The following is a 57,815-nucleotide window of genomic DNA, read 5'->3' as shown; positions in this document are numbered from 1 at the left end:
TATTCTTATATTATTTTTTATTATTTATAGAAACCTTACTATTAAAATCGTCCTCTTTAATATTCCCTAGTTTTCGATTTATTATAATTATATCCTTTAGTCTTTATTCTGCCTCTCGAATTACCTCTAACTACTTATTTCCCTTATAAGGAGACTCGATATTAAATAGGAGCTTTCTAACTCTCTTCTTATAAAGTTTAAGGATATAATAAAGAAACTAATATACCCTAATATAGTCTTAATCTAGTCCTGCTTTAAGCTTATCTATAATATATATAATACCGGTATTTTTAAGGAAAGTTATATAAAGCTCTTTAATTTCGGGAGTTTAATATACTATATAATTATATCCTATAATCTTTTCTTTAAGCTTAGAAAATAATTACTTAGTTATTTCTATTAGGGAAGTACTATAATAATAAACTTTCTAATAATAATTATATAGCTTTTCTAGAACTTTAGGCCGGAAGTAATTAGCTCTTGCCTACTAAGAGCGAATTAAACTAATATTATAAAGGAGAATAAAGTTATTAATTTATTAGTAGAGAATATTTATATAAATAAATTAAATAGTAATTAGGTTATAGTAAGATTCCCTATTAAAAATACTTATATTATAAAAAGATTTAAAGAACCGTCTCCAGGTTTCTATAAGCCTATTAGCTAAGATATTTTATTATATCTCGATATACTAATTCTTTATTAAGGGCCTATAAATAAAGGCCTTTTTTTATAGTAAATTATAATTCTTTACTAACCGCCGGAGCTCGATTTATATAACTACTATAAGTAGTATCTCCTAGCCTTTATTAGCTTATAACTTTTTTAGAAAGTAATTCTATTCCCTAATATAAAGAAAATAGAACTTCAGGATAGTAATCTATATATAATTTAATATACTAATAAAAATACTAATTATTATTCGAGAATATATATTAATAATACTATAGATCTGGAAGCTATAATAGGATAACTTATTATATTTATCTATAAACTAATATTAATCTGGCCCCTTAATAGTAAACCTCCTATATTTCCGATTCTTATATTTATCTTATATCTTTACTTTTATCTTATCTAATATTCTAAATATTTGCCATATCTCTTTATAGGATATAAATTTACTAATATTCTTTTAGATCTAGTAGTATATTTTCCTATAGCTATACCGGATTAATTAATTACTTTTTAGTTCCTTAAGGATAAATTCTTTGGCTTTTTTAAGAATATTAATATATTTGGTATTAAATCGATTTCGTCTTAGCTAAAGCTTATAATAGTATTAAATTATTTTCAGAATATATATATTAAGCCTAAGATAATTGAATTTGTAATTAAAGATCCAAAATATATATTTAGATAAATAGTTCTAATACTAGAGATAATATATTATTTTAACTAGCTTCTTATTATAGAAATATACTTTATATTTTACTTACTATTAATCCGGAAAGAGTTTAGTATTTTATTATTATAATTAAATAATATAGCTAGTCTTACTAGTATTAAATTCTTTTAGTTATAAGATATATCTAATATCCTAAAAAGTCTTCTTTTAAATATAATAGAGCTCTTTAATTTGAGCTTAATATTATTCCTATAATTAAGGATTAATTCTATTAGTTCCTATAATATAATATAATTTATAAGTTATAGTAATAGTAATTAAAAATAAAAAGTAAAAAGAAAAGGAAATATATAATCTTTAAATATTAGTTTATACTAGTATAAAAATCCCACTTTTATATTTATATAAAATATAATATTATAATTATTAAAAATAGTCTTATTTTTATATTATATTATCTAGATATACTATATCTAGATTATAAAATAATACTAATATTTCGTTTTTTATATATAAAGAAAGCTTATTTTTAGTATTATATAATTATATAATCTCCTAGATCCGAGAAACTAGTATAAAATTTAGAAAGAGTAATTTATTATTTATATAATTCCAAAATTATTAGGCTTCCTAATCTAATCTTATATTCTTTAGGTTTAACTAAGAATTCTTTATTTATATCCTAGTATTATACTAGTAGTAGACTTATAAATATAGTTTACCTAACTTGCCTATTTAGCCCGGGAATTATATCTTGTAATTCCCCTTTATAAAAGTAGTATTAGTATTACAGATACTATTACTTATAAAATTAATCCTATTTTCTAATTAGCCTATTAATTCTATTATTATCTTTATTTATAAATTTGTTATTACTTTATAAAAGAGAGAGCTTGGAAAGATTAATCCGATTTCCTGGTTTATTTATAAATCCGTTCCTTTATATTTTTGGGCCTTTATAGTATAAAGATAACTCCGAATTTGTAATTACTTTTCGGAGAAAAAGTATTATAAAAAGGCCTTCTTTTCCTTCTAATTAATTCTCTTTCTCTTAACTATAATATTATACCTAACTTCCTTTTTATTTCTCTTTTTTTTTCAAGTATTATTTAAGCCTTTCTTCTTATTATAAAGTAAATATAATCCTTTATTATACTATTAAAGAAGTTCTTAAAAAGAAAGAAGAGATATAATATATATAATATTAGTAATATTAATAACCTGTATTTGTCTAATAAAGATAAGTAATATAATATAACTCAAATATAAAAATTTAAAGACTCGAAATATTATAGAGGAATAGTAAGTTATATTCTCCCTATATAAAAAGCTAGAATATAGTACTAATCGAATATTAGAATAATAATTTATTAAATCTACTAAATTTCCTTCTTTTCTTAAATACCTTATAGCCTCCTCCTATTATTACTAATAAATAGTACTATCTCGAGCTTTTTAATATCCCTAATAAGATAATATAAGTTATAAAGAATATCTATAAAATACTAGAGATTTAAGATATAAAGTTTTATTCTGGAAAGAAGCTAGCTAACTTGAATAATCCGAAGATTATAGCAAACCTAGAGGCAGTATATAATTAAACTCGAGGCTATTTAGTACCTATATCTTATATTAATTATATGAAAAAGAACCCCAAAGGCCTATAGTAGGAATATATATAAGTTTAAGGCAAATTTGACCGAGCCTATTATAATTATAAATATAATAATAGTAGTAGAATATATATCTTATACTGCCTTAATATAGTACTAAAAGATCTAGCTTCTCCTAAGTTAGCCTCTATAAAACCTTAACCTTTAAAATTATAAATATTCTCGAAATAGAATAATAAAGTAAAGAGACTAATAAAGGGAAAAGGAGAGAGAAAGGAAGAGAGTAAGAATAAGAATAAAGAGGATAATAGAAATAGAAATATTTCGAATATTATAGGGGATAATAGCAAGGATAATAATAGTAAGAAAGATATACCTTATAATTTATAGGATCTACTATACGGACTATATAAGTTAAAGGGGGGTTAATAGTAGTTAAGAAGGGGGGGCAGAGGCAGGGGCAGAGGCGGAAGGGATACTAGAGATATTATAGTAAAGATAAATATAAATATTGGTATATTTAGTAACTGCAAATAGCTTTATTTTGGCTATCTCTATATAAGTTATATATATAAGTACAATAGTAATTGCACCCGCAGAATGCGGTATTTTGGTTACGGGCGATTTTTGATAGAGTATATACGTGCCATAAATCAGATATTAAAGGTCGAAAACCAGATTCGAAAATCGCTTGGTCTTCTGATCCTTATCGCTTTCTATAGAAGACCAAGCGATTTTCGAATCTGGTTTTCGACCTTTAATGTCTGATTTGTGGCACGTATGCACCCAACTAAAAATCGCCTATATATTATACTCTCTCTTCCTGTGCCTCTACTTATTATTACTGCTTAAAATATTACTCTCTCTTTGATTCTTATTTATATATATATATAGGAGAGGGGGGGAAGGGGGGCGAGTAATGAAAAGTGAAAAGTGAAAAGTGGAAAGCGAAAAGCGAAAAGCGAAAAGCGAAAAGCGAGCTTTAAGGCATGCGACTCGCGAGGAAATAGAAGCCCTATAAGTATAGACTACTTATTACTAAATTTTAGGGCCACAATTACTAAATTATAGGCTATAGGTACTAAAAATTTAGTGCTTTGTAATGTAAATTTTTAGTAAGGTCCCCTTGCCCCGCCCTTTCCCCCCCCTTCCCTTTCCCCCTTCTCCCCTCTCTTACTCTTATACTTATAAAAAGAGCGAGAAGAATCAAAGAGAGGAAATATTTGAAGTAATAATAGAGGTACAGGGAGAGGGGGTATAATATATAGGCATGGTATATAGGTACGAGATCAGGGCAAAATTAAAGACTGGCCCCGAAGCTTATATAGGGCCGCCAGGCTTTAATTTTAGTAAAGCGGCCCTGATCTCGATTCGAGATTAATTGGAAGCCTCAGGTACTTATTTAAGGGATATCAGCTTTACTGACTTTAAATTCACTTTGAAAATTCACTTTTTGAAGGCTAAAAATTTTTCAGGTAAGCTAAATAAGGTAGGTTTTAATTTCGAATTCCAAAGCTTCTTTCCTTTAATAAACACACACATACACACGCACACGTAAATCAACCCCTATACCCGCTACGGGCCTGCCCCTGGCCTGTAACGCTCCTTACGGTCCATAGAATATCTTCTCTCCTATCTGCTCCCGCTACAGCAGTAGTACCAGCCCCAGCCCCAGCTATAGTAGCAGTACTACCACCACCACTACCACTAGCAGTAGCAGTAGTACCAGCACCAGTACCAGCCCTGCCTGCCCTGCCTGCCCTGCCCGCCGCCCGCCCTACCCGTACTATAGTGGCCCTCTCCCTCCTCGCCGCCCGCTATGTGCCTGTTTTGCGGCCCGGCCGTACTACTAACCCCGCCCGGCCTGCCAATCTGAAAACTGAAATTGGCTAATTCATTAGTCAAGTTTATACCGCCGGGTACATATATTATACTAGCGGGTCGGGTATATAGATAGTATATATAATTATAGCTGGTTTCTTTAGTAAAAGCTATACTAACTACTATTATAGTAGTAAGAATGCCCGTTATTCTCTCTGTAAGTGCTTTTTATACCTGTTTACTAATCTTTTACGGACCGTAACCCTAACCTAACGGGTACTTATAGGCGCTACTACAGGTGCTCCTCCCCCTCCTATTCCTGCTCCAGCTCTTGCTACCCCGGCCCCTGCCCCTGCCCCTGCCCCTGCCAACCCTCCCTTACTTTCCCGGATTACTACTAGTAGTTATATAGTTAACCGGATTACTCCCGGTAACTTATCTTTATATATATATACCTACTACGGATTACTATAGACCATAACTAATATATAAATAGCCCGCCGCTTTATTGCCGCCCGCTACTATTACCTATTTACTTTTTTTTAAAAGATATACTATTTTATTAAACTCTATAGGGAGCTAGCGGCTCTTTCTAAAGAGGAGGCAGAGGTACTAGAAAAGGATAAGGAAACAGATTATTTAGTACCGGAAATAGAGGCAAGTAAGAAATTATAAATTTTATAAAAAATTACCTAGAAGAGATATATACTTTTAATATCTAATAATATAGTATTCTCGGTTTATTTAAGCCCTAAAATATTTAAAATAATAATTATAAGTTACTTATAAATAAATACGGATATTTATAAGTAGTTATAAATAGTTACGGATTCCTAAATCCCTTAATCCGATTTATAAGGCTATCCGGTACTTATAAGATATCTATAAGAAATAAAGTACTAAAATAAATTAGCTAAGATTTTAGAATAAGTTATATTAAGTATTCTAGATAGGTTCTTATATAATAGAAAAATACTTAAGCCTTTTATAAATAATATACGAGAAACTCCTATATAAAACTATTTATAAATAAATATAGGTATTTATAAATCCAAACTAATAGTATAAAAGAACTAATCTTATAACTTATTAATAATTATTATAAAATATAAATAAACCGGGAATTACTTTTAAAAGAGAGTAATTTCTAGGCTAGTATTTATAGTAAATAACTTAATTTATAGAATTATTTATAACTAGTTATTAAAATTTCTTTTAAGTAAATAGGCCTTAATATAATATATTTATAAACTTATAATTATTATTCGAGTCCTATTATATAAATCTTCTTATAAATATAGGTTTTATAAAAATAATACTAGAGCCCTAATCTTAAAAGTAAGCTAAAATAATAATAAAAAAAGAAGATTAATACTTTATAATTATTTTATAAATAGCTTATATAAGTTATTACCCGAGAACTTATTTATATTTAGGGAATCTACTAATTAGTATATCTGTAATTAGCCTAGTAAATATCCAAGAATATAAGTATTAAGCTTTAAAACTATAGTATTTAATATAATTAAAAGATATTACCTATAGAAAGTTAATAGATTTATAATAGTCTAAAAAAGAAAATCTAGGAAATAAATATAGCTAATTAGATCTATAATTAATACTAGCTAGTTTATATAGTTCGGAATTATTACTATTATATTAGGATCTAAATTATTAAGTAATTTGCTAATTTAGTAAATAAACTTCTAGTTATTCTTACTTTTATAAACCCGTATATTAGTCTATAAATAAAGCTATTTAAGCTATAGCTAAATAAATAATTATTAAAGATATATAGTATAATATAACAGGCTATACTTATTAAAAATTATATTATTTTAATAGTTTTAAGGTTTAGGTTATATAATAAAAGCCGCGGCCTTTTATATATAATTTACGGAAATTATATAAGAAAGCTAGTTTTTTTTATAAACTTAGAAAATAATTCTTTATAAGTATTTAATTAATTAAGCTTTTATATATTATATATTATTTATATTTTACTATTTATACTTTTAATTTATTTGTAATATATATAGAATTATATGTAATTTAAAGGCATATAATAAACCTCGGATATTACAGGTATTAATTAGGGAGATCGGCGGCCCTTTAATTTTATAACTAACTACTATTTATATTATAAGTATTAGGCTTATAAATTACTAATTATATATATATTATTAGAGTCTCCTATTTAGAGGGGGCTTCCCTGGACCTTATAAGAGGAATAGAGATTAGTTCTATACTGAATTTAATACTATAGTTTCATAATATACTAATTTATTCTATTATCTTATTACCTACTAATAAATACCTTATAAGCTAATCTCTCTATTCTTAAAAGAGGTAGTTTAATAAGTAATTATATCTCGAAATCTGCGAAATATATAACCTTTTACTAAAGCTATTCCTATAGAGAAGGTTAACCAGATTAACCCTAATACGGGTAATAGTAAAGGCTTATCTAATACTTTTAATAGGGCCCTTCAGGAGCCTCCGAGAACTAGTAATAATAACGGAAATAATCCCGGTAATAATTAAGATACCGAGATTAATACCCAAGTTATTACTATTCAAGCTATAAAACAGGGCTTATATACTAAAGTCGAAATACTCTAATAAAAGCAAGAATTAGTAGATATAATTAACTAATATATCCTATAGTTAGAGTAATATAAGAGTACCCTCAGGGATACTTTATAATTTACTATATCTTATAGAAATTCTGTTTATAAGTTTATTTCCTCTTCTTTAGTAATTCTTATTAGAAAACTTCCTGAAATGGAATTAGAACCTACCCCTTTTCCTAATATAATAAGCTTTAAGAGTAATCTCAATACTATTTATTAGGAGCTATTATATAATATCCTAAAGATATATTTAGACTAAAAGAAGCTTTTTAAGATCCGGATACCTGATTTATATTTTAGAAAGTCTCTTAAGAAATAGAAAATATTTGTATTTTCCTAAAAGGCAGTTTTTAGGATCTAACCTTAGACTTATAATAGATACTTTTCTAGAGTTAACTCTACTATAAGTGCCCTTAGGGACAAACCTTATAATACTTGGAAAGCTATAATAAAGCAAAGCCTACTATTATATAAGGTTTATTAGAAGCGATTTAAGGCCTATTTAGCTAATATATTCTAAGTACCTTAAATCCGTTAATAAAATACCTTTAAGAAGCTCCGAAATCTTTATTAGAAAAATAATAAGATAGTTACCAAGTTATATATTTGGATAATTAGTCTCGAAGTTAACTAGGACCTATATTTTAAAAGGAACCGGATCCGGACTCTTAATACTATTTTGTCTAATTATAAGACTTATTAGATACTTATATCTATTCTCTTAGGAAATAAAATAGTATCTATTTCCGAATAGTTTAAGAAAGCTCAGAAAGCAGAATATACTACTTATCCCAAATTAAGGAAAGTAAAAGTGAAAGAGTCTAATAAGAGTAATTCTGCCTCTAAGGACTCTAATTTAGTGAATTCTAATTTATAAGACTATTGAAAAAGGAAGAATAAATTCCGAAAATTATATAAGAAACCCTTAGATAGTATTTTGGCTTCTTTAAGGCTTTAATAAAAGACTAGTTCTACTTCAGGTATAGTTTATTAGACTTATAGATAAAAAGAATATTTTTCAAGAAATATAAAGTATTTCAAATATATTAAATAGGCTTAATAAAACCCTAATAAGGCCAAAACTATAGAAAAGTCAAGGCGTCTATAAAAGCAGGTTAATACTATTACTATAAAGAAGTACTCTAAAAGAAACCCTCCTAAGGAATAGGGAAAAGAAAAGGCCAAATCTTAAATATTAATAATTTTGGCTATAATAAAAAAGGTATATTACTTTATATAACTATTTAAATAAGATTAATATAGCCAGAAATAGATATCTTAGAAATATATAGCAGATTTAGTAATACCGGATTAGACTATAATTTCCTTAATAATAATTAGACTCAAAGCCGGAGCTTTATTATCTTAGCTAAATATAACCAAGAATTTATAACCTTTTATAAAAATAGATTTAAGATTTATTAAACCTATAATCTTAAGGTATTTATTATAGATAATTATAATAAAATGTATTCTTTTAAGCTCCGGTTCTATAGATATAAGAATATTGGCTCTTATAGCCTTATCTTTAGTATAGAATTTTATAAAGTAACTCTTATATAATATATAGACTATATTAAGAAATAATAGATATAAATACCTATATGGCCTAATAATATTAAGATTCTAATACTAAAAGAATTTGATAAGGAGCTTAACCGGTACCCTAAGCTAGTATCTCAAGTCTTATTCTTAATAAAAGGCAAATATAACTATTCTAGATAGTAGGCTTTATATATTTATAATAGTTACTAGATCTCTATTTTATTATATAATTCTAGTAATAGTAAATAGGAGTTTTTAATATAGTAAATTAATATTTTCCGGAAAGGGGCCTTAAAAATACTTGTCTATTTCCGGAATAATAAATATAAAGACTTCTTAGAAGTTTTTAACCCTAATAAAGCTTTAGAACTTTCTGATCTTGGTAATATTAAATATTCTATTAATATAGATAGTATAGTCCCATATGGGCCTTTATATAATTTATTAGAGACCTAACTAGAAGTATTATATTTGTATTTATAGGATATACTTTATAAATATTAAATAAGGCCTAGTAAAAGCCTTATAGGAATATCTATTCTTTTTATTCCTAAAAAGAATAAAGGGCTATATCTTTATATTAATTATTATAGACTTAATTAAGTTATAATTAAGAATTAGTATCTGCTTTCTCTTATTAATAAGACTCTTAACCGGCTCTAAGGAGCTAAAATTTTTATAAAGCTAGATCTTAAGAATATATATTATTAGATAAGAATTTATAAAGAATATTAATAGAAGATGGCTTTTAGAACCTGCTATAGCTATTTTAAATATCTTATAATATCTTTTAGGCTAGCTAATATACTAGCTATATTTCAAGTATATATTAATATTATATTTATTAGGCTCCTGGATTATTTTATAGTTATTTATTTAAATAATATTCTTATTTATTCTCGAAATAAAGATAAATACTATAATTATATTTGCTAGGTACTTATTAGGCTATATAAAAATAACCTGTTTTATAAACTTAGTAAATATAAGTTTAATATTAAGGAAATCGAATTTTTGGGCTTCCTTATTAGAATAAAAGGTATTTATACGGATCCTAAACGGGTCTATAGTATTATTAAATAGCCAGAACCAAAATTGTTCTATAATATCTAAATATTTCTTGGATTTACTAATTTCTATTACAGGTTTATTTATTATTACTCTTAGATAACTATAGGCTTAATAAATCTTTTAAAAGAAATAGAAAAGGGCCAGAAATCCGGTTCTTTTATATAGATAAATAAAGTAGCTAAAAGCTTTAAAACTTTAAAAAAAGCTTTTATTATAATACCTATTCTGGTTTATTTTAATTCTTTTAAGAAGATTTATATTAAAACTAATATATTAAAATTCGTAATTACTAGTACTATTTTATAATAAGTTAATTCTAGTAATAGCCCGAAAAAATACTAATATCTAGTAGTATTCTGGTTCCGGAAACTTTCTAGAGCTAAATATAACTATAGTACCTATAATAGAGAACTGTTTATAATTATTAAAGTTTTTAAATATTAGTATTATTATCTTAAAAAGTCCAGATTTATAATTGAGGTTATTATAGACTATAATAACCTCTAATATTTTATAGAAATAAAGTATCTAGAAAGCTATTAAGTATATTAGGTAATATATCTTATAATATATAATTTTAATATTATTTATTATAGAAGTGCCTTAAACCTAGTAAACGGACCTAATAAAAGACCTAATTATAAAAAAGGTCCTATTAATATAATTTGGCTTCTGACTTTTTAGAATAAGCTAAAGAGAGCTTTTATAATTATAATTTAGAGATCCTTATAAACGTCTAAAGAGTTCTCTCTTTAGAATAAGTATTATTTAATACTTGCCATATCTATAATAGCTAAAGAGAAATATTTATTATAAAATAAGTAAATAAATTATCTTATAGGTTTCTTAACTATAGAATTAGTTAAGAAGCAAGATATAGGGAAATGCCTTAAAGGCTCTATTACTATAGCTAAGGTAATAGGGATATCTATAATTATATTATTTAATAGAACTAAAGACTTCTTAGTCTCCCGAGTTTTTGAATTAGATAGTTATAAATATCTAATTCTTTATATATAGATATATACGGCTATTAAAAGAGCTATAGTACTAGCCCCTCTATCTAAATTCCTTCTAGATATTATTCAAGTAGTTTAGAGAAATGATTCTTAATATTAGAATATTATAAAATAGAGGCTTAGTAAGAAAAATACTAAGGAAAAGGAAATCTAAAAAAATAATTCGGGTCTATTTAGGTACTATTTAAGAATTATTATATCTAATAATCCTGTCTTATATTAAGAAGTTATAAAGCTTTATTATAATAATTTAATAGCCAGATATTATAGAATAGAGAAAACTCTCGAACTTCTTAGAAAATTCTAATATTAGAAAAATATAAAAGGAAATATTTGTAATTATTATTAAGAATATAATATTTACTAGAGAATTAAGGCAAAAAGGCATTTACTATATAGTCTACTTAGTAGTTTACTATAGCCTGAAAAACCCTGAAATAAGATTTCTATAGATTTTATTATAGATCTACTATTATATAAGAACCCGGTAAAAGGTCCCGATTTTAATATAATTCTTATAGTTATTAACTAGTATTTTAAAATAGTAAGATATATTATATATTATAAGATTATTAATTCTCTAAAGCTTACTAAGATTATATAGGAATATGTTTTCTCAATTTTTGGCTTTCCTAATAGAATTATTTCTAATTAAGAAACGGTATTTACTAGCTAGTTCTGGTCCGCTTTCTGCTTCTATTTAATATATAAATAGTATTTAAGTATAGCTTATTATTCTTAGATAAATAGTTAGATAGAAAGACAAAACCAGGCCCTAAAATACTACCTGAAATATTATTATAATACCTAAAAAAATAACTAGTTTAAGAAATTATTTTTTACGGAATTTATATATAATAATTTAAAATATTAGGTTTTATAGAATATATCTTTCTATATATATTATGGATACTACTTTTAATTTCTATAAAATCCTAAAGATAGAATTATAAGAAAAGTACTAGCTATATATAAAAGGCTAGAAATTCTTAAAATAGAATAGAAAAAACTTAAGAATTTATAGTATTATATATAAAATAACCGGAAAACCTACTATAATAGGTATTAGTTAGCTAAATACTATTCTAAAGGAATCTGGATAATACTATTAATGAAAAATATTAAACTTAAAATAGGGAAGCTTAAGCCAAAATTTATAGGTCTATTTAGGATTCTTAAATATATTAGTAATTCGGTATATAAGTTAGAACTACTAAATATATATAATTATTTATATCTAACTTTCTATATTTCTCTTCTTAAAAAGTATATAGTAAAAAAGAATTAGGAGCTATATTTATATTTCTCCGGAAAACTTCCGGAATTAGTAAATAATAATAAAGAATAAGAATAGGAAATAGAAGCTATTATTAATTACTAATAAGATAGTAGAAATAAGAAGTAATAGTATTTAATTAAATAGAAAGCCTAGCCTAAAGATTATAATACCTAGTTATCTACTTTTCCTAACCTTAAAAATTTCAAGGAACTTCTAAAATTATATAATTAAAACTATAGCTTAGAATCCGAAACTATCTTTTAATAACTTCTTAAGATTAAAAAGAATTCTAGATTACTAAGAAAAAGGCTATTTAAAAGAAAGAGAGAACCTAGATAGCTAAGAAAAGGCCCGGAATAGTAATAGAGACACTTTTTCTCTAGGGTTTTTTTATTTATAAAGGTTTTTCAGGATTTTATTAAGGTTTATAAGAATTATATTTAAATTATTAGAAAAAGGTTTAGGATTAAAAAAGGTTTATTATAGGTAGACTAGCTATAGATATCTCAAATAAATAAACTCTAATTTCTATAAATTCCTAATTCCTAAAGCAAGAATACTAAATACCGGTCCTATTTAAGACTTAGTAAAGAATTAGTTAATACTTTCCGGAATTTGCTTATTTCTTAATAGAATATAATTATACTATAATAATATTAGTATTAAGGATATTAAGAAAAGTAAGTAAGGAACTTATAACTACTATATATATCTTATAAAAGGCCCAAACTTCTAAAGTTAGGTCCCGAATAGCTATAAGTATTATATTATTAGTATTTGAAATACTAGTAATAGATTATTTAGTAATTTTAGTAATAATCTCAGTAATAAGATTAATATCTTAAAGGTAAATTTTATAGTATTTTTTTAAGGAATTAGTAAATACCTAAATATATTAGAAAAAACTCACCTTTAGAATACTAATCCAAGTAATATTATCTTTTATCTTATTAAGATAGGAAGAAGAATTCCGAAGCTTATTAGAGTTCTTCTAGTCTTTAAAAACCTAATTAATAGTATTATTCTTATTAGTATAATACTATTTAGGATATATTTTAAGAAATTTCTTAAAGGTTATAATAGTATTTTTCCAGAACTAGTAAGCCTCTAATAAGTAGTAAGGAATCTGAAATTACATTAGCTTTAATAGATATTAAAGCTAAAGAACTTACTAATATATAAGACTCAGAACCCTTATTATAATAGTTGTAATTCTTTTTACTAGGTATTATAGTATATAAGATAAAGGAATTAATAAGTAAATACTTAAAATATTTCAAGTATTTACTAGTAATAGGAAAAGAGGCTATAAGGTTACCTTTATATTTATTATTACGAGAACGAATAATAAAGCCAAAAGAAGATATTATGAAATTAATTAAAAATAATTAAAGAAGACTTGGAAAAGTGCAGAAGAAGAGGCTAGAAAGTAATAATAGAATAAGTTATTATATATATAGTTATTAGAAAGGAAGAGAGTATATAGTAATATAAAGAGGTTCTTTTATAGAAATAGAGAACTATCTGGATTAATTACTAGTTTTTATACTAGTCCTAATCGGAATTTAGTATAACCGATTAATATATACTTTTAGGAGCCTATAAATAATCTTTAGGACCTTAGAAATATTTATATGAGTTTCTTATATAAATATTTATTAAATTCTTTCTATATAGCTATTTAGATTATTCTAATACAAGATCTAATAAGTAGTATTAATTTTATAGGATAATATCTTAGTATTTTAGATTAAGCTAATTAGAATACTCAAGTCCTAAATAAAATTATAATTACTAGCTATCTCCTATATCTGAAGTATAATTACCCTTTTCTCTCGCTTATTTAGCCCTAATCTAATTAGATAATTTTTATATCTCTTATTTAGATTATATTAGTAAAACTATTTTCCAAGATACTAGAAGTTTATTTTAATTAAATAAATAATTAATTAAATATTTACTAGAATAGATTAATGGATTTTAGGAATAAGATCCAAGGAGGGAAATATAGTTATAATATATATAGGGTTATATATAACTTAAGAGTATATAATAAACCTCGGATATTACAGGTATTAATTAGGGAAATTAGTAGTTCTTTAACTTTATAACTAACTACTATTTATATTATAAATATTAGGCTTATAAATTACTAATTATATATATATTATTAGGGTCTCTTATTTAGAGGGGGCTTCTCTGGACCTTATAGGAAGGATAGAGATTAGTTTTATACTGAATTTAATACTATAGTTTTATAATATACTAATTTATTCTATTATCTTATTACTTATTAATAAATACCTTATATTATTATTTTATTATTAAGTTATGTTTTATATTCTAATATACTTTATATGAGTTTTTGTCTTATTATAGTTTCTCTTTTATAATAGTAATAATATTAGCCTATAAATCATATAATATAACTAAAAAAATCTAGATAAAGCTCTTATTAAGAATTATAAGTATTTCTTTAAAGAAAATATTATTTACTATAAATTATAAATTTACTAAAAGCTAGTAAATAATCTTAAAATAATATTTATACTATATTAGTATCTCGTCCTAAATAATGAGATCTATAAACTAGAGGATTTATTTAAGGGTATTTTATTTTATAATAGAATTTATAAATAATTTATAAAGCTTAATTAGAATCTTAAACTAGAAATAAAATATATATTTATTTAATAATAAGAAAGCTATAATACTTATAAATATTATATAGAAAACTATTTATTTTTATTTATAAAAGTAATAATAAAATACCTTATATAAGAATATTTTATTTATATTTCCTAGCTTTTATAAATAGAAATGGGCTATTTATAAATTTGATTTAATAGCTATAATAATTTCTATAAAATATAATTATTAATTAGAATTAAACTAAACTTATATTATAATTATAAATAATATCTAGTTCTCGAGAATATATAATATAAATAAGAAATAATATTTACTAGTCTAATTCTAGATAAAAGACAAAAGCCTGTAATTTATAAATAATTACTATTAGTTTATAAGCTTATATATAAATAAAAAGAGGCTATAATTATAATATAAGTTAAGAAGTAAAAGTAGGAAACTACTATTATAAATAAGCTAGTATTAGAGATTATTATAGAAATAGTACTTATACTAGTTCTAGATTACTAATAAGTCTATAATTAGCTACTAGTAAAGGCTAGTTAAGAATAATATTTATAAACTACTTATAAATATAAATAGAATAGCTTTATTAAAATACTAGTACTATTTCTAGTTATTTTCTATTAAGCTATAAGTAATATAAGTAGCCTAATATATTAGATAATAAATATTCTTAACTAAATATAGATTTATAAAAAACCGCGGGCTATAAATAATTATAAATAAAAGCTATAAGTAATATTACTTACCTGAAATAGGGCTATAATAATATATATAGCTAATTTACTTACTCTTATTTTACTAGTAATATTTCTATTTCCGAGTTTTTAGAATTTATATAAACTTAGCTAGAAACTCGAAATATAAATATTTCCGGTTATTTTTATATATAATATTATATTTAAAAAAGACTATTAGTATTAAATAGGTATTTATAGTCTTTATAGCTAGAGTTATAAAAGAAATATTATCTAAAAAGTAAATTATTTACTTTCTTTTAAAATAAATTATAAGATACTAAATAAAAAGAAACTTCTAATATATAGAAAATTCGAATAACTATTAAATAGCCTTATATAGACTTATATAACGGGTATATATATATTAGATAATCTTATTATTCGTAATTATAATTATAATTATAATATATTTATAAATATACTTAATTACTTATATAAATATATAAACCTTAATATTAATATATAAATAGAACTTTTAAAAGAAATATAAGTTATATAAAATAACCTAGTAATTATTATATACGACTTTTTGGCCTAGAAAGCCTAGTTTATAAACTATAAATATTTATTTATTATTCTAGTAATAGTATTCGGGATAACTATTTTTATTAATTATAGTATAATTTATAAAAGCTTTTAGGAATCTTTTAGAATATATTAATAAATTATAGGCTTTTTTATAAACTATATATAGGACTTATATATAGTTTTTCCTATATAAACTATAGGTTATATTATATATAACTAAGGCTAGAAGCTTGCCTATAGAATTCTATAGTAGATCTAGTAGCTTAGTATATATAATCTTATTTATATATTTAGGTATATTAAATTTTTCGAATATTTATAGAAATAAAAATAAATATAAATATAGAAGCCCTTATTTCTAATATTTAATTATATAAATATAATTTATATATTATTCGAAAATATAATTTTTTAGATTTATAAAAAGCTTATAAATCTTAAGTTAAAATATATAAGTAATTAGATCTAGCTAGTTTATAGATTATAAGCTATTTAGCTTTTAGATAATCTCTAGTTATTACGGGTTTATTATAAAAGTAATAAAAAAATAGACTTTCTAAAATAATAAATAATAGTTATTAAGTTCTAGAAAAGCTATTATATAAACTAATTCCCGCTTATAAAAGAGAAAGAGAGAATAAACTAATAGCCTAAATTAGCTAATAAAATATTTTTATAAATTAAGGTATTTATTAAACTATTATATATATTTATATAAATCCTGTTTTAATATAAATAGAACTAATTAAGAAATATAATTTTATAAATAATAAAAGCATTTATAATATATTATTAAAAGAGCTAGTAAGCCTAAAAAAAAGAAGATTTCTTATAATTATAAATATATAAACGGAACTAATAAAAAGGCTATTATTTTAAATAGAACTATTAATAGATATAACAGGTATTTTATAAGATTATTTTATAATATTACTTGTATTTATTATATAAAAAGAAGAATATATAATAAAGTAATATATATATTATATAAATAATAGCTATCTAGTAAAATTATAAACCTTAATAGCCAGGCTTATAGATTATAAGAAAAATATTATATTAACTCTTATTTATAAACTTATTTAAAAGAATTCCTACTAGCTCTATAGCTATAAGAAGGTTCTTATAGTAATAATTTACCCTAGACTAGAGAATTAAATATATTTATAAAATAAGAAAAATCCGAAAGTAACCTATTTAGCTAGCTAATTACTTCCGGGCTATCTTATAGATCTATATAAAGAAATTACTATAATTCGTAAGTATTTCATAAAGGCTATAAAGAATAGTTTAATTAAGTTATAGGTAGTACTATAACTAGAGATTAGTTATATAATCTAGATTATAAAAAAATAACCAGATAAAGGCCAGAATCTATTATAAGCCTGGTTTTAAGGATTTCTAGTAATAAAATAGCTTTTTATAGATCTGAAAATAGTAAAAACTATAAAAAATATTAATATAGGTATTTTTAGTATAGCTTATAAATATAAAAGTAAGTATTAAATTATATATTCTTATATTCTAATAAAAGCTATAGGCTTTCGAATTATTTTTCTTAAAAAGCGCCTATAAAAAGAATAGTAGTACCTATAATTTATTTAATATTATGTCTTTTTTCTTATAATAGAGCTTAAATCTCTAATATATACCTGTAATTATTTCTAATCTCTAGTATCTCGTTTTATAATTCTTATATTAAATATTTATTAGACCAAGATTATAGGCTAATAAAAACCGAAAGAGTAAACGAAAGTCGGGTAATAAAGAAAAAGAGCTAGAAAAAGTAAGAGAAGTAAGAGAATTTACTATAGCTAGAATATAGCCTTATTTAATTTATATATTAGTTTACTAAATATATTTATAGGACTATAGGTTCTTATTCCTATTTATAACTAGCTATTATAGACTATTACGGGTTTATTAGGGTATATTAGAATTAAGCTTAATAAAAATAAGCTAGTATATCTTCTAGCTAGCCTAAAAAGAAATTAGTTATAAGAGAAAAAGAAAGAAAAGAAAGAAATCCTATAATATAAATATGTTTTATATATTATATTATTAGGATTATAAGGAAATTAAAAGAAGAAATAATATTATATATAACTCGTATAAAAATTATAAGAAAAGAAATTCATTATAAAAGAAAGCTTACTAGCCGGATAAAAGAAGAAAAGAAGACTAGAATAAAGTATAGGCTAGAAGTTTTAGTATTCCTACTTAGATAAGAACTCGTAACCAGGAATTTTAACTAGTAGTCCGACTATATAATAATATTATATAGATTTGTAATTTTTAGTAAGATATATATATATTATAAATTAGATATTAAAGATTAAAAACCAGATTCGAAAATCGCTTGGTTTTCTAATTCTTATAGCTTTCTATAAATATAATCTTTAAACTATAGCTTTTAATATTAAGTTATAAGTTAAAAATCGAGATAATAGATTATTAAGACTATAGCTATATAAGTAAAAGTATAAGAAATTACATTAATTAATAGTATTCGAATTAAGCTATTATTTAATTCTCGAATATAAAATAATATATTTATTAAAACGCATTATTTTATATAATTAATCTACTATAAGAGTCGAGGTCACGTGGTTAAGAATTAAAAGAGGCAGAATACGAGATTAGGGCTTTAGGAATAGTATATAGTATAGCTAATTTTAAATTATTTATATATTTAAATTATATATTTATTAGATAAAATAATTCTTTATAATTAGTTATAGATATGGTATTTAATATTTAACTAAGTTAAATATTACTTAGTAAGTAATTTTACTAAGTATAATTCTTTATTTAATCTAATTACTATAATTTAATTATTATAATATTTATATTTCTATATTTATTCTTAATAAATAATATGGCTTTATAGCCTATAAACTCGGCTAGAAATAGCTATTTATAATATTTATTACTTCTATTATTATAGTTATTATAATATATAATACTAGTAAAGATTAGATTAGAGCTAGTAAGGTATCTAATATCTAAAAGAAATATCTAATATCTAAATAAAACATTTATAATTACCTAATTATTATATATAACTCCGAGCTTAAGCTAATATATAGGCCTGTATATAGCTTATAATTATTTAGATTCGAGGCTTCTTTGAGATCCTTTTCTTTTTTTAGCTTTAAATTATTAAAATAGAAATAGTCTAATTATATTTTTCAGGTTCTAAATCTTATATTTATAATATAATTTAAAGCTTATTTATTTCTTAATTCTATAAAAGATTTAAATAATACTTACCTAATTAGTTTTTAATAAATATAAATATAATATACTATAGCTATTCTAGTATTAATTAACTAATATTAGAATAAAAGAAAGCTCTAGAATAATAAGGCAAGAAAGCTCTAGACTGGCTAGGTAAATAGATAGGCTAGGAATCTTATTACTAAATAAAGACCTATAAAAAAGCAAGTCCTAAAATAACTAAGTAAGTTAGAAAAAGCTATAGTATAAAATACTACTAGTATATTACTAGAAAATAAATCAGAGCCTTTTATTAAGTTTTCTAAGAAGTCCGAATATCTTATTAATACTTAAGATAAGAAAGATACTTTTTTTTAGAAATCTAAAAAAGAAAAGAAACTTGCTTTATTAAAGGCAAACTTCTAAAAATTACTCTAGAGCCTAGAAGCTTTATATAAGGAGATTATTAAGCTAATTCTAAAGATATATAATATTCTTGCCTATAGTAAGAATTATTATAATTAGCTAAAAGAAACTAAATAAGTCTTATAAAAAAATAAAGCTATTATTAAGAAGCTTATTATATAGCCTACTAAAATAGCTAGTTCTCCTATTTTAGAAAATAAATACTTAGTTAAACTTCTTAACTTTCTTATTTTTAAAAATATAATTAAGAATAATATTACTTTTAATAATTAGTTAGTTTAGATTAAAAATAAGCTTTAAGACAATTTTAATATTTACTAGATAAAAAACCTTAAGATTATTTATATTTCTGGTTATATAAATAGCTATATTCTTATATTAATTTTTCCTTATCTAAACTAGGAAAATTAATATATATATAAGATTATTAGAGAACTATATACCTATCTAGAAAAGCTATATAATAACCCAAATAAGAAATATAATACTTAGTAAGCCTTTAAAAAGCTATTTATAAAAAAGGGCTAGACTTTTTAGGAATTCTATATTTTATTTCTAAGATATATAATAAATAGAAATATTAATTTATAGGACCTTAAGAATAACCTAAATAATAAGCTTACCTAGAAGCTTTAAGAGGCTATAGCTATATATTATAATAACCTGGCTATTTATATTATAGAGTTTATATAATACTATATTATAAATAACTAATAAATTCAAGTTTATTATAAAAAGAAAAACCAGATATTTAAGAAAACTAATAAAAATATAAATAAGCCAAGTTTAGGAGGTGCCCCTTATATAAAGCCCGCTTCCAAGATTCTAATAATAAATAAGCCTATTATCCTAAAGCCTAAATTCTTAGATTTCAAATACTATAACTATAATAGATTTAGTTATATATCTAGAAATTATCTAGAGCCTAAAATAAAGTATATAAAGTAAGTCTTAGTAACTAAGCTAGTAATATTTACTATAAATAAGTTATTTAAGAATATAGAATAAGAAAACGAGAATTCCTAAAGAAAATTTTCTTTTTAGGACTATATTATATAAATATAATAGAAGTTAATTTAAGCTAGTTACTAGGAAATAAAGTATTTATATTTCCTTATATAATTAGTAATAATAAATTAGGTATTAAGACTTCTTTTCTTATTAATACTAGAGTAAATAGATATACTTTTATTAATTTCAAGTTTATAAGAATAATTAAATAATTTCTAGATATTAAGTTTATTTAATTAGTATTATCCTATAATATAAAAGAATTTAATAATAAATAGGCCATATTTATTACTTATTATATTAAGCTTATATTCTTAATTAATAAATAAAAAATCCTAGTATTTATACTAGTTATAGAACTAGGTAAATATAATATAATTTTGGGATAATAATAATTTATAAATATTAGTATTCTAATTAATTATAAGAATAAAAAATTAATTTAGCTAGATAATTAGCCTAGAAAAAAGAATTAGAATAAGGTTCTAATTATTATATATAAGAACTTGAAATCTGGGAAAAGTAACTAATATTAAGAAAACGTAAATAAAAGAGATAAAGCTATAGCTATAAATAAGTTCTAGAAATCTTAGTTTATAAAAAGAAAACTTCTTCTTTCTTTTCCTAAACCAAACTCAGAAAGCCATATATAATAAAAGAATTAAGCTTAATATTATAGAGAAATATAAATAGTTTTAGGAAATATAAAAGTTTTTTTTAAGCTAGAAACAGGAATATTAAAACTATACTATCTAAAGAAAAGCTATAAGGTCTAGTTAAGGCCTATAATTAATATTATAAGTATTTTACTAGTTATTTTTTAGATAAACTTATAAAAGAAAAAGAATCTTTTCTTTATAATATTATTTTTCGAAATTAATAAAGAGCTAGAATTATAATAAGAAAATAAGTTTATTTTAGGCAAGTAATAGCTAGAAGAAATAGAGCTATAATAGCTAGTAAAAGTCTTATTAGAAAAGTTTAAGGATTTTATAGATATTTTCTTAAAGAAAGTATTAAATATCTTATTTCCATATTAATTATATAATTATAAAATTTAGATTAATAATCCTAAAGGCCTAGAGAGTCTAGGGTATTTCCTGCTTTATTAATAGTTAATTTATAAGTTATAGGAAATTAAGTATTTCTTTAAAAAGAATTTCTAATAGAACTTTATTAAGCTAAGCTAGTTTTCTTTTATATTCCCGATTCTTTTTATAAAAAAGGCTAATAAAGCTCTTTAATTTTATATTAACTATTATAAGCTAAATAACTTAATATAAAAAGACTATTATTTTTTCTTCTTTATTTATAAGACTCTTATATAGCTAGCTTAAGCTAAGGTTTATATAAAGCTAGATATTTAGTAAGTATTCTATTAGATTTAAATAGATCTAGAATTAGAAGAATTTATAATATTTCATATGAGATATAAGGCTTATAAATATAAAGTCTTTTAAAAAGGCCTAATTAATAGCTTTATTATATATTAGAAATATATAAATAATATTTTCTTTAATTACCTTAATGTCTTTTATATAGCTTATTTAGATAATATTCTAATTTATTTAAATAATTCCCTAAAATATTAAAATTATATATAAAAGGTTTTTTAGTAATTATAGAATACTAGCCTCTAAATAAATATTAAGAAATTAGAATTTAAGATTACTTATATAAAGTATTTAGGCTTTATTATCTTTACTAGAAATATTAAAATAAATCCAGATAAAATAATAATTATTAAAAACTAGTAATTACTAAAGATAATTAAAGAAATATAAGGCTTTCTAGGTTTTTATAACTTTTATTAGTATTTTATTATAGAATATAATTATATAGTAAAGCCCCTAATAGCTCTAATATATAAGGAAGTTCTATTTAAGTAAATAAATTAGTATTAAAAAAGTTTTATAAAATTAAAGCAAGTTATATTCCCGGTATTAATTCTATATTATTATAACTCGAATTTTTTTATTATAATTAAGATAAATATATTAAATAAAGTTATAACTAGTATTCTCTTATAATAAGATCCCTAGATAAGATTCTAATATCCGGTAGTATTTTTCTCTAAAACTATATAATTAATAAAGCTAAACTATAATATCTATAATAAAGAAATACTTGCTATTATTTTTTCCTTAACTAAATAATAAGTAGAGCTAGAAGGCTTATAAGAGGTACTTTTTATAATTTATTTAGATTACTAAGCCCTCGAATACTTTATAATTATAAAAAAGCTTTTAGTAAAATAAGTTTACTAGGTAAAGTACTTTTCCTACTATTATTTTAAGCTTATATATTAGGCTAGTAAGTTAAATAAATAAGCAAATGCCCTAAATAAAAAGTATAAGAATATAATTATTTAGAATAAGATAATAATAGCCTATTAAACCCAAATTCTCTTCCTATAATAAAAGATTAATAATAATATTATATAAGATCTCTAGTTAGTTCTAATTAAGGCCTTTATAAGCCCGGCTTAGAAAGAAACCTAGTATAATAGTATCTAGCTAGTAAATAAGCTATTAAATAAGAATTAAGAATTATTAGAGCTAGAAAAGCTATAAAATAAGGCAAGAAATAAAAAAAAAGATATTTAAATATTATAAAACGGCCTCTTTTTATAATATAGCAAATTATTTATATCTAATAATATAATAATATTCGAGATATTCTTATATACTATTCTTATTTAGAAGATATATATATAGTCCCTAATAAGATACCTAGAATAAGCCAAGCTTTAATAGCTTCTTTAGGTCTACTATTACTAGCTAGGCCAAAATATAAATATTAATTAGTATAGGAATAATTACTATACTTACTAATAATCTTATATTTCCAGAAATAAGATACTAGGGCTTTTATATTTATTACTAGTTCCTAATTACCTCTAGTAATATATATTAGTAAATTTCAAGAAATATCTAGAAAATAGAAATAAATATAATATAGTAATAATTTTTATTAATTACTTAGATAAGTACCTTATTATAATTCCTATTCGAGATATAATAATAGCTAAAAAGTTAGTACTTTTATTTCTTATTTATATAGTTTACTAAATTAGTATCTCGGAAACTATAATATCTAATTAAGGCCTCTAGTTTATATTAGATTTCTGGAATAAGTTCTATAAATATATTAGTATAAAGCTTAAGTTATTAACTACTAATTATTCCTAAACTAATAGCTAGATAAAAATTATTAACTAGTATTTTAACTAATAACTATATTTCTATATGAATTATTACTAGAATAATTAGGACAAATAGGTAATAATAATTAATTACTAGCAGATAGCTCTAGTCTATAAGACTATAGGCTAATTCCCGTTTCTTATAAAAAAGAGCTATAAATTATAGATATTATTTAACTAAAAAACCCAAATATAATTAGATACCCTAAAGAAAGAACTAAATAGATAAGAAGTAAAGGCCCTAGTAATATAGCTCTATAAATTATAGTAAAAGATATAAGAAAATATAATATAAGTATAAAAGTATTATATTACCTAAGCTAATAAGTACTACTAACTAGTAAACTTTAAAATAGAAAATAAAGTATAAATTACTATTAAGTACTAGAAAAATAACTATCCGAGCCATAGGCTAGCTTACTAAATAAAAGAACTATATGAAATCCTGAAATAAATAAGATATTTCTTTAGGCTTAAGCTTTCGGAATTAATAAGAATATATCCGGTATTTTATATAGAAAAGCTATATAAGAACCCAGGTAACTTCTTTTCTAAATAAGTAAATCCGGAGCCTCTATTATTAGAATTATAAGATAGAGAAATAGAATATAAAGTTTTAGAAATACTAGTAATAAAGCTATTTTATAGGAAGCTTAAGTATTGAGTCTAATAAAAAGAATAAAATTTAGATCCGGAGTAATATCCTATATCCTTATTAAGTAATAGTACCCTGGCTCTTTAGAGCTTCTATAATAAGAATCCCGAATAGCTAGAATTGCCCTAGAACCTCTTCTATTAGTTAGACTATACTAAGAATAATATATTACTAGAACTATATAATAGAAACAGAAATTCTTATAAGTTATATATAAAAAGCCGTGGCCTTTTATATATAACTATAACTTGAGAATTAGATAGGAACTTTTAAAGCTCGGGAATAAGCTTATTTTAAGAAGGAAAGTAATATTACGGTTATTATAATATATAATACTAGTAGGAATTAGACTAGAGCTAGTAAAACATCTGATATCTAAGAGAGATATCTAGTATCTAAGTAAGGTATTTATAGTTACCTAATTATTATATGTAATTTTGAGCTTAAGCTAGTATATAGGCCTATATATAGCTTGTAATTATTTAGATCCGAGGCTTCTTTGAGATCCTCTTCTCTTTTTAGCTTTAAATTATTAAAATAGAAATAGCCTAACTACGTTTTTTAGGCCCTAGATCTTATACTTATAATATCTATATTATTAATATTAATTTCTCGAAATAATTAAAATTAAATAAAACTTATTAAAAAATTCCTAAATTATTATAATAATTAAGTAGTTTTTAATATATTAATTTCTTTAAACTTTATAAATAATAATTATAAGTAATATATATAATTAAATCTTAATTTATAATTAAATTTTATTATTATTAGCTTTAGAATTTAGCCTTAATTAAATATAATATTTCTAATATTTAAAATAATATTAAAAGATAAATGCAATATATAAATATATTATATAAAGTACTAATGTTATATAAAATAAAAAATCGGGGTTTTAGTAGTATAAGAGTTAGAGGCCTCGGTACGGATGGTTCAAATACCCGCCAAGGCTTCTATAGTGGCTAGCCTCAATTGGCTAGTCTAGCGCGCTTGTGCACGACCACACCATGCCAGGAGGCTGTCGTCCAGCTGAGTCGTATGAGCACGAACCTCGACCCACCTTTCCTGCGAACTCAACAAATGTGTGCATGCGGGCTCTGCAACAGATCTCGTCGATAATTGTCCTTCTCCAAATTTCCTCGGGACGATCTGACAAATGCGTCTTCTAAAACGCAATAACGACGGCGAATTCAGCCTGACCAAAGACTTCCTCAACGGCGAGATTCCCAAATATGCTATCCTTTCGCATACTTGGGGGGCGGATATAGAAGAGGTCGCATACAGAGATCTGGTAGATGGCACTGGGAAGGACAAGGTTGGATACGAGAAGATACGATTCTGCGGAAAACAGGCGAGACGGGATCGAATAGACTACTTTTGAGTCGACACATGCTGCATCGACAAATTGAATAGCAACGAGCTCTCCGAGGCTACCAACTCGATATTTCGATGGTACCGCGACGCGGCAAAATGTTACGTCTATCTGCCAGATGTTTCAGTAACTAGTAATACTTGGGAATCAGCTTTTCTGGCAAGCAGATGGTTTACTAGGGGTTGGACGCTTCAGGAGCTCATTGCTCCAACATCAGTTGAGTTCTTCTCTGTGGAAGGTGGGTGGCTTGGGGATAAAGAGTCCTTGGAGCAACAGATTCATAGGGTAACTGGGATTCCCATCAAGGCACTCCGAGGATGCCCTCTCCCTGACTTTACAGTTGGCGATCGGATATCATGGGCAAAAGAGCGCAGGACTCAACGCGAAGAAGACATGGCATATTGTCTTCTAGGAATAGTTGACGTTAGTATATCAGTCATCTATGGCGAGGGTAGAGAGAAAGCTCACAGACGGCTCATCCGCGAGATTGGCAGAGACAGAATAGGTAAGCTCTTCCCTCCGTTGTTGGCTTCGGTTATGATATAATACGGTTTTTAGATATCGAATGGGAACTCGGCCGTCCAACGCCTAAAAAGCGCTCTGATATCGAAGACATGTTAATGCTTTTGCCGCGCTTCGTGTTTTCCCTTCTGTTATTCGCTATGTTCTTATTATTTATTGGCGTTGGCATTGTCCTCCTCATAGGTTGGAGTTTTTACGAAATGTGCTCGATATTAAGAGGAAAATCGGCGGATAGAACGTTGATTAAGGGTTAGTGTTCGGAACGTTACTGGTTCCTGGATTTTTGGAAGAAGTTTTATTAGGACAACCCGTAGTTTAGTCAAGTAATATTTCATAGACGTCGACGAGTAAAGGGCGCTCTTTATAAGCGAATACAGTAACTCGTTACAACGAGAAGGCCAACTGCTTACTCTCGCTTGAGTTGGAATATAGTTACACTGTACTACAAAGTGTGATTGCTATTATGCTGTTCGATGAACAGCTCGGCCGCATTAATATGACTTCCGTTTCGACCATACCATAGATATTATTCGCCGAACTTGGTGAACGTCGCTTGGTCTGCAGTGCAGGATACTTAGCATAATAACTTACTCCATTTTGAGAGGGAGCCAAGAGTGCAGAGAAGAATATCGCTGCGTTCATTCTAGGCGCCAACTGCCAGCTTAGAAAGTTAGAAGATAATATTACAGTATGTACTTTGGCTTGTAATACGACAATATAATGTCCACAGCTAAATCTCGTCTGTAGGGCTTACAAGGAGCCTCTGTTAGGAGGCTTTCCTCCGGAGTATCACGATATGCAACAAAAAATCAAAACTAAAACATTTCTATATAAAATTTCTATAGATATCACATTTAATCCAGGCCAGTGTTTGGGTTCCAGACTCGCTCTCTAATTAACTACGGCCTACTTCCTTGTCTCCTTTTAATTCTCGATCTCACCTGGGAGTTAATGACGTAGAGAGCCCCGTTCTATATTTGGAACTCTTTCGGAACCTCCTAGCAATAACCATAATTAGATCACGTTACGTTACTGGACTTGCTTAAGCCTTAACTGGCACATTTGGTGCGTACACATCACTTGGTTTCTGCGTACTACTTAGTTTCTGCACACCTCTTGGTTTGGCACACTTCTTGGTTTGTGCTTACGATATTTACAAGCGAACCCGCTCGCCGCTGTTCTCCATATTGATTCAGACTCGTCCGGTTTCCCAGCCTCATTTCTTCTTTGCCTCTAGGTCCTTGTATCAGATGCTCAAATGTAAAGTCGTAATGGTGAACCAATCAATGCCGACAATACTCCTCAGACTAGTCCTTGCTGCCAGACTGTGTCGGAAATTCTTCTCCCAGCAAAGCGCGGATGCCCATTATGCGGCTTCTTCTTGAAACAGTTATCAGGCGACGAGCTAAAAGAACTCACTGAAACTTCGAGGGATGGGACCCTCCGCCACGTTTTGTAGAAGTCAACCTGGCTCTAGTTATAAATCCTTCACATATTAGTATGGTTGCGATCTGACAAAGCTTGTGCTCGAAAGTCAATACATTTCACTGTAAACGGTGTGTCGAGTCCTGTCATCATATCACGGCCTGGACAAGCTGTGGAAGTGGAATGTAGTGTGTTTGTATAAATATATGTATGAATAATGGTGCCCTAAAGGCGGGGAAGAAGCTATATATATATCTGTATATGGCCCGTGCGCAGCACGTGACATGCCCCCTCAAAAAGGAAAGGAAACGTCCCTGTTGAGCCTAGCTCACGCTGCCCAAATGGGCCATTTGCCCCTTAATATAAACTGGAAAGGAGGAACGAATAGAGCTCGTTATGAGAAGTGAGCTTATTAGAGGAAGGGAGCTCGTTATAAGAGCAAGAGTAAGTGAAAGGCAGCTCTTTATAAGAGCAGGTATTAAGGGGCTCGTTATAAGAGCAGGAGTAGGAGGAAGGGAGCTCTTTATAAGAGTAGGAATTAAGGATTACTCTTCGTCTGCTTCGTCTTTATTAGCAGAGGCAGAGGAGCTTATTATAAAAGCAGGAAAAAAGGATTATTTTTTATCTTCTCTATCTTTATCTTCTTTATTCTTATTTTCTTTATCTTTATTTATATTATCTTTATTAGTAGAGATAGAGGGGTTTATTATAAGAATAGAAATAGGAATAGGAAAAGTAAGAGCGGGAATAGAATCTTATAGCCAAATTTAGCAAATAAGTTAGATATCTAAAAGCGGAATACTATTTTAGAAGAATTATTAAGGAGTTTTAGACTAGAGAATTTTAGATACTATTCTAGAAAATAATATAAATATAGATTAAGGATATAATTAAGAGCTTATAAGGTATTAATATAGAAATCGAGATTTTATAAGATATTAATTTAGAAGTTAATTAATTATAGAATACTAAGTATTAATATAGAAATTAAATCTTAGAATATTATTACTATATTATAACCTAAATAAATTATAGAAATAAAATATAATATATTTATATAAATAATACTATCGTAAAAACAGAAAAGAAGCTATATATATATTTATATATAGCCTATATATAATATATAATATATTATATTTATATAGCTTATTAAAATTAGAGGCCTAAAGCTTCTAATAAATTTAATAAGTCTTAAAATAGAGCTTTAGGGGCTATATATTAATAAAACAGAGCCTTAGAGGCTATATATTAATAAAACAGAGCCTTAGAGGCTATATACTAATAAGACTTAAGCTATAGGCTTATTACTAAGTAAATTATATCTTATAAAATTATATTAGAATATAATATATCTTATAAAACTAAATTAATTTAGCTAAGATTAAATAGTTTAATATAAGGCTCTCTAGTTTAGGGATTTAATATATATAATTTAGGGAATTTAGGGCTATATATACAGGCTATTTACTATTATAAAATAGTAATTAATTTAGTATATTTTATTTGGTTTATATTATAAGTATATAACTCTAGCTTTAGCTAGTTTAATAGGTTATAAGCCTAGAAGCTACTTCTATATATTATAAATTACTAAATTAGCTTATTTATACTTATTAGAAATATTCTTTAGAAAATACTATAAAAAACGACTTTAGTATAGAAAAGTCCCGGATTACTAGGCTTATAGGACCTAATTATAGGCCCTAAAGTATTTAAATATATAGGCTTTTAAGTAGTTAAAACTTATAAAATATAATTAGCTTAGGAATAGAAACTATTATAGAACCGGGTTTTATAAAAGATTTAATAATTTAAAGCTCTAGAAATAAAAGTAATTCTAAGGCCTTAAGGCCTTTTAATAATTATATAGAAATAAAGAATATTAAGGCAAGTATTATAATTATAAGTTTATATATTTAGGAAGCCTTATAATATATATTATTTCTTGAAATAGTTAAGAAATAATAAAATATACTAAAAGCTTTATATATTTTCCTAGATATATAATAGCTTAATATTAAAATTCCGGCTTTTACTAGTTATAAACTACTAAAATAAAGTACTATTATTATTATAATAGCTATAGAATTAAGTATTTTATAATATGAAATTAGAATTATTAATTCTATAAAAAAGCCTTTTAAAGCTTTTAAAATATTAATTCTTTTTAGAGCTATTAGAATATTAGATTAGTATTTTATTTCTCTAATATTATAGCTTAAGATTAGTAAAAGTACTACTAATTATAATATAATAATAGCTTATTTTAATAAGTATAAATAAAGAATAAAACTAAAAAAAAGCCCTAAAGAAATCTATTTTACTAGCTAAAATAATAGAAAAGAGCTCTAAATTTCAGGAGAAATACTATAAATATAATAAATAAGGCTATATAAAATCTAATTATAAGAATAAAAATATAAAGAAATAAGAATAAAAAAAGAGCTCTAATATAAAGCCTTTAATAATTTCTAGAAAAAATAAAGAACTTTTTCTAAGGCCTAGAAAATTAATTAAGAAGCCTATAGTAAATACTAATAATATTAAAACTAATTAGATAACTCTAGTAAAACCTATTTATAATAAGAATTTACTATAGGTTATTAATTCTAAAAGCTCTTATTATATAACTTATTTATAAAAAGCTTTTACTAAATATAAAATATTAGATACTTTTATATTAGTAACTATAATAAATAAAGCCCGGATTCCGGCTATTATAAAAGATACTATTATTTTATAAATAGTTCTAGAGGCCTCTATATAAACTATAAAGCTTACTAGAATATTTTATATATATAAGCTTATTAGAAGTTTAATTTTAGTATTATAGCTTTAGAATAAGAGTATTACTATATATATTATTACTAGTTTTACTAAAAAGAAGCTTTTAATTAAGTTTTAGGAAATAATAATAAAAATTACTAAATATTTAGAGAAAATATATACTCTAGATAATATTCTATAAAATACTAATATTAGACTAAAAGTAATTACTATATTAGAAAACCAAGCTAGCTTTTAGTACTATTATTTTAGCTATTTGAAATTTATAAGCCTAAAGCTAGAATATATTATTTTTATAAAACTTAAAAAACTAATTAGGGCTTTTTAAGAACTTTATAAGCTATATATTAAAGCTAAAATAATAAGAGTAATAAACTAGAAAGTTTTTAAAAAAGCTATAGCTTTACTAAAATAAATCTATAATAATTTTTAGGGCCTTTATAATATATTTATATTAGAAAGAAATATATAAATAATTATATTTATAAATTATTATATTTATAAATTATTATATTTATAAATTATTATATTTATAAATTATTATATTTATAAATTATTATATTTATAAATTATAAATATATTTTACTAAAATTAGGAAATAGCTAAAAACTATATTTTTATAATTTAAGGCCCTAATAAAGCTAGAATTAAAATATAAAATTAAGGCTATATATTATAATAATACTTTAGAATATAAATTCTTAAAAGCTTTATTACTAAATAATTATAATATATAATTTAAGTATATTACTATTTATATTTCTAAATAAAATAGAATTTCTAAATACCTAAACTAGAGTTTAATATTAATAACTAGAACTATATTATTAGATATTAAACTCCTTATATAATTCTAGAAAAAAGCTATAATTATAGTCTATTATTTACGGAATTAAATACTAATAAGCCCTAATAGAAATATTTCTAAAAAGGCCTATAATAAGAAATATTCTAATATTAGATATTTTAGAATATATAAATATATAATATATATATATATTTCTAAGAAAACTCGCTTAAAAATAGATAATATAGCTATTAAGGCTTATTTTATAGGCTATATACTTATATTAAAATAATATAAGCTATATAAGCCTAAATAAAGAAAAATTATAATATTTATAATATTTATTTTCTATAAAAACAAATAATTAAAATATAACTAGAATAAAAAGCTTAGTAAAAAGAAAATAGTTTTATTTAATCTAATAAAAGCTATAATAAAATAATCTATAATATCTAAAACTTTTATAATTATAAGATATTTAAGAAATATATATAACTTTTTTATTTTATTATCTAATTTCTAATAAAGTATTTCAGGAAACTATAGAAATATTATAATAATAAATATAAGAGCTTTAGATTTCAATTTAAGAAATACTAAATTAGAGAACTCTAATTCCTATAATTAGAAAAAATTACTAATTATAGGGCCTTTAGAATATTATATAAATATAGTAATTATAAAATATTTAATTCTAAAAACTTATACTAAAACTATAAATAACTCTATTTATAAAGCCTATTAAAAGCAAGTAATTAGTAAAGAACTTACTAAATTATAAGCCTTTAATATCTAGAAACTAATACTATTATTTTCTAGAAAGAAAGCTATAGGCTATAAATAATTATTTATTATTAAATATATTTCTATAGGCCTAATTAATTAATATAAATCTCGGCTAATAGGCTAAGGCTTTAGCTAGATTTCAGGAAGTAATTTCCAAAAAACTTTTAGTTCTATTATTAGAGCTAAAAATCTAAGAATTTTACTAGCTTTAGAGGCTTATAAGAACCTAGAAATATATTAAATTAATATAATTAGTATTTATTTATATTCTAAGCTTTATATTAAAATATATATATAAGTTTTTTAAATACTAAAATATACTAAAGGCTTAGTATTTCTCTTATTTAATTCCCTATATAGGCTTAAGTAATTAGAAAAGAAATAGTATATTAAAGCCTATATAAGACTTAAAACTTTTGGTTTTAGTTCTTATTTTAATAAATCGAGTATTTTTATTATTATAAATTATAATATAATTATAAGATTCTATATAAATAATATATTAGTTCTAGGCTAAAATCTATAAGCTATTTAGAAGATTATTAATAAAATAGCCTCTTTATAAGAAATTAAGAATTTAGGAAATATAGCTTTAATTTTAGCTATTTAAATATATAGAAATTATATAAAATATATTTTATATCTTAATTAGAATAAATATATTATAAGCTTTATAAAGAGATTTAGACTAAAGAAAGCTAAACCTATAAACTTCCTTATAAATAACTGAAATACTCTAATTATAAGCTAATTAGAAAAGAAATAGGCTAATTAAAGCCTATATTAGAAGGCTATAGGCTATATTATATGAGTTTTAAAAGGCTTTTATTCTAATATTATTTATATAATTAAATAGCTTAGCTAGTATTATATTAAACTTATTATATAATATTAAAATACTATACTAAAGGTATTTTATTACTTAAAAAATACTATAAATTATAGTATTTTATATAATATTAGAAATACTAAAAGCCCTAAGCTTTAGAGCTTTAATAATATAGATTTTATAAGAAATATAATAAATAAATACTTTATTATAAGGTATTTATACTTATTTAATAAAAGACCTATTATATAATTCTTTATTAAATAATATTATATAGCTACTTTTATTACCTAATTAAAATATATTAGCTTATTAGAGGCTAGTAAATAAAGCTAGTAAATTAGAGCTTTATTTAGAGAACTTAAATATATCTAATATTTAGATATTATTTTTTTAATTTCTATATTTAGTAATAATTAGAGTTATATAGTACTAGCTAAGAACTCTATTTATATAATATTAAATTATAATCTATAAATTCCTATACTATTATATAAAGGCTTATATAGAAATACTAAACCTATATAGCCTTTATTTATATTTATAATATCTAAATTAAATTAATTATATTATTCCGGGTATTACTACTCCTAATTAATCTTCTAGTTCTCTCTAAAGAATAGCTAGCAAACTATAATATATACTTCTTGCCTTAAATAGCAGGCCTTATAATATATAATAATTTAAAAAGAATATAAGAAAAAAAGAAAATAAAAGGGAAAAGAACCTATAAATAAGTTAATAAACCTATTTACGGATAGGCTAACTCTTCTAGGCCTATAAATCTATTACTCTAGCTATTTATAATTCTATAATCTTAGCCGCTTCCTTATTTATAAGCCTTACTAGTACCGGAATACTAAATTAAGCCGTTATTAATCTCGGGCTTAGAATCTAAATCCTTCTCTTACTTATACTAAGCTTGCGAATTATATCTAATACTGGTAATAAGCTATTAGGAAGAAGAAAAGGGAGTAGGCCGGATATCGGGTAATTATAGTTAATAATTATATACGGGAGCCGATCCAAGAGAAGAAGCAGGAGCTCTAGGACTAGTAATAGTAATATAAGGATGGGAAGGCAAAGAGGAGGGTTTGGGAGGTAGAGTGGAAGGAGCGGATAAGGGAGTTATAGGTATAATAAGGCCAGTTTCTAGAGAAGGGAGAGTTTGAGGCATAGTAGGAGGAGAGAGAGAAGGAGAGGCAGAGGGCAGATGAGAGTTTAAAAGAGAGGGATAAGGTAAGGAGGAAAATGAAGAGGGATAGAGAGAAGCGAGTAGAGTGGGTAGAGAGGGAAGATCGGGAGAGAAGGGAGAGGGAAGATTGGGAGAGAAGAGAAAGGGAGGAAAGAGAGGGTCAGGCTAAAGGAGAAGCTTACGGACTAGCGAAGAGGCAGGCTTGCGAGCTAAGAGAGAGGTAAGCGGAGATATATATAGACGAATACGAATATTATAATAATTATTAGCTTTAATTCCAGGGCAAGTGAGGCTTGGGAGGGCTTAACGGACAAGAAAGGGAACTCTACGGGTTTGCAAGATAGCTAGGGAATTTACAGGCGAGAGAGAGAGCTTTACGGGCCCGTAAAAGGGAAGAAAGAGCCCTGTAAGTAAGAGTGAGGCTTGGGAGGGCCCGCAAGTAGAAAGGGAGAGCTTTGCGGGTGAGAGTGAGGCTTGGAAGGGAGCTACGGGTAAGAGTACGGGTAGTAACGGGCTTGCGGGAGTAAGTAAGGCTTGAGAAGGCCCGCAAAAGAAAGGGAGCTTTGCGGGTATGAGTAATGCTTGGGAGGGAAGAGAGAGCCTTATAAATAAGAGTATAAGCGGGAGTAAGACTTGAGAGAGAGGTATAGGTAAGAGTACAGATAGTAAGGGGCTTACAGGGGCAAGTAAGGCTTGGGAGGGCCTATAAGTACGGTATATAAAGCAAAAAGCTAAATATTTAAATAAAAGTTCTTAAAAACTAATTTCTCTTATACTTATATCTTATATTAATATAAGCTTACGAGTATAATATAGCTATACTTAAGGAAAAAGTTTTATAAGTAAAAGTAAGGCTTAAAAGGGCTTATAAAAAGAAAGAGAGAGCTTTACAGATATAATTAGGTAATATTATAGTTTATAAAGAAAAAGAAAAAGCTTTACGAGTAAGTATAAGGTTTAGAAGGCTTATAAGTAATAATAGAGCTCTATTATAAGGAAGTCATGTAATTCTCTTAATCTCGAATCGAGATTAGAGCAAAATTAAAGACTGGCCTCGGAGCTTATATAGGGCCGCCAGGCTTGAATTTTAGTAAAGCGGCCCCGATCTTATAGCTTATAGCCAAACTAAGTCTATTAATGTCTGTTACTATTATATTAGGGAGCTAGTAGCCTTTAATAAGGTTATTATTAAATATATTTCTACTAAGGAAATAGTAGCTAATATGCTTACTAAGCCCCTATTACTTATGGCCTTTAGATACTATATTAAGGGGCTATTTATACTATAATTACGAAATTACAGGCTGTTTTTGATTTTTGGGTACTAAGGCTCTGGGAGCTTTAGTAAATAAAGCGGTGATTTTTGGAATTATTTCCTTAGGGCTGTTTTTAGTAGTATATAAGGGGACTATTGAAATTAGGGGCCTGAGGCCCCTAATAGGCTTAGTAAGCCAAGGAACAGAGCCTTAGGGGCTATGTACTAATGAGGCTTATTACTGAGTAGATTATACCCTGTAAGGTTATATCAGGGCATAATATGCCCTGTAAGGCTAAATCAGTTCAGCTGAGGTTGAATGGTTTAGTATAAGGCTCTCTGGTTTAGGGGTTTAGTGCATGTGACTTAGGGGGTTCAGGGCTATATATACGGGCTACTTACCACTGTAGAACAGCAGTCAATTCAGTACGTTTTACTTGGTTTACATTGCAAGCATGTGACCCTAGCTTTAGCTAGTTCAACATAGCTTACTCGTACTAACGCAGAAATTGCAGACTCGGCTTCAGAACTAGGACTACAAGATGAAGAACTTGAAAGTGACGAGGAAGTTATAAGCGGCATTATTCATGACAATAACACCAAAATAATCACTGACACAACTGATTTTAATGCATGTATGGTGCTTGCAAGAACTTGGTTCCGGGATTGCCAGAGTAATCACTTACGCTATGGCAGAACTCTTGCGACTAACCAACCGCAGTCCTCCAAAATCAAGTTTGTTCGTGGGGGCTTGATCCGGCGACGACTACCAAGCCGTTTACTTTACTTGGAAACAACGTCAGCGCTGCGCCTCTGCTCCGCACCCACATTACCCTCCGGGACAAAATACATGACTTTAAGTCACTGCTGGGGCAAGGCGACTACACTTAGACTTGAAAAACATGGTTTATCTGCTTTCCTGCAAGATATACCTTTAGACGCCCGCCCACAAACCTTCAAAGATGTGATCATAATCACACAAAAATGGTTTCATTGCCGGTACCTATGGATTGAAAGCCTCTGCATTATCCAAGATGATGGAGAGGATTGGAGAAAGGAGACGGCTCTCATGAGAAGCGTATATGCATTCTCTATACCGAACATTGCTACGGCGCATGGCTCCAATGGTCGTTCAGGCTGTTTTTCTCAACGAGACCCTATACACGTATCTCGAACGATTACGAAGCCACCCCACGGACTGCCTGGTCATATCTATGAGTTTATGAAAGAGATCGAGGAGGTTTGGCAAAGGTGTGTCCAGTCGGCGCCTCTGCATCAACGGGCATAGGTTTTCCGGGAGAGAATTCTCGCCCCGAGGACACTACACTTTTGCAAAACTCAAATAATTTGGGGATACCACGAAGAACGGCAGTTTGAAGGAATCAATAGCTATAGTGGGCGATTCGATGGTGTGGTAGATATGAGTTGGGATCAAATCGTCAAAAGCTACTCCAAATGCGTCCTGGCTCGCGATGAAGATACCTTGATAGCTATTTCGGGTCTTGCTCGAGTCAAGCATTCTTTCATTAACAGCCCATATATTGCCGGTTTATGGGAGACCGAATTACCCTGGAATCTATTGTGGAAAACCAAAGCACAGGCCGGTCATTCCACGCCATCGTACCCATCACAATATCGCGCTCCCTCTTGGTCCTGGGCTGCCGTCAATGGGCAAATTTCCCTCCACTATCCATTGATTTACCCAAAATTCAAAAGATTCCGCAAGCTATCCAAGACAATAAAGGACATTGTAGACTTGACACAAGTCTTAGACATCAGCATCGATCACGTTAACGATGTCTTTGGACAGGTTGCTACTGGTTCTATAACCTTTAGGAGAGGGTTAATATTAATACAAGTTTCCCCGAATACTAGTTTGTCAATTATCAAAGGAAAGAACCAGATGTATAAAACTCTTATACATGAGTTTAGATTATCTGGCGAGTCTCATTTTGATATCCATCCTCTTCCTGAGAGTTCTGCTATAGTATGCCTATTATGGGGGCTTGGAAACACCTTCAGGCTACTCAAGAGAACCATATATATGTTGAAAGCCTTCTCTTAGACAAAGTCCCTAGCGAACGAGGAATCTATCGTCATATAGGGACATTCATTTCGTTTGAACCATACAGAGGAACGGACTGGGAAGTTGCTTAATAACTCATAGAGGAAGAGGATTATATCCAGGTAGATACTATGTACGAAGATTGCGGCATAAAGTGACGGGATTACAGGGCATTCGTACTGCAAGTCCATTTTCAGGCCACTTTCTACCACACTCACCCACTGAAGCCCCCTATATTTCCAGGCTACTCTCCTGTAAGCACGCTATAAACTATAAACAAGGGGTACCACACCTTTAGAAGGCATGTCCCCTGTGCTTACAGGGGCAGAGTCGCTAAAGGGTCCTATAATAGCTCTCTCACAGCGTCCGAGCGCTATAGTTGCTCCGCCAGCAACACCATAACCCCTGAAGATCTTCAAACCCCTTGCAAATGTCTCACAGCCCTTGTTTTAGGGGTTCAGGCCTGGAGTTACAATGCTTATAGCGGGTGTAGTCCCTTAAACCACACCCTGGAGTCCGCTAAGACCCCTACGCGAGCGTAAATGCCCTGTAATCCCGTCACTTTATGCCGCAATCTTCGTACAAGCGAGATTTTCGGCAATATATATAGAAAGTTATCTAGAAGGCTCTGGAGTAATATGCGGATAGGGTGCTGGTGGGTAGGGGAGAGGGATCGGTGCAGAAGGTAGCCGTGGATTGAAGATGTGTCTAAATGCCGGCTCGGAAGGAGTTTTTGCAGTAGAAAATATCAGTGAGGCTTACGAGGTTTAGGATGCAAGTTTTGGGTGAATGGAGAGGGTTGTGAGTTTAGCCACTCGATTGAACCAGCCTCGAGATTCGTTTTTTGGAGCTGGTCTGAGATGTACCGGTATGTAAATTGAGAAATGCTTCTGCAAATGGGCTTTGGCCGCGGAAACAGGTCAATGGATAAGACGAATTAGGCCAGGCGGCTTTTTTTGAAGTTTAAGAGCGAGGTTAAAGTAAAGCACTTATATCTTTAATAAATTAATTTAATTCGGTGGGTCTGGTTTGATTATAGCCGTGTTTCTAATAGAAATAATATTTCTAATCCTATAAAAGTCTGCCAGATTGTAAATATGAGTCATCTTTTGTTTCTCTAGGTTTTGGGAAGAGCGCACCTCGATGAGAAATGCATAGGCAGGCACTGTGCCATCCCCAAAATCAAGCCACTTTCAGCCTTATGGAGGTGAAATCGGAAAGCCCAAACAACGCCCGGCGGGCCGCAACAAAAAGCAAATCCGGTCGGCTATCTGCTATCTTTGCATTCTGTTCAAAACCCATATCTCTGTTTCGTTCTGCTCTTTGCAACTATTTCGAGGCTACGACAATCACATGAAACAGTAAGTTGCTCTTGTGCACTCCACCGATCAAAAAAGTCTTCCGGCAACACAGGTGCTTCTTAGCCTTGCGGACGTGCAACCGCACAGTGACATCAGCCTTGCCCGATGTTAGGAACTGAAAGATGGCGTCTTCTCTGCTGATAGCACTTCTCTTCGTGTTCGAAGTTGTTACCAGCAATGACCAGTACGTCCCATGGGCTCAAGTCACAGCAGCGCCCCTCACAGTTCATCGAGTCGATCAACGAGACTACGATACAGCAAACCCGCATCTCTATGGATATACGTCAGTGGCGTTGAGCGGGACACAGACACAATGTGACTAAACAATCCTCTCCAGATCAAGAAATCTGCTGATGCAACAAAGGGAGCGCGAAGTCATGCGACACCATTGCCCCAACAATGCTAATCGAAACATTCCAGGACGCGGTATATGGAGGTTGCTGGGCAGTGAGCACAACGGAAGTTCTAGGCTTCGCACAGACCGCTAGTGCAGATTTCATTACAGCGTGTTCCGGTCAGATAGCTATTGGCACTTCGACGACTTGGGACTGGTGAGTTACAATTCCAAACCAAAGCTGGTTCAAGCTTTCAAACTGCTAATTATCAACGCGATTCTTAGTTCTACATTGGGGAATTGTGTATTCAACACGATATATCCCGACCTAGCCTCGACGAGCTCGACACTCGCTGCAACTTGCGTCCAGGCTACAACCGGGAACACTTATATTCATGCACTTACAACTCGTACCCGTAAGAATGGACGACTTTTCGAGTTAGTTTATCAACTAATAGCAATTTAGAAACTTCAACCACTCCTCCAACGAACCCTGGCCCTGCTTCCCCGACTGCAACACTGGGAGGAGGGTCTAATAGACTGCCAACCGGGGATATCATTGCATTGGCTATTGGTCTCGGAGTTGGAGTTCCTACCCTCGTGGTAATGATCTGCGCTTGGTTATGCCCTTGTTCACCCATAAGCTTCAATCGCCGACGTCGGGAGCATTGAAGGGGCAGTTGACGAGCTTGGATGCGTCGGTCCTTTCAGTTGATTGGTGATTTTGGTGGTGCGAATGGAGAAGTTCAGAAATTTTCTACTGTTTGACACGATATCTTTGTGAGTTGCCATATTCGCATGGCGGCAGTATTGTTAATGAGCAACGCGGTGGAGATTGCGAAATGTGAGTATTGTGATTGTGCGAGTGTGAAAGGGGGAAGAGAGAGGCTAGCCGATGGTATTCAGATTCATTTAGAAAGGAATCCGCCGTTATCATCACCAACCATCCAGTTGGCTGCACCGTCGCCGCCTTGAAAGATATACTTTTTGGCATGGTCTTTCACGTGGCCCCTGAGTCTATAATGATGAAGACCCTGGCTGATGGAATCATTACGCAAGTTAGGATAGAGGACCCACAATTCGCCAAACTTAGGATAGAAGTCAAACCAAATTCTAGGAAAGCTTGGTCATGGAGAGCTCAGTATTCTCCCAATCCAAGTCAGATCCAGCCAAGGAACTACAGCAACAAATCCATTGCAAATGCCAACTGTCATTTGCTAATGGAGCAACGCTTCGTGGACCGCTCAGTTGCTCAGTTCAAGTGAGAAACTTGCAAAGCGAAACTGATCAGGACCAATTTGATACTATTACGGGACTTCCATCGCCTTCATACTTCACCCTTGGACCACCCTCTCATTCCTACCCAGAATCTCGATCCGAATCTGTCGTTAAATATCTCTCGGAACAAGGCATGGAATCATGGACAGTCATTCCAACGGATGGAACTTATCGAGGCAAAGCTGCGGCCAAGTTTGAAAGCAGAGAGACTGCCTCGCGTGCCATTGCAGCTTTGAACAACACAGAAGTCAAGGAGCTTGGTCGCTCGAAATTGTTTCTTGCCCACCAGTACTCTGTTAAACTTTCTACTCCTACCGACATCCTTACCGCTGTCAAAGAGCAAATTGAAACTCCGGAGCAAAATCTACGCGAAAATGGCCATGTGAGACTAAAATGTTACCCCCCACCCAACGGCACATCCAGATACTCATCAATACGCGTAAGCAATAGTATTATGATATATAATAGTAAGCCTTGCTCCACAATGACTTTTGCTTCCCACCGACACCAGTGTTACTCGAGCCTGGTCTTCCAAAGATCTACATTTTTATTTTTATTTTACAAAATCAATAATAACTCACGAGGGTCAAGTAGGACATGTGGAAACAAGTGGTTCTTTGCGACTTCTTCACTATTAGGTCTTCGTCGGCCCGTTCAGGGTGTCACGTGCTGTGCACAGGCATATATATAGCTTCTTCACCGCCATTAGGGCTCCATCATTCTTACATATTTACACAAACACACCCACATTCCACTTCCACAGCTTGTCCAGGCCGTGACACAGAGCTATTCTGAATTCCGCACGACCTATAGAACACCAACCATCTCAGCCAATTTTGTGCTCATGATAGTAGAGAGATATTGCGAGGACAGTTGTATATTATTTTGGAGACCGCAGGGAACAGAATGATCCGAGAAACGCAGATACAAGTCTTGCCGAGTTTCCATCGCGGAATGCCATATGCCGGGCTAAGCTCTCGTGGTCATCCCCAAATGACGGCTTCGTAGCTCTTTCAACGATTTCTTCTTCTAAGATCAGTCAGATAAGGGTATTTTCAGTAGTAGGTGCTAGTTCTACTCACCATGATTAGCAATGATTTGACGGACGTCGACGACCAGATCTGCAGACTCTTGGTCAAGACCCCCTTTCACATCGATTTCAGGTCCATCTCTGATAGGGTTATAAACACGAGCACTGTTGTGTGCCTTTGGGGTTTGATGGGTCCTGTAAATTCCGTGGAAAAGTTCGAGAAGGTGGTTATAAAGGAGATCGTCCAGCTTGCGACAAGAGATTCGATAGTGGCTTGGGATGATGGGACATCCTGCTCCGCGCCAATGACCCGAGTATGCATCGCAAAGGCGTCCATTGCAATCTGTGCCTCTTCAATGCACATGCATAGTATCAGAGCAACACAAAAACATGACGCCCATGCCGCTTTAGATCTGGTTTTAAGCTCCTTTTCTAAATCTTCGAGAACTTCTCTCATTAGTTGTTGGCGCAAAGCATGCATGGCAGATTTGATCTGTCTGTTTAGAAGCCTAGAGGCTATATTTGAGTCATAGTCGATCATGGTTAGCTTCCGAATATGACCGCTCAAATGTCTCTTTGAGGACTCGGTTATCGTCAATGTTGTTGCCATTAAAATGTAGGTAGCGTGAAGCATCATTGCTTTCTCCAAAGTTGCAGTCTAGCACTCGCTTAGTACTTTTCAAATCCTGTAATAGGATTTCACTTACAGTTTTCGAAGGACGCACAGATCCAAGGCAGCGGGTAATAGCTTTCAGGATCAGCCTCCTTATCTTATGACTTAGCTCAGCGATGGGAGCTTGTGAAGTTCGCTCTCGTTTGACCACAAATTTGACATGATTTCGACATCTTTCAAGTAGATCGGTTTCGGACTTGTTGAACGCGATAGGAGGCGGACTCTGGTACTCGAATAACGGTTCTCCATTGAACGATTTGTCGCTAATGGTTGCGACAGGTATAGCTTGGTGGCTTTTGGGAGCAAACTCCGATACGGCAAGGTTTATAGGGATATGCTGAGAGCCACAGGTAAGGCCTACCTCAATGTCGGTTCCCACAAACCCTAGACTAACCTCAGAAGACAATTGGCCCACAGACTTGGGCCGAAGATGCGAGACAAAGAGCACTGCTAGATATGAGCAAAGGACACGGACGGTAGTATTATACGGCTGCTCACCAGGGAAAAGAAGATCACTGAAATCCTCCAGGCGAGCCCGAGTGCAAATTCTTTTGCTTAAAGACTGTGTGGCCAGTGCGTTGCAACGCTTGCAGATGTCACCAGGGCTGCACTGGTACGGTTAGTCTTGAACAAATCCAAACTTCCGGTACCAACCCACGGTTATTTTCATTATTACACAAGGAAGACAAGCCCTGAGATGTCTCATCTCCCGAGCATGCTTAGCAATCTCTGGCTTCAACCGACCGTGTCGACGACCAGATTTACGCTTTTGCTTGACATCCTTGAATTCTTCGTGTGGTTTCACTTCTGTTGATGATATGTGCTGCCAATTTGTTGGTTCTGAAGCTTGATCTTCTTCCTCGGTGGCTGTTGATTTGAGACATAATTCATTTTCGTTTTTTCTCGTAATCTCTCCCGGAGACTGGTAGAGTTGTGAACTTTCGGCATTATGGGACGTCCCATATTGTAAAGTGTCCGAAAGAAGGGAAGGCTGTCCAGGTATCATAGAAGACATTCCTGAATAAGAATGTTCGCAAGATACTGCAACAATCCTGTGAGGCAAAGGTAGGAAGATTGTGAGTCCTGTGTTGAAGGTACGGTTGCATCATGAGGGATGTGAGTTGTCTCAAACATTTGCGGAGGTAGAACCGTAAAGGAATCATCGAAGCAGTCGAGTTGAAGGCCACAATCCGTCGATTCATTGCTAGAAGAAATATAGCTTTTGCCAACAGTTGGAGCTTTTGAAACTGACGAAGTCAGGTGTTGGTAATCTGGAGGGTGGAACAGAATGCTATCTTGTTTGTTGCTAACACCATGTTCCAGTAGCCCTAGCCAAAATCAGCAATAAACCATTAGTAAAATGGAAGCAACATACTGCCATTGGAGTCGCTATTGGGAGGAGCTGGGAGAGAAGACTGGTCGAACAGGCGGAAAGCCGTAGGACTTTGCGCGAATAGCGATGCTTTCCTCTCCGATAGATTCGGGGACTCGGTTTCCTCCATTACTCCACGACTTTCCTCTGTATCCAAGAGAATGTGGGGGTACGAGTGGAAGTTGGCCTTTCCTACGTTGGTTGAGATGGGCATTTGCCAGGACTCCACAGTGGGCTTGAAACCATTCCCTGTAAGCACTGCACTGACCGTGAATTCATCCCCTAATACTGGCACTGCATCATTAGTTTCGCCCCAGAATCCAAGTTCAGGAAACAGTCTTTCCCATTCTCCAAAAGCGTTGCCGTGGTTCCGTTTATCACCAGGGTCGGGGTTGTGACTTGAAAATCCGCCGACTCCGCAGCCATCGTCCCATCCATGAAGACCTTGGAATAGGGAACCACCCTCCAAAGTGGCAATAGTTGAAATCTGTTCATGAACGCCTTCCGAATCTCCCTTGTTTTCGTGGTGTCCATTCATATAGTGTTCGGGAATTTGTGTGCTACTGCTGTTGTACGGTTCACGAAGATAAGGATCATAAGGCTGAGGAGCTCCGGCGTGCAACGAGGATCCGTTGTGCATATTGAAGTGATCAGTTGGCTTTTGAGAAGCCATTTGGGCAAGTAGATCTCAGACTACTGCCGAACAATGTGTTCTGCCTGGTGAGTTGTGTTCTGCTCAATTCACAGTTTAAACACGATGTCTAAATGCTTATATCGATTTGGCTCTTGGATCCGGTCAAGGCAAATCTCGTTGACCGGTTTCACAATTAAATGGTATTCAGGGGATACCCCTGTAAAATGGTGTTAGAAGGGCTGCAGCATATCTCAGCCACATACACTGCCCAGCGATGTATCCAACTGCCCATCAGTTTCTCACTGCCTAGTCGTGTAACACAAGCTGTACCCCTACACCGTGTAGGAAAATTAGGCAGCCTTACATCTGGTTATTGACCGGAAACCTGAGATTGGTGCGATTGTGTGCACCACCTCCTTGAGTTCTGGAGACGTGGCTCGATCTAGTTTGGTAGATTTATGCATCACATTAGCGGGCTGATGAGCTTATGAGACGCCGAACCACGCGTGTATTAGGGATTTGATCAAAGGATGAGGCTATAACCAGCAAGCACGAGAAAAACGCAATTTGGTCAAGTATTGGTCGTAGTTATGGATGAGAGAGATAATTCACAGAAGCAGCTAGACCCGCATTCAACTAATCAGAAACGAACAAAAGTGGCTACTAAAACCTCTACGCGATACATCTGGATACCTACGCTCCATCAACTCCTACCACGTTGTCCCAAACAAAGCCAATTTGGCAAGGAAACCACTACGCTGATAATAGGAGAATTCACAAAAGAAATTTGTTATCGTGGTGAAACTTGCGTAGGAAAACTCGACAAATCGTGCAGCAGTCTCATGAACCCCAAAGAATTCTCTCGTTCAACATCACCCACAATTAGTGGAGGGTTGTAATTGATGCCCCGGGACACTATATGGGTCAATGTCCCAGTGGTCCTCAATGTCGGGTTGTGGCTCGAAAACGAGGTCGTGAACCTTTCGCAGTCCCTCTGGAATCTCCCAAGCGTTTTCAGGATCTCTCAGCCACAGTCTCAAGAAGTACCTCTTCGACTCATCGCTGTCCTCGAAAGCGTTACGACCGTGCATCAGTGCAAGGTTGTTGATGAAGCACATGTCCCCCGGCAACAAGTTGATCTCCAACCCGTGCTTCACGACGGTGAAATGTATAGCATCAATGGCTTCTGCTTGGGCTTCTATGAGAGGTTCATAGAGGTGAGACCCTCTAGTACGAGGAAAGTTGTCGTTGCTCGTTAAAGTCCGGCGGGAAAAGTTCAAGATAGGTCTTCCTTCGCTGTTGTTATAGAGAAGAGCATGATTCTTCAGGAAAGTATAGCCACCGGAACTATTTAGACTCAAGTCAGTGTCGTTCATGGGCATTTGATTAAAATTCCGAGAATGACTCACGTGTTCCAGTTGTTCTCTGACATTATACGAAGAATATCTGGTCGCGTTGCAGCAAGCTCATTGTAAACTCTCCAGGACGATGATATGCAGCTTTTACCACCAGATATGGCAGAGTTGAGACAGTACAGTGCCAGTATATCAGGTGCAATGTCGTTGTGGTAAGGCTTTTGTTGTCAGCTATGGGATGTTTTTGATTTATTGATTGCTAAACCACATACCTGGGCAACATTGGAGTATAGAGACGGGCGTGCTTGTCTTGGTGTGTTGGAGAGAACCGCATCGGTAATATGCGCTATGGTAGAAAGAATGTCAGTGTTACAGATGCTAATGAGAGCAAGTGGGGCCTACTAATCAAGCTTCCGTCATGGCTTTGTCTGCCTCTCTGCTCTGCAATATAGCTTGATATACCTAGGTACAAAATGACGTTCTCCTCTCGAGTGAAATCTCTTGGATCGAGCCCCCTTAGGATGAAGAAACCTCGACCGCTATGAAGTTTCAAGCTTAGATCCTGAAGAACCTTTCCTAGGTGAGGAAGTGGAAAGGTCTCCTTTTTGACCTGGGAAAGATCAAGCTTCAGACCTACCACAACGGCTTGTCAGTTTCGGGCCACGGTCTTGGTGAGGTGTGGCAGGGACTGGAACAAGACTCAACTCACATTTACAATATTCTAGACCTGGGCGTATTTCTTTGATGTCCAGTTCGGAGAAACTGCAGACCCACTCATTGCTCGTTTGCAATTCCAATCCACTCCAGACTAGTGGTCCATGAAGGGCTTGGGGCTACCCTTTAGGTAGAGTACCGACACCCCCACTTGCTTGCAGACGCCTTCTGGAAGACTGCAGACGAGCCTGGTGCAATTCAAGATCTGGGACGTACCCAATTCTGACGAGGCTGGGATAGAGTGGAGAGTGCTGGGCCGGATCCACATCTTCCTGCAGCTCCACGTTCTCTAATTTAGCTGTTATACCTGCATTTTCTCCGGAAGAGAGCTGCTGGGATGGCATTTTGAGAAAGATGAAGACGGATTGAAGCGGTGGCGTTCAAGAGAGTGTAAGAAGAGCCTAGTACGGCTACGTGGTTTTGGCCGGATATGGGTAGACAACTGTCCAACCCCAGTTTGCGAAAGCGATTATAGCAATCACTTAGATACCGGCGGAATTACATAACCACCACTAAGCACAACAATCCTTTACCACTTTCACAGCCAGGCGGGCATTAAAGTTTTTGCTTCACGTAACTGGTTGGAGCCCTTTCTCAAATTTGGAGCCTTTGGTCACATGATTTCATTGCACTTGGATTAGTTAAATATATAAAGACATGAGAACCGTTATGCCAGTTCATAAAGAAACTAGCGGCAGCGCAGCTTTCTGCTATATAGTAATATAGGCGCAACTTTCCGCGGTAGCGCCAGCTTTCGATATTGCGTACGCTTTCTAGTCTTGATTTGCGGTACCGCGACCGTATAGCACCGCAGCTTTCGATTTGTGCACGCTTTCTAGTCCCGATTTGCGATACTGTAATTCTAGCTACCGCAGCACTTTATGCGGTAGCGCAACTTTCCGCGATACTGCAATTTTTACGGTAGCTTTCTGTAGTTATATATCGGGAATAGACTTATATTAGAGATGGATTTATAGGGAGATACTCACAACGTATACTATGCTTTATACGCTTCCCCCGTAAATAGCCAAGGGATTATAAGTAAGCTTCGAGAAAGCTTTTTGTTATAAGTCGCAAAATTTATAGGAGGCATCCTCCCCATTAATACTATATTCTTCCAAGCTCTACTAATACATTTCAAGTTTTGGTTGCGACAAGGAGGCAGTCACAGGGGAAAGTGTAGTTTATTGGATGGGGAAGTGCCGTCGGTTGGGCTAGTAAGCATTAGACCACCTTTAATCGATTATAAATGATATGCAACAATTAAGAATGATCTTATCCATAAATAGACTAGCTAATCTTATGCGAAGACGTTAGGCGCAGAGATTTCATGTCTAGCAGACTCCTTTCTGATCTCCACCCTGTGCGGGCAACCGCTCGCAATAATCAACTTTGGCATGCTCCATTAAGCCGGAAAGCATAAGAATAAAAGATCTATTCCTTGCGTATTACCAGGCTGCGTACCGTGGCCATTACGGCAGGACTAATTCGAGGGAATGTCTCAATGGATCTGCACTACCAGAACCAGCCGCTGACAACTATAGCAAGACAGTAGTCCAGACGCGAGCTATTAAAAGCCTGCTTCACTCCTAGAGAACTGTGCAGCTCGGCACACTCCTGGGTTCGCACTTTCCCGGTCTGTGTAACCCCACAAAATTTAGGCAGGGGACGAACTGCCACGTGGGCTACTGATACAACCGCCTCAAAAACCAAACATCTCTCACCAAGCACGTGCTTACGAATCAGATTCTTGTCGTGGTTCCACATCTTGCAAGACAAACCCCATTGCAGGTAAGAGCCGAAAATCAGGGCTGAAACCTTTGCGTTGACGACCAGTCCACCACACCCTTCAGCTGAGTTCTGCAACAAAGGGGCTGAAATGGAAGCATCCAGTCTTAAGCCTAGAATTGCTACCCGGAGATTTAGATCCGGAGCAATTATGATTTAATATGGATCTAAATCTATTGTCTTGCAGCGAACCCCACACCTCGCATATCTTTCTTGAATTTCCGATGAAGTCGTTGGAAGCAATGTATTTCCATAGACAGCGTCTGATTACTGGGCTTTATGGACTCCTCTTCTGCCTCTCCCTCACACGAGCTCAAGATACGCTACCGCAGACGATCTTCAGCCTTCCCAATTTTTCCTCGCAGAAACCATGCGCACAAGCCTGTTTCACCACCGGCCCAATAGGCGGCTGTTTCCAAGACATGGTTGGCGATGCTCTGGGTTGTGTAAATGACAACGAGTGCGGTCTTGGATCTCGCGGCCTTGCTCCCAATAACTGCTATTGCCGGACCGACTTTCAATCAATCGCTGAATCATTTCTTACCTCCTGTGTTAAAAGTGGTTGTACCGTCGGAGACTCCTCTATCGATATCTCGAGCGCGGGTAGCATCTACATCGATTACTGTTCATCCCAAGGCTTCCCTGTCAACGTTCCCGCCTCTACTACTCACAATCCGCAAGCTACTACAACTGTGTACGTGACTGTGTATCCCTCCAGAGCGAATTCCAGTAATAACATGGCTCCTTGCTCAGCGGCAAATATTTGGGGACTCATTTTCTTCATTTTAGTACATACACCTAACGTGTCTTGGCTACATTATCTTGAGCCGCTTTTTGATCTGAGTGCATCGTGCTAATTAACACAATTCTCTCGCAGAGCATCGCCCTCTCTACAACGAACATCGCCTACTAATAGTGGGGATTCATCCGCAGCTCCAGTACCATCAAGCAGTGAGTGACAAGTATTCGTCATATAACTGCTGTGTATACTTTGAGCTGACGAGACTGACAGGCTCGACCACAGATACAAATTCAATCGCGATTGGGGTTGGTTTGGGTGTCGGTATCCCAGCTATCGTGGTGGCAATTTTGGCTTGGTGCTTTCCGTGCGGCCATCGCAGGGCAAGGTTGAAGTGAAGACGGATATTTGTTGGAAGTCTGGGGAAGGCTTGGAACAGAATTGTGGCCGCGTCTTCAAATGATACCTGCAGCAACGAGGCAGCTGGAGAGTATTCCCTTAAACATCATTACCCTGTGCTAGTTCTAAACCTAGTGCCCTTCCCAAGACCGCTTCTCGTCAACATTATGTAGCCAATAACAAGAACTTGTCGAAAACCAAATTGAAAATTATAGGAACCAGGTCCCATGTATATATCCAAGCTTAGGCATTGCTGATTTTCGCCACATGCCACAATACTTGTCCAACTGACTCAATCCTCACCACCTCCCGCTGAACCCGCTTTTGACATTAAATCACGCATTGCTATTATAAAAGCCGGTATACCTATAACAAGAGTGGGAAGGCCAAGACCGATACCGACTCCCAGGGCAATCTTGTCACTCGTGCTCAAGCCTCCTCCTCCGAGGCCAGTAGCGGAATTTGTTACTTGGATGTTGCACATTATTTATTTGACAGAGGCAATTGGCGTTGGAGACTTTTTTGCTAGTTATAAACTTCTTTTCCGTGATATGATATCATTGAGAAGCTACCACAACAGTAATGTGAGGGAAATTTCAAACATTCAAAAGCGAAGCATGAAACCAATCCCTCATCCAGCTCCTTCACCGATTTTTGAAGATTGATTTGAGCTTGTTCAACAAATATCACTCCTTCTACAGGTCGTCTATGCTAACTGTTTTAGTCGCGTTCATGAGCACCCTCTCTATAATAATCATCCGTGGATCCCTAACAAATATTCCGAACAATTTTTTGCTGGTATGCGACCCGCATACCAATTTGTGCACGGACCAGAAATGCGGCCGCTAGTGCGATTTTGAGACCCGAATGGTATGCGACTCTGTTTTTTTTTGCAATAGCCCTTTGTTAAGAAAGCTAGTAAGGGGGATTAATAGAAAAATAGCAGGGGCTTTAAACCCTGTTTTCTCCTTAAGATTTGGTTAAAGCGTTACAAAGTTATATAGTATTAAAGTGGAAGTAAGTTTTGGTGGGGTCGCGACAAAAACACACCAAAAAGTCGATTTTTAATACCCGAATGGTATGTGACTCTGATTTTTAGCATTAAGCCTTTTTTAATAAAGCTAGTAAGGGGGATGTATAGAGATTTAGCAGGGGCTTTAAATCCTGTTCTCCTTTTGAAATTTAATAGTTGCATTCTAAAGTTATATAGGTTTTAAGTAGGAATTCGTAAATTCTTGAATTTTACTAAGGAAACTGGCTATACTTGCAAGGCCCGATTGCATGCGATACTAGCCGAGCTTACTAAGGGAAAGCGGCCTAAGGGAAAGCTTACTAAGAATACGGCCTTAGAGAGAATTTTACTTGAGTAAAAGGTATAAGGCATTTAATATTATAATATAAATATATAAGCTAAAACTATTAAACGAGTTTTATATAGTATAAAGTAAGGGCTATTCAATAAACTACTTTTTAGAAAGATCGGATTAGTAGTTCTTTTTTAATTAATTTTAAATAAAGAATTTTTTTTTAAAAATATTAGATCTTTTAATTAAAGTTTAATTAAAATATAAGATTCTATAAAACTAAGTCTTAATTAGCTTCTATAGAATATAGTAACTCTAAAAATAATATTCTTATATACTTTAGATTAATAGAAATCTTTAAATAAAAAATATAATTTGGTTTTATTAATTAAATATTAAATTTATTAATAAAGGTTTTATTAAAATATTAAATCTAAAGAAACTAAATCTTATTTAGAGTATATAAGATATACCAGAATTCCAAAAATTATTTTTATATATTAGTATTATTAATATAAGTCTCTAATTCAAAAATATAAAGTTTTTTTATATAAGAGAAACTAATTTCTTTAAAAGAAAGCTTATTAAAATTTAAAATCTATTAAACTCAGGCCTTAATTAAGATATATAAGATATAATTATTCCAAAAATAAACTTCTTATTTTAGTAGTATTAATAGATTTCTTTAACTCGAAAAAGTAGATTTTTTTAATATAATAAAAAATAATATTATTAAATTAAAACTATAAAAATATAAAATATAAATAAGATATAGGAATTCTAAAGATACCCTCGTTATATAAGTACTATTAATATAACTCTCTAATTCGAAAAAGTGAATTTTTTTAATATAGAAAAAACTAATATTATTAAATTAAAATTATAAATATATAAAATCTATAAACCCTAAGTATTATTTATAATATATAAGATATAGGAATTCCAAGAATAACTTCTTTATATAAGTAGTATTAATAGAATTCTATAACTCGAAAAAGTAGAATTTTTTAATATAGAAATAATTAATTATATTAAAAATAAAAGAATTAATATAGACTAAAAATTAAAGTTCGGGCTTTATTATAGTTTTTAATATATAAATATATGTTAATATTATATAATATAATTAAATAATTTTAATTTTTCAAATTCTTATAACTAAAAAATATATTTTTCTTAATAAAAACTTTAATATTTAATAGAAATAAAATAAGTAATATTATAACTATTAATTATAATATATAAGAAATTTAAATAATAAAGTTATATAATATAAAAGTTAATATAAGAATATAATATTTAAAAGCTAAAAAAAATAAACTTAGAAAAATATAAGAAAAATTAATAAATCTTTAATATAAATATAAAATTATATAAGTTATATTAATTTATAATATTTTAATTATATAAGAATTCTAAGTTTATTATTAATAATATAAAAAAAAGCTAATCTAAAAATATTTAATAAAGATTAATAAAAGAATAATAAGTATATAAAAAATAAATATATAAAATAAATATATTAAAATAATAAAAGTATATATAATAAGTAAGCTTATAAGAAAAGTTAAAGAAAAATATAAGAAAGTAAAAAGATAAAAAAATATAAGAAAGAATTTAAATAAGAAATAAAAACAAGATATAAGTTAAATACCTAAAAAGTAAGTATATAAATAAGATAGTTTTAAAAAATATATATTAGTAAGAAGCTCTCTTATTAAAATTATATAATTAATAACTCGATATTAAATAATAGGTAAATAGCTATAAATTAGATACTAAAATAATTATATATTATTAGGTTTATAAAACCTTATAGCTATATATTATATATTAGTTATATAGTAGATTAATCGCGATTTTATAATAAGAATATATATATTAAGAACTAAAAAAGTATAATATATATAATACTAGTAATAATTTAATAAATAACGAGTAAATAACTATAAATTAGGTACTAAAATAATTATATATTATTAGGTTTATAAAACCTTATAAATATATATTATATATTAGTTATCTAGTAATTTAATTATAATTTTATAATAAGAATATATATATTAAGAGCTAAAAAAGTATAATATATATAATACTAGTAATAACTTAATAAATAATAGGCAAATAGCTATAAATTAAATACTGAAATAATTATATATTATTAGATTTATAAAACCTTATAGCTATATATTATATATTAGTTATATAATAAATTAATTATGATTTTATAATAAGAATATATATATTAAAAGCCAAAAAAATATAATATATATAATATATATATCTCTTAATAAAACTAATATTATATTATTAATAACTTTTTTTATATTAGTTTAAGGCTAAAAGGCTATAAATTAAATATTAAATTAATTATATATATTATAATAAAAAGTATATATTTTAGGATCTAATATATTATAATATATATAATAAATTTATTATTAAAAGCCTGGAACTTACTTAGAGTTTAAGGCTAAAGGCATTTCCTAAATCTAAGCTCTTTTTACTTTTAGTATAATTAATAATAATTTTTTTAGATATTATTTCTAAATAAGCTAATTTTTTAATAGTTTTTTAATTTCGAATCCTTAGTAAATTATTACCGGATTTTAATCTTTTATTTCTGAATCTAATTTTTTAAAAATATCTTATCTAAAAAAAAGTAAAGAAGAAAAAAAAGAAATAAGATATAAAAGTAATATAACTTAATAAATATATTAGTAAGAAAAGTATTAATAAGTTTCAAATTCTAATTTAATAAGTTATTATTTATTTACTTATATTTCCTTAAGCTTTTTCTATTTATTTTAGATTTAGTAACTAATATATATCTTTTCCTAGCTTTTTTAAATACTATTTAGTAATCTTCTATTTAATAACCTTTCCTTTAATAACTTTCTCCTTAATAACCTTTTTCTTAATAATATCTTTCTTTTTTATAATTTTCTTTTTTAGATATACTAACCTCTTTAATTTTAATTATATAATAGCCTGACTTTTTATATATATTACCTTTTTATTATATCTAAGAATATTTAAATATTATAAGTACTTTAAATATAAAGTCAAATGCCTGAAAAGCGGATATATAAATAAGGCGGTTTTGAAAAACATATATTAGTAAAAAGTTCCTTTACCAAAATCATATAGTTAATAACTCGATATTAAATAACGGGCAAATAGCTACAAGTTAGGTACCGAAATAATTATATATTACCAGGTTTTTAAAAGGTTATAGCTATATATTATATATTGGTTATATAGTAGATTAATTGCGATTTTATAACGAGAATATATATATTAAGAGCCGAAAAAGCGTAATATATATAATATTAATAATAACTTAATAAATAATAGGCAAATAGCTATAAATTAGATATTAAAATAATTGTATATTACTAGGTTTTTAAAAGATTATAGCTATATATTATATATTGGTTATATAGTAGATTAATTGCGATTTTATAATAAAAGTATATATATTAAGAGCCGAAAAAGTATAATATATATAATATTAGTAATAACTCAATAAATAACGGGCAAATAGCTATAAGTTAAATACCGAAATAATTATATATTACCAGGTTTTTAAAAGGTTATAGCTATATATTATATATTAGTTATATAGTAGATTAATTGAGATTTTATAGTAAGAGTATATATATTAAGAGCCGAAAAAGTATAATATATATAATATTAGTAATAACTTAATAAATAATAAATAAATAGCTATAAGTTAGGTACTGAAATAATTATATATTACCAGGTTTTTAAAAGGTTATAGCTATATATTATATATTGGTTATATAGCAGATTAATTATAATTTTATAGTAAGAGTATATATATTAAAAGCCAAAAAAGTATAATATATATAATATATATATCTTAATAAAACCAATATTATATTATTAATAACTTTCTTTATATTAGTTTAAGGCCCTAAAAGGCTATAAATTAAGTACTAAATTAATTATATATATTATAATAGAAAGTATATATTTTAGGATTTAATATATTATAATATATATAATAAATTTATTACTGAGAGTTTGGAACTTGCTTAGAGATTAAGGCTAGAGGCATTTCCTGAATCTAAACCCCTTTTACTTTTAGTATAATTAATAATAATTTTTTTTAGATATTATTCCTAAATAAGCTAATTCTTTAATAGCCTTTTACTCCTGAACCCTTAGTAAATTATTACCGGATTTTAATCTTTTATTTCTAAATCTAATTCTCTAAAAATACCTTATCTAAAGAAAAGCAAAAAAGAAAAGAAAGAAATAAGGTATAAAAGTAATATAACTAGATAAATATACTAGCGGGAAAAGCATTAATAAGTTCCAGATCTCAATTTAATAGGTTATTATTTACTTACTTATATTCCTTTAAGCTTCTTTTATTTGCTATAGATTTAATAACTAATATATACCTTTTCCTAGCTTTTTTAAATACTATTTAGTAATCTTCTTCTTAATAACCTTCTTCTTAATAACTTTTTCCTTAATAACCTTCTTCTCCTTTATAACCTCTTTTCTTAGATATACCGACTTTTTTAATTCCAATTATATAATAGCCTGATTCTTTATATATATTACCTTCTTACTATATCCAAGAACATTCAAATACTACAAGTACTTTAAGTATAGAGCTATTTGGCTTTCAAATACTATTAATTTAACCTCGAAATATATAAGAATTATTAATTAGATATTAAAGATCTATACCTGATTCTATAGAACTTTTATTATAGAGTATAGGCCTGTTTTATATAATATAAGAGCCTGCTATTTACAAATCTACTAGAATTCGAAAATAAAGTACTAAGTTATTACTAATTAAATAAGAAATTACTATTTGCTTATTTATAAGAATCCGAGAATGAAATATTAAATAATAATTACCTAATAGTAGATATTATAGAGAGACTTAAGAGATCTCTAATAAGACCCAAAAGACTTTTTACTTAAGCCCAAGTATTACAAGTACTATCCTATCTTATAATCCTTCCGAAAATATAGTAGCTTTCTAGCTAATTACTATTGAATTAATAACTATATTCCCGCAAATCTATTATAAATACAAATCTCCTAGATACTTATAACCGAGAAATAAAAAACAGATATATATATATTCTATAGAGCCTGCTATATAAATAAGCTATGAATTTGGTAAGGCCTATAGGATTAGATATTTGTAATATATAAATAATAAGGAATTAGAACCTATTAGTTAACCTTAAGGGAGTTAATAATCCATTCTCTAAATATTAACTATTTACTAGAGTACTAATCTGGAACCTCCAAATTTATAAGACCGGAATAGGGATTCTTTACCAAATTATAATTTCTTACTATATAATACAATTCTAGATAATAGTAATTATAGTATTAATAATTTCAATAATAGTCTCCTAGAATATAATAGTAAAACGGAGCCTAATAGCTAGAAGCTATATAGTAAATTACAAGCGAATATTTCCTTTTTTATAAATAGTAACTAGTCTAGTTTCGGGTATTTCCTGGACTAACTACTTCTGGATAGTAATAATAATAATAGTAATAATCCCGATTTTGTTTTTAAAAAGACCCCTAATATACCTTATCCAGATAATAATAACGGTATTAATAAGAATAATAATAATACCGAGAATAACCAAATTATTAATAATAAGGATACTAAGACTAAGGATAAGGGTAAAGGCAATAGTAAAAATAAAGCGGAATTAAAAGCTTAATTACAAGCCGAGATTACTGGACCTAATAGGATACTAATTAATTGCATTTCGGAACTGGTTTATTATCTATTCGATTTCTAAGGATATATAAATAAGTAGTATACTAAGTCTAATAATAGATAAGATTCTTTTTATTTTATTAAATAATATATTATACTTCTATAATACTATAATTTCCTTTCGAATTATAGTCTTAGTAAATAAAATAATAAACTATTATATCTAGAATAAATAATAAACTAGTAAGAATATATAATAGTTAGGGATATTAACTAGCGAGTTATATTTACCGGTTTTACTATAAATAATAATAATAACCATTTACCTAATAGCTAGGTTACAGATAATAATAATAATAATTCAGATAATAGTACCCTTTATAAGCTTAACTTTAATATATTATAGGTAAATTATAATAAAAACGATATTGAACCAGTAACTAATATTCCAGACTATTACCCGTATTTATATATACTTTACTTTTAGATAAACTACTATAAAGATTCAAAATAATATAATATTAATAGCTTTTATAGGTATACTAATTACCTTTCTTTTATCTAATAAAGAATTCAAATTAACTTATATTCTTGTTTTTAATAAAATATCTCTATTTCCATATATTTATATATAAATATTACTAATTCTATAACGAATCCTGACTAGCCCAAGGTCTAGAAAGTAGCCTTTTATAAAATACCTTACTATTACTTTGGTTATATAATTGGTTATAAGAATATTTGTATTTATATTTTCTTTCCTTCTATATAGGACCTTATAAAGAAGACTATATTTCCTAAATATAATAGTAGTATTCTATTTTCTAATATTAGTTTAATAAAATCCTTTTACTAGCTATATTCTATAATATTTTACTAATAAGTTACTAGTATATCTCTTTTAATTAGGAGTATATTAAACTTAAAGCCAAAGTATACTAATAAGAGAATATTAGTTCTATATATAATAATAATATTTAAGCTAAAGTAATACTTCTTTATTATATAGTTTAAGGTTATATACTATAAGTAATTTGGTATAATATTATTTAGTAACTTCCTTTTTATAGTAATAAGCTATATTATAATACTTATATTTACTTTTTAAATAAGAATACCAAACTTAATTTTAAGGCTAATACCTAATTAGAGATATAGGATACTTTTATTTCTATACTATCTCTAGTCTTTAATTTTTCGAAACTGGGTTAGGGTTAGGGTTAGGGTTAGGGTTAGGGTTAGGGTTAGGGTTAGGGTTAGGGTTAGGGTTAGGGTTAGGGTTAGGGTTAGGGTTAGGGTT

At 29.4% G+C, this 57,815-nt stretch overlaps 5 protein-coding genes across 5 annotated transcripts; 2 read left to right on the top strand and 3 right to left on the bottom strand.

The window, feature by feature from the left end:
- Nucleotides 1-40,290: 40,290 nt before the first annotated feature.
- K444DRAFT_638993 (uncharacterized protein) lies at nucleotides 40,291-41,241 on the top strand (the record flags this gene model as incomplete). The annotated part of the gene is made up of 4 exons (XM_024884325.1): nucleotides 40,291-40,336; nucleotides 40,399-40,550; nucleotides 40,610-41,209; nucleotides 41,239-41,241. 4 exons carry the CDS (start codon nucleotides 40,291-40,293, stop codon nucleotides 41,239-41,241), a joined length of 801 nt encoding a protein of 266 aa, XP_024726014.1.
- A 473-nt stretch (nucleotides 41,242-41,714) lies between these two features.
- Nucleotides 41,715-43,624, bottom strand: K444DRAFT_301182 (uncharacterized protein). The gene is made up of 5 exons (XM_024871719.1): nucleotides 43,132-43,624; nucleotides 42,972-43,083; nucleotides 42,508-42,920; nucleotides 41,900-42,458; nucleotides 41,715-41,844 (listed from the first exon to the last, which is right to left on the bottom strand). The coding sequence occupies exons 1-4, from the start codon at nucleotides 43,486-43,488 to the stop codon at nucleotides 41,919-41,921; spliced, it is 1,422 nt and encodes a 473-aa protein (XP_024726013.1). The 5' UTR covers nucleotides 43,489-43,624; the 3' UTR covers nucleotides 41,715-41,844; nucleotides 41,900-41,918.
- Nucleotides 43,382-44,630, bottom strand: K444DRAFT_301185 (uncharacterized protein). The gene is made up of 2 exons (XM_024871720.1): nucleotides 43,849-44,630; nucleotides 43,382-43,801 (listed from the first exon to the last, which is right to left on the bottom strand). The coding sequence occupies exons 1-2, from the start codon at nucleotides 44,516-44,518 to the stop codon at nucleotides 43,476-43,478; spliced, it is 996 nt and encodes a 331-aa protein (XP_024726012.1). The 5' UTR covers nucleotides 44,519-44,630; the 3' UTR covers nucleotides 43,382-43,475.
- Nucleotides 44,631-45,351: 721 nt separating this feature from the next.
- Nucleotides 45,352-46,667, bottom strand: K444DRAFT_713407 (Clavaminate synthase-like protein; the record flags this gene model as incomplete). Its single annotated transcript, XM_024888296.1, has 5 exons — nucleotides 45,352-45,826; nucleotides 45,889-46,052; nucleotides 46,107-46,180; nucleotides 46,237-46,467; nucleotides 46,544-46,667. Coding segments are annotated over 5 exons (1,068 nt in total), but the record flags the coding sequence as incomplete, so codon positions are not given.
- Nucleotides 46,668-48,516: 1,849 nt separating this feature from the next.
- K444DRAFT_671109 (uncharacterized protein) lies at nucleotides 48,517-49,645 on the top strand. Its single transcript, XM_024887715.1, has 3 exons — nucleotides 48,517-49,030; nucleotides 49,214-49,287; nucleotides 49,349-49,645. The coding sequence occupies exons 1-3, from the start codon at nucleotides 48,561-48,563 to the stop codon at nucleotides 49,471-49,473; spliced, it is 669 nt and encodes a 222-aa protein (XP_024726010.1). The 5' UTR covers nucleotides 48,517-48,560; the 3' UTR covers nucleotides 49,474-49,645.
- The last annotated feature ends 8,170 nt before the right edge of the window (nucleotides 49,646-57,815 follow it).

The sequence above is a fragment of the Hyaloscypha bicolor genome (assembly GCF_002865645.1).
Source record: "Hyaloscypha bicolor E unplaced genomic scaffold K444scaffold_206, whole genome shotgun sequence".
NCBI classification, from domain to species: domain Eukaryota; kingdom Fungi; phylum Ascomycota; class Leotiomycetes; order Helotiales; family Hyaloscyphaceae; genus Hyaloscypha; species Hyaloscypha bicolor.
The sequence above is the reverse complement of the archived record's forward strand: the minus strand, read 5'-3'. Positions and strand labels throughout refer to the sequence as shown.

Excerpts from the sequence above, each read along its gene's own strand:
- K444DRAFT_301182 (XM_024871719.1), bottom strand. The coding sequence starts at position 43,488 with ATGTCTTCTATGATACCTGGACAGCCTTCCCTTCTTTCGGACACTTTA. Across the intron at positions 43,084-43,131 it reads GTGTAATAATGAAAATAACC|TGCAGCCCTGGTGACATCTG; the intron begins GTGGGTTGGTAC and ends TAACCGTACCAG. Across the intron at positions 42,921-42,971 it reads CAGTGATCTTCTTTTCCCTG|TGCTCTTTGTCTCGCATCTT; the intron begins GTGAGCAGCCGT and ends CATATCTAGCAG.
- K444DRAFT_671109 (XM_024887715.1), top strand. The coding sequence starts at position 48,561 with ATGAAGTCGTTGGAAGCAATGTATTTCCATAGACAGCGTCTGATTACT. Across the intron at positions 49,031-49,213 it reads CCGCAAGCTACTACAACTGT|AGCATCGCCCTCTCTACAAC; the intron begins GTACGTGACTGT and ends ATTCTCTCGCAG. Across the intron at positions 49,288-49,348 it reads AGCTCCAGTACCATCAAGCA|GCTCGACCACAGATACAAAT; the intron begins GTGAGTGACAAG and ends CGAGACTGACAG.
- K444DRAFT_301185 (XM_024871720.1), bottom strand. The coding sequence starts at position 44,518 with ATGGCTTCTCAAAAGCCAACTGATCACTTCAATATGCACAACGGATCC. Across the intron at positions 43,802-43,848 it reads CAATAGCGACTCCAATGGCA|GGCTACTGGAACATGGTGTT; the intron begins GTATGTTGCTTC and ends GATTTTGGCTAG.